Genomic DNA, 72,089 nt, shown 5'->3' with positions numbered 1-72,089 from the left:
GCGGTGGTGCCCAAGAAAGGACTAGAAGCGAGATAGATTGTGCTGAGTGAGAAACGAGATCAAGCAAAAAGGAGAATACCAGTAGGGGTCATGCTGTAGGACCGGAGCAACATCCTACTGAGGCGCATTACCGGTGGCCGGAACGCCGAGGGAGTGGAATAGCATACAGCTTCAAGCCATACTCCAAACAGCGGCAGGGCAGTCAGTTTAAGGCGGGCTGTCTACCACATATCACCTATGAAGTCTTGGGGGGCAATTGCGGGAGAGGGGCGTCTCTAGGGTCCCGGAAGAACTCCAGGCCTACCTGACAAACGGGTGCCGTTCCAACCTGAATAACAGGGAGGGATGGAATACGAGAAGAACATCAGTGAATCGAGTTGTGAGGGAACTTAAGAAACAGACACGACAGTTGTGGGGTACTTTCCGTGAGCACAGCAGGGAAGGACTACAACACATAGTGCTAAGAAGGAGGGCACTGATTTCCACCTGTGAGGAGAACTCTGGAAGTGCCATCGGACCGACCGGACTTGCGCAGCCTGGTGAACCGTATTCTGGACTGCGGACTGAGAGATCTCCAGTAAAGAGGTAAAGAGACTGCAACCTGGTGTCCTCGTTATTTACCGCGACCTGCACCCCACAACTGCACCGCTACACCACCGTTACTGCACCATCATCATCACTTATTGCACCGGACGTCCCCCACTGACGGACAGGGCCACGGACCGGGTCCAGCCACCGTGACAACCCCAGGACTGAGACCCAGAGGCCCGGCTCCGGGTACCCCTAGGCCCTGCGGCGGTGTGGGGGCGCTCCAACTACTTATTATTATTTGCACTCAACAAAAATTGTATGTCTTTTTGCTAACCTGTATTGTTGTTTTCTTCCCAGTCCCGGAGTACTGTGTTTAACCAGGGGGGAGTGCAGCGCCCCAGAGTCCTGGTCGTTGCAGTACTGTGGCTCCGCCACTATGGGGAGCCATGGTGCGTCCGATGGCACTGAAGGAGTTCATCTGATCAGGTATCACAGACACCAATAGATTTCACAGCCGGGCCTCCGGGGGGAGCTAAGGGTTCTATTCATTAGGCCACTCCCCACCATAGTGGGTAAACTGGAGGTCAGGCAGGAAGTTAGAGGAGAAAGCTGACTGGATTGGACGAAGCAACACCTAGTGGCAGAGGGTGTTGTGGAGGAAGAGATAGTAGGGTCTCTGTCAGGGGTGGGATCCTGACAGAGGCTTGGCATTGAAAAGAACGTAACGGGTCCGCGCCAGCTCCGGGAAGCGGCGGGACCCAAGAAAGGACTAGAAGCGAGATAGATTGTGCTGAGTGAGAAACGAGATCAAGCAATAGGAGAATACCAGTAGGGGTCGTGCTGTAAGACCGGAGCAACATCCTACTGAGGCGCACTACCGGCGGCCGGAACGCCGAGGGAGTATTTCATTAGACAGCTTCAAGCAATACTCTAAACAGCGGCAGGACAGTCAGTCTCAGGCGGGCTGTCTCACCTAAATCACCTATGAAGTCTTGGGAGGCAATTGCGGGAGAGGGGCGTCTCTAGGGTCCCGGAAGAACTCCAGGCCTACCCGACAAACGGGTGCCGTTCTAACTGTAACATCAGGAAGGGACGGAAGATTAGCAATAGATCAGTTAATCGAGTTGTGAGGGAACACGAGAAACAGATACAACGGTTGTGGGGTACTTTCCGTAAGCATAGCAGGGAAGGACTACAACACATAGCGCTAAGAAGGAAGGCACCGATTTCCACCTGTGAAGTGAACTCTGGAGGTGCCATTGGACCGGCCGGACTTGCGCAGCCTGGTGAACCGTATTCTGGACTGAGGACTCAGAGATCTCCAGTAAAGAGGTAAAGAGACTGCAACCTGGTGTCCTCGTTATTTACCGCGACCTGCACCCCACAACTGCACCACCAACATCCACACCTATCATTCACTGTGCGCCCCACGGCAGGGTCACGGGCCGGGGCCTAGCCGCCGTGACAACCCCAGAAGCAGAGACTCAGAGGCCCGGTACCGGGTACCCCTCGGCCCTGCGGCAGTGGGGGCGCTACATAGGCTCATGGCAGTTTTACATCGGTTACATGGATACACAGGCAGCTTGGTGGTCAGTGGAGGAGTATTTAAAGTAGGGACCGCAGACAGGCTATCAAAGGCCTAAAATAACAAAACATAGGCTCAAGGCAGTTTAAAATAGGTTACATGGATACACAGGCAGCATTGTTGTCAGTGGAGGAGTATTTAAAGTAGGGACCGCAGACAGGCTATCAAAGGCCTAAAATAACAAAACATAGGCTCAAGGCAGTTTAAAATAGGTTACATGGATACACAGGCAGCATTGTTGTCAGTGGAGGAGTATTTAAAGTAGGGACCGCAGACAGGCTATCAAAGGCCTAAAATAACAAAACATAGGCTCATGGCAGTTTAAAATAGGTTACATGGATACACAGGCAGCATTGTTGTCAGTGGAGGAGTATTTAAAGTAGGGACCGCAGACAGGCTATCAAAGGCCTAAAATAGCAAACAATAGGCTCATGGCAGTTTTACATCGGTTACATGGATACACAGGCAGCTTGGTGGTCAGTGGAGGAGTATTTAAAGTAGGGACCGCAGACAGGCTATCAAAGGCCTAAAATAACAAAACATAGGCTCAAGGCAGTTTAAAATAGGTTACATGGATACACAGGCAGCATTGTTGTCAGTGGAGGAGTATTTAAAGTAGGGACCGCAGACAGGCTATCAAAGGCCTAAAATAGCAAACAATAGGCTCATGGCAGTTTTACATCGGTTACATGGATACACAGGCAGCTTGGTGGTCAGTGGAGGAGTATTTAAAGTAGGGACCGCAGACAGGCTATCAAAGGCCTAAAATAACAAAACATAGGCTCAAGGCAGTTTAAAATAGGTTACATGGATACACAGGCAGCATTGTTGTCAGTGGAGGAGTATTTAAAGTAGGGACCGCAGACAGGCTATCAAAGGCCTAAAATAGCAAACAATAGGCTCATGGCAGTTTTACATCGGTTACATGGATACACAGGCAGCTTGGTGGTCAGTGGAGGAGTATTTAAAGTAGGGACCGCAGACAGGCTATCAAAGGCCTAAAATAACAAAACATAGGCTCAAGGCAGTTTAAAATAGGTTACATGGATACACAGGCAGCATTGTTGTCAGTGGAGGAGTATTTAAAGTAGGGACTGCAGACAGGCTATCAAAGGCCTAAAATAGCAAACAATAGGCTCATGGCAGTTTTACATCGGTTACATGGATACACAGGCAGCTTGGTGGTCAGTGGAGGAGTATTTAAAGTAGGGACCGCAGACAGGCTATCAAAGGCCTAAAATAACAAAACATAGGCTCAAGGCAGTTTAAAATAGGTTACATGGATACACAGGCAGCATTGTTGTCAGTGGAGGAGTATTTAAAGTAGGGACCGCAGACAGGCTATCAAAGGCCTAAAATAGCAAACAATAGGCTCATGGCAGTTTTACATCGGTTACATGGATACACAGGCAGCTTGGTGGTCAGTGGAGGAGTATTTAAAGTAGGGACCGCAGACAGGCTATCAAAGGCCTAAAATAACAAAACATAGGCTCAAGGCAGTTTAAAATCGGTTACATGGATAGACAGGCAGGCAGCATTATTGTCAGTGGAGGAGTATTGCAAGTAGGGACCGCAGACAGGCTATCAAAGGCCTAAAATAACAAAACATAGGCTCAAGGCAGTTTTACATCAGTTACATGGATACACAGGCAGGCAGCATTGTGGTCAGTGGAGGAGTATTGCAAGGAGTGTCTGTCCCAGTACTCCCAAAATATAAATAGATGTTAATGTCTCGCAAAACAACCCCAAAAAAAAAAAAAAAAAAAAGGTGGCATACTTAGGTACAGGGGTGGGCTCATCTGCTGAGTTTCTGACATAGTAATTTGGCAGTAACTATTTAATGGTGCCAATATAGGACACTGACACAGACTACTTTAAGTAGCATCATAGATGTCTACAAATTTGTATTGTCAGTGCCAGACATTGAATGATGTCAGCGAATAGACTAAACATTGGTGGAGCTGTGCGACATAATTTTGCACGTGGTAGAGCACAGTTTGAGCTGGGGGAGGGGGGAACTCTCTTGTGGCCGGCGGGACCGCCCCAGGGCCCCTCATGTTACAACGGTGTGTCTGACGTTGGGTGCGCACCACCACCACCAGAGACACTACATTGTACTATGAGGGACCCAGTAGCAATGCCGTCAACCAAAAGCGAGCACACCCACCTCTTCAGACAAACAGCAGTCTCACAAGTGCTTGCTCCAAGTCGCGATACCACGGCCCCGTGTGGTGAGTTTGGCCATTTATGTAGGTGTAAACATGTCGTATGCTGGACAATCAGCTGCAGCAAATTAGACATTAGAAAAGTAATTCACAGGCAAGAGCTTTTCATAGGAAAGCTAGATGTCGGCCGGGCAAGGTGGGGCAAAAGATTTTGAAATCCAGTTGTGGTTCATTTTAATGAATGTTAGATCGTCAACATTTTGGGTAGCCAGACGAGTCCTTTTTTCGGTTAATATTGAACTTGCAGCACTGAATACTCTTTCTGATAGGACACTTGCTGCCGGGCAAGCAAGCTCCTGCAATGCATATTCTGCCAATTCTGGCCAGGTGTCTAATTTTGATGCCCAGTAATCAAATGGGAATGACGGTTGAGGGAGAACATCGATAAGGGATGAAAAATAGTTAGTAACCATACTGGACAAATGTTGTCTCCTGTCACTTTCAATTGATGCAGCAGTACCTGTCCTGTCTGCGGTCATAGCAAAATCACTCCACAACCTGGTCAGAAAACCCCTCTGTCCAACGCCACTTCTGATGTGTGCACCCCTAACACTCCTAGTCTGCTGCCCCCTGGAGCTCGTGTGAGAACGATCACGTGCGCTGTGTGCTGGGAATGCCTGAAGCAAACGGTCAACAAGAGTTGATTGTTTGGTTGCTAATATTAGTTCCAAGTTCTCATGTGGCATTATATTTTGCAATTTGCCTTTATAGCGTGGATCAAGGAGGCAGGCCAACCAGTAATCGTCATCGTTCATCATTTTCGTAATGCGTGTGTCCCTTTTTAGGATACGTAAGGCATAATCCGCCATGTGGGCCAAAGTTCCAGTTGTCAAATCTCCGGTTGTGATTGGTTGAGGGGCAGTTTCAGGCAAATCTACGTCACTTGTGTCCCTCAAAAAACCAGAACCCGGCCTTGCCATGCAACCAATTTCCAGTGCCCCCGGGAAAGCTTCCGCATTAAAAATATACTCATCCCCATCATCCTCCTCGTCCTCCACCTCCTCTTCGCCCGCTACCTCGTCCTGTACACTGCCCTGACCAGACAATGGCTGACTGTCATCAAGGCTTTCCTCTTCCTCTGGTGCAGACGCCTGATCCTTTATGTGCGTCAAACTTTGCATCAGCAGACGCATTAGGGGGATGCTCATGCTTATTATGGCGTTGTCTGCACTAACCAGCCGTGTGCATTCCTCAAAACACTGAAGGACTTGACACATGTCTTGTATCTTGGACCACTGCACACCTGACAACTCCATGTCTGCCATCCTACTGCCTGCCCGTGTATGTGTATCCTCCCACAAAAACATAACAGCCCGCCTCTGTTGGCACAGTCTCTGAAGCATGTGCAGTGTTGAGTTCCACCTTGTTGCAACGTCTATGATTAGGCGATGCTGGGGAAGGTTCAAAGACCGCTGATAGGTCTGCATACGGCTGGAGTGTACAGGCGAACGTCGGATATGTGAGCAAAGTCCACGCACTTTGAGGAGCAGGTCGGAGAACCCAGGATAAGTTTTCAATAAGCACTGCACCACCAGGTTTAAGGTGTGAGCCAGGCAAGGAATGTGTTTCAGTTGGGAAAGGGAGATGGCAGCCATGAAATTCCTTCCGTTATCACTCACTACCTTGCCTGCCTCAAGATCTACTGTGCCCAGCCACGACTGCGTTTCTTGTTGCAAGAACTCGGACAGAACTTCCGCGGTGTGTCTGTTGTCGCCCAAACACTTCATAGCCAATACAGCCTGCTGACGCTTGCCAGTAGCTGGCCCATAATGGGACAACTGGTGTGCAACAGTGTCATCTGCCGATGGAGTGGTTGGCCGACTGCGGTCTGTGGAAGAGCTGTAGCTTCTGCAGGAAGAAGAGGAGGAGGGGGTGCGAACGCCTACAGCCAACTGTTTCCTAGACCGTGGGCTAGGCACAACTGTCCCAAAATTGATGTCCCCTGTGGACCCTGCATCCACCACATTCACCCAGTGTGCCGTGATGGACACATAACGTCCCTGGCCATGCCTACTGGTCCATGCATCTGTAGTCAGGTGCACCTTTGTACTCACAGATTGCCTGAGTGCATGGACGATGCGCTGTTTAACATGCTGGTGCAGGGCTGGGATGGCTTTTCTTGAAAAAAAGTGTCGACTGGGTAGCTCGTATCGTGGTTTCATCGTACTCCATCAGGGCTTTGAAAGCTTCGCTTTCAACTAACCGGTAGGGCATCATCTCTAACGAGATTAGTCTAGCTATGTGGGCGTTAAAACCCTGTGTACGCGGATGCGAGGATAAGTACTTCCTTTTCCTAACCAGAGTCTCATGTAGTGTGAGCTGAACTGGAGAGATGGAGAACGTGGAACTTGCGGGTGTGCCGGTGGACATGGCAGACTGAGAGACGGTTGGAGACGGTATTGTTTCCGCCGGTGCCCTAGATGCAATATTTCCTCCTACAAAACTGGTGATTCCCTGACCCTGACTGCTTTTGGCTGGCAAAGAAACCTGCACAGATACTGCCGGTGGTGCGGAAAATGGTGGCCTTACAGTGACGGAAGGGATGTTGCGTTGCTGACTAGCTTCATTGGCCGAGGGTGCTACAACCTTAAGGGACGTTTGGTAGTTAGTCCAGGCTTGAAAATGCATGGTGGTTAAGTGTCTATGCATGCAACTAGTATTGAGACTTTTCAGATTCTGACCTCTGCTTAAGCTAGTTGAACATTTTTGACAGATGACTTTGCGCTGATCAATTGGATGTTGTTTAAAAAAATGCCAGACTGCACTCTTCCTAGCATCGGATCCCTTTTCAGGGATTGCAGACTGAGCTTTAACCGCTTGGCCACGCTGTCCTCCAACTGGTTTTGGCTTTGACACGCGTTTTGGGCCAGATACGGGCCCGGCAGATGGAACCTGCTGCGATGTTGATGCCTGCTGCGGCCCCTCCTCCACCTCCGCTTCTGAACTACTGCCACCTGCACTCTGTTCCCCCAATGGCTGCCAATCGGGGTCAACAACTGGGTCATCTATTACCTCCTCTTCGAGCTCGTGTGCAACTTCGTCTGTGTCACCGTGTCGGTCGGTGGTATAGCGTTCGTGGCGGGGGAACATAGTCTCATCAGGGTCTGATTGCGGATCAGTACCCTGAGAGAGCAATGTTGTGGTCTGAGTCAAAGGAGCAGCATAGTACTCTGGCTGTGGCTGTGCATCAGTGTACTCCAAGTCAGAATCTACTTGTAATGGGCATGGCCTGTTAAGTGTTTCACTTTCTAAGCCAGGGACGGTATGTGTAAAGAGCTCCATGGAGTAACCCGTTGTGTCGCCTGCTGCATCCTTCTCTCTTGTTGTTGTTTTTGCTGAAGAGGACAAGGAAGCGACTCGTCCCTGACCGTGAACATCCACAAGCGACGCGCTGCTTTTACATTTACCAGTTTCAGAAGAGGAGGCAAAAGAGCTAGAGGCTGAGTCTGCAATGTAAGCCAAAACTTGCTGTTGCTGCTCCGGCTTTAAAAGCGGTTTTCCTACTCCCAGAAAAGAGAGCTTTCGAGGCCTTGTGTAGCCAGACGACGAAACTGGCTCCACAGCTCCAGACTTAGGTGGAATATTTTTATCCCCACGCCCACCTGATGCTCCACTACCACTACCATCATTACCAGCTGACAATGAACGCCCACGGCCACGACCTCTTGCACCAGACTTCCTCATTGTTTTAAAAACGTAACCAAAGTAACTTTATTTGTTGCTGTCAAACAACTTACACGGTGAGCTATAACTTCAGTATGATTTCAATATCCCTTAACAGGTTGTTGAGACCACAAGGAAAATCAGGCACAATGTTACACACACTGTTTTCTGTGGCACAAAATCACAGAGATGCCACACACGCAGGACTGTCACTCAAGCCCAAATGTCAATATTAATCTCCCACCTATTTTTTTTTTTTTTTCTCAGGGAGACTTTAGAAACCAAATAAGATAAAATGTTTTTTTTCAGGGACAATTTAGAAACCAAATAATAATAATAATAAAAAAAAATGCTTTCTATGGCCCAGTGCCCACTGAGTGAGAGATGGCACACACAGGAGTCAAGACTGGCACACAAGCTGAAAGGGCAATATTAATCTCCCACTGTTTTTTTATTTTTTTTTATTTTTTTTTTCAGGGAGACTTTAGAAACCAAATAATAAAAAAAAATAAATAAATAGGCTTTCTATGGCCCACAATGTGAGAGAGAGAGGTGGCACACCCAGGGGTCAAGACTGGCACACAAGCTGAAAGGGCAATATTAATCTCCCACTGTTTTTTTATTTATTTTTTTTTTTTTTTCAGGGAGACTTTAGAAACCAAATAATAATAAAAAAAAATAAATAGGCTTTCTATGGCCCACTGAGTGAGAGATGGCACACACAGGAGTCAGGAGTGGCACACAAGCCCTGACTGAGGCCAATATTTTTCTCCCACTGATTGATGTAGTGTTTTTTTTTTAAGGTAGATTTTAGAACCCAAATCAAGGAAAAAAATAAATAGGCTTTCTATGGCCCACAATTTGAGAGAGAGAGGTGGCACACCCAGGAGTCAAGACTGGCACACAAGCTGAAAGGGCAATATTAATCTCCCACTGTTTTTTTTTTTTTTCAGGGAGACTTTAGAAACCAAATAATAAAAAAAAAATAAATAAATAGGCTTTCTATGGCCCACTGAGTGAGAGATGGCACACACAGGAGTCAGGAGTGGCACACAAGCCCTGACTGAGGCCAATATTTTTCTCCCACTGATTGATGTAGTGATTTTTTTAAAGGTAGATTTTAGAACCCAAATCAAGCAAAAAAATAAATAGGCTTTCTATGGCCCACTGAGTGAGAGATGGCACACACAGGAGTCAGGAGTGGCACACAAGCCCTGACTGAGGCCAATATTTTTCTCCCACTGATTGATGTAGTGATTTTTTTAAAGGTAGATTTTAGAACCCAAATCAAGCACAAAAATAAATAGGCTTTCTATGGCCCACTGAGTGAGAGATGGCACACACAGGAGTCAGGAGTGGCACACAAGCCCTGACTGAGGCCAATATTTTTCTCCCACTGATTGATGTAGTGATTTTTTTAAAGGTAGATTTTAGAACCCAAATCAAGCAAAAAAATAAATAGGCTTTCTATGGCCCACTGAGTGAGAGATGGCACACACAGGAGTCAGGAGTGGCACACAAGCCCTGACTGAGGCCAATATTTTTCTCCCACTGATTGATGTAGTGTTTTTTTTAAGGTAGATTTTAGAACCCAAATCAAGCAAAAAAATAAATAGGCTTTCTATGGCCCACAATTTGAGAGAAAGAGGTGGCACACCCAGGAGTCAAGACTGGCACACAAGCTGAAAGGGCAATATTAATCTCCCACTGTTTTTTTTTTTTTTTTTATTTTTTTTTTCAGGGAGACTTTAGAAACCAAATAATAAAAAAAATAAATAAATAGGCTTTCTATGGCCCACTGAGTGAGAGATGGCACACACAGGAGTCAGGAGTGGCACACAAGCCCTGACTGAGGCCAATATTTTTCTACCACTGATTGATGTAGTGTTTTTTTTTTCAGGTAGATTTTAGAACCCAAATCATGGAAAAAAATAAATAGGCTTTCTATGGCCCACTCAGTGAGAGATGGCACACACACGGATGGCACTCTAGCAGAAATGCCAATCTTAATCTCCAACAAAAAAAAAACAAAAAAACAGGGACTGTCCTACAATTACTATCTCCCTGCAGTAATCTCAGCCAGGTATGGCAGGCAGCAATAAGGAGTGGACTGATGCACAAATTAAATAAAAAGTGTGGACAAACAAAAAAGATAGCTGTGCAGAAAGGAAGGAACAAGAGGATATGTGCTTTGAAAAAAGCAGTTGGTTTCCACAGTGGCGTACACACAGCAATACAGCTATCAGGGAGCCTTCTAGGGCAGCCCAATGAGCTACAGCGCTGAGAGAAAAAATAAAAAAAATTAGCTTCCACTGTCCCTGCACACCGAAGGTGGTGTTGGACAGTGGAAATCGCTACAGCACAAGCGGTTTGGTGGTTTATGGACCCTGCCTAACGCTATCCCTGCTTCTGACGAAGCGGCAGCAACCTCTCCCTAAGCTCAGATCAGCAGCAGTGAGATGGCGGTCGGCGGGAACGCCCCCTTATAGCCCCTGTGACGCCGCAGACAGCAAGCCAATCACTGCAATGCCCTTCTCTAAGATGGTGGGGACCAGGCACTATGTCATCACGCTGCCCACACTCTGCGTTCACCTTCATTGGCTGAGAAATGGCGCTTTTCGCGTCATTGAAATGCGACTTTGGCGCGAAAGTCGCGTACCGCATGGCCGATGCAACGCTGGGATCAGCTCGGTTTCATGAGACGCCGACTTTGCCAAAAGTCGGCGACTTTTGAAAATGAACGACCCGTTTCGCTCAACCCTAGTCCCAACCATGCATTCTCAAAGCTTTACCGCGTTTCTTGGGTTTTGTTAATTATTACAGGAGATGTATCAGGGTGTTCTTCAAGGTGGTAAAACCCCTCACTGATCTTACTCATAAAGGAACAGATGTCTGTAACTAGGATTCTGCTGCTATCAAGGCACTTAACACTGTGAAGAAGGCCTTTTCCTCTGCTCCTGTTCTGGCTCAACCAGACGTTAATAGGCCTTTTGTGGTGGAAGTGGACGCCTCCGAGGTAGGGGTGGCAGCGGTGCTCACCCAGGGATCCCCTACCCTAGCAAATTTGAGGCCATGCACCTTTTTCTCTGGTAAATTTTTTCTCTTACACCTTAACTATGACGTCGGCAACTGAAAGTTCCTCGCCATTAGATAGCTCTGGAGAAGTGGAGTCATTTCCTTGAGGAGGCTAAGCATCCATTTACTGTACTTCAAGGACCATAAGAACTTGATTTATTTTGAAAAGGCCAAGAGATTAAATCCTAGGCAGACACGATGGGCCTTGTGCTTTGCCAGATTTAATTCCTATTTCTTACCTCTCGGGTTCGAGAACGTATGGGCAGATTGTCTCTCTCTTGGAGTCTGTGCCACTCAGTCTGAGATCATTGAGCTTGACATCATTCTTCGCAAGGTGGTTGTGATTTCCTCAGTTAATGTGGCTTGGGAGGTGGTTAAGACACTGGGATTGGCTTTGTATTGTACTCTCCATAACAATTTGTTTGTTCCTGTACATCTGAGGTTGGGGTTGCTTAGGGATTGTCATGACTCTGTCACAGCAGGTGACCCGGTCATCAATAGTACAAGTCATCTTTTAGACAAAGGATACTGGTGGCCGTACTTGGGTAAGGATGTAGAAGCCTATGTTAAAGCATGTGAAATTTCTGCCAGAAACAAAGACGCTGACACACTCACGCTGCCGTTCCGCGTCTCTTTCTCAATCTCCTGCGGCTGCCCGGGGTCTGCAGAGCCCCGAACACTGTGCTTAGGGCGCTAGCAGTCCCATCTTCTTAAAGGGATAGAGCACTCTGTCCTAAAATATTAAGGCATCTCCACTAGGTGGGAGGTGTCTGTGCAATGTTGTAAGTTTGTTCATAACATTCTTGCTAGTTCTCAGGTCCCAGTGCTCCCATTCCTGTATACTTGCCTGTCTATTAGCTGTGTCTGCTTGTGCGTGCCAAGTCAATCATCCCTGGCCGTTCCTGCCTCCTGTCCCTTGGGGGTCAGCAGCCATCTACCCAAGGTCAGTCCTGGAGTAGCACCTGGTCCCTTCTCGCTCGTTTCTCCTCGGATCGCGGTATGATCAGCCACCGTGCATCTGAGTTTGGACTTGGTGAGATACCTAGTCACGCCCCCCAGGATTTCCTTGGATCACGGCACAGTGGTTCCACCATCCAGCCCGTTACAGCAGGGAAGAGCTTACCCCTGGCTATGACTGTATGTCCTTTGTCTCACATATCTGTGGATTTTATAACTGATCTACCAAGGTCCTATGGTATGTCATTTGGTTCCCTTTGCCAAGCTGCTCAATGCTCAGGATATGGTAGATCTGTTCCTCAATCAGGTGGTATGACCGCATGGTGTTCTTATGAATATTGTCTCCGATTGAGGCTCCCAATTTATTTTCAGGCTTTGGATAGATTTCTGTAAGCGCTTTGGGGCGGACCCATCATTTTCATCCTCGTGCTACCCTCTGACTAACATACAGACTGAGTGAACTAATGAGTGTTTGGAGTCGTACTTAAGGTGTTTTTGCTCCCATAACCAGCGAGAATGGGGGGCTTACCTGGCCTTGACTGAATTCACTTTAAACAATAGGCACCATGAGGTTGTGAGGGTCTGAGGGAAGGTGTGGCGGCATCATAGGAAAGCAGGGGATAAATGTTGTCAACAAGGGCTCAAGCTCAGCATTGGGGATATGGTCTGGGTGTCGACCACGAACCTTAAAATTAAGGTGCCTTCCCACAAGCTGGCTTTTTGGGTCGATCTTCATAACTCCATGCATTTTCCAAATGTGTTTCATAAGGGGTTGCTTAAGAAGGTAGTAATTCCGTTGGTGACCAAGGACACTCCTCCTCTTCCTATTGTTGTAGACAACGCCGAACAGTATGGGGTAGAGAGTATTGAGGACTCTCTGAAGATTCAGAACTCTGCCAATATTTAATCCAGCGGAATCAGATTTCATGCCGATTGCCTTGTCACTGAATTCCATAAAAGGTTTCCAAATAAGGTGAGGGGCGAGAGTTCGGAGGTCTCTCTTAGACGGGGGAATAACTTGCCAGGGACGCAATCATCCTCCTCCAGTTTCCAGATTGCTCCACCAGTCTGTCCGCACTGGGGGCGGAGCTACCGCACACTTGGGTGGTGCGAATACATGCGTTTGTGCCTCGAGTGAGAAAGTGGTGAGCAACGTGGGAACATGGGATGGGTCATATAAGAAATAGTTTTGTGTTAAAATAGATTGCATGCATTCAAGAATGAAGTTGGTTTGGGTTTCACTGTCCCTCTATTGTGCTCCACATTCGCTTTTGCAAGTTGCCCGGCCTGGATTAATAACATCATCTCCTTAGACCTATTCAAGGCCCATTTATACACACCTGTGTTGGGATTGAGTCTCTAGACCTCAATATTTGGTGTGCTCTACCTTCTGTGCATACTGTGCTTCCATCCCTGCTGCTTCCACTTCATCCATTATGCTGCTCCTGAGATTTCTGAGTATGCCCAGGCCTCGCTGCCCACATGCCTTCCTGCTTGCTGCATCTATGTCTGGCTGTCAATTAAGTAGTGTAGAGTTGAAGGATTATATATATTCTTTGTATACAGTGGGAAAAAAAATATTCAGTCAGCCACCAATTGTGCAAGTTCTCCCACTTAAAAAGATGGGAGAGGCCTGTAATTGACATCATAGGTAGACCACAACTATGAGAGTCAAAATGAGAAAACAAATCCAGAAAATCACCTTGTCTGATTTGGCAAGATCTATTTTGCAGATTATGGTGGAAAATAAGTATTTGGTCACCTAAAAACATGCAAGATTTCTGGCTCTCACAGACCTGTAACTTGTTTAAGAGGCTCCTCTGTTCTCCAGTCATTACCTGTAGTAATGGCATCTGTTTGAACTTGTTATCAGTATAACAGACACCTGTTCTCAACCTCAGTCACACTCCAAATGCCACTATGGTGAAGACCAAAGAGCCAAACAAAATTGTAGCCCTGCACCAGGTTGGGAAGACTGAATCTGCAATAGGCAACCATCTTGGTGTGATGAAATCAACTGTGGGAGCAATAATAAGAAAATGGAAGACATACAAAACCACTGATAATCTCCCTCGATGAGGGGCTCCACGTAAGATCTCACCCCGTGGGGTCAAAATGATCACAAGAATTGTGAGCAAAACTCACAGAACCACATTGGGAGACATAGTGAATGACCTGCACAGAGGTGGGACCACCGTAGCAAAGACTACCATCAGTAACACACTACGCCACCAGAGCCTCAGATCCTGCAGTGCCAGACGTGTCCCCCTGCTTAAGCCAGTACATGTCCGGGTCCATCTGAAGTTTGCTAGAGAGCATTTGGATTATGCAGAAAAGTATTGGGAGAATGTCATATAGTCTGATGAAACCAAAGTAGAACTGTTTGGTAGAAACAAAACTCGTCGTGTTTGGAGGAGACAGATTGCTGAGTTGTATCCAAAGAACACCATACCTACTGTGAAGCTTGGGGGTGGCAACATCATGCTTTGGGGCTGTTTCTCTGCAAAGAGACCAGGACAACTGATCCCTGTACATGAAAGAATGAATGGGGCCATGTATCGTGAGATTTTGAGTGCAAACCTCCTTCCATCAGCAAGGACATTGAAGATGAAATGTGGATGAGTCTTTCAGCATGATAATGATCCCAAGCACACCGCCAGGGCAATGAGGAGTGGCTTTGTAAGAAGCATATGAAGGTCCTGGAGTGGCCTAGCCAGTCTCCAGATCTCAAACCCATAGAAAACCTTTGGGGGGAGTTGAAAGTCCGTGTTGCCCAGTGTCATGCCCAAAACATCACTGCTCTAGAGGAAATCTGCATGGAGGAATGGTCCAACATACCACCAACAGTGTGTGCCAATCTTGTGAAGACTTACAGAAAACGTTTGACCTCTGTCATTGCCAACAAAGGATATATAACAAAATATTGAGATGAACTTTTGTTAATGACCAAATACTTATTTCTCACTGCAAAATGCAAATAAATGTATATAATTTATACAATGTGATTTTCTGGATTTTATTTTTGATATTCTATCTCTCATTGTTAAAATTAACGGGAATCTGTCACCCCTAAAATCAAGTGTGAGCTAAGCCCACCGGCATCAGGGGCTTACCTACAGCATTCTGTAATGCTGTAGATAAGCCCCCGATGTATCCTGAAAGATGAGAAAAAGAGGTTAGATTATACACGCTGCTGGTCCGGTGTGGCGCCTCCTATCTTCATCAGATGACGTCCTCTTCTTGTCTTCAGGCTCCGGAGCAGGCATACTTTGTCTGCCCTGTTGAGGGCAGAGAAAAGTACTGCAGTGCGCAGGCGCTGGGAAAGGTCAGAGAGGCCCAGCGCCTTCAAGAAGACAAGACAGAGGACGTCATCGTATGAAGATAGGAGGTGCCGGACCTGGACCGCAACTGTTGTGAATTCTGCTCTTGGGCTCCCTCCGGTGGTTATAAGTGGTAGCGCTGCTGTCTTTGGATCGCTGCATTCATCAGGTGTGTCCACTTAGGGCAATTCTGACTGGGCTATTTAGTCTTGCTTGACCCTTTAGTCAGTGCCAGTTGTCCATTGTTCCTGGAGGTTTCACATCCCTGCCTGGTCTCTCCTGCTTGCTGTTCATTTCAACAAAGATAAGTTCTGGCTTTGTTTTTTGCAGTCCACATGCTGTGGGCCTTATTGTTCAGTTCTTTTCCATGTTTTGACTTGTCCAGCTTGGTCTGTATAAGGATTTGTTCAGCCAAACTGGTATCTCTGGAGATGCAGATATACCCTCCATATCTTTAATTAGTTGTGGAGATTTTGTATTTTCTGTGGTGGATATTTTCTAGTGTTTTAATACTGACCGCATAGTACTCTGTCCTATCCTTTCTATTTAGCTAGAGTGGCCTCCTTTGCTAAATCCTGATTTCAGTCTGCGTATGTTATTTCCCTCTCCTCTCACAGTCAATATTTGTGGGGGGCTGTCTATCCTTTGGGGATTTTCTCTGAGGCAAGATAGTTTTCCCTTTTCTATCTCTAGGGGTATTCAGTCCTCCGGCTGTGTCGAGATGTCTAGGGAGTGTTAGGTACATTCCACGGCTACTTCTAGTTGCGGTGTTAAGTTCAGGGTCTGCGGTCAGTACAGGTACTGTTATGGTTCTGGTGGTAGGAACACATGAACTGACCTGATAGGTAAACCAAAAAATAGGACAAGCTCTGGGGATGTGGAAACTTTACTGACCGCAATCCTGATCCTAACAACACACACTATAGGCAGCCGTGGAGCGTTCCTAACTAGGCCTAGACGCCTCTGCACAGCCTGAGAAACTAGCTACCCCTAGAGAGAAACAAAGCCTCACTTGCCTCAGAGAAATTTTCCCCAAAGTGAGAGCAGCCCCCACAAATAATGACGGTGAGTTAAGAGGAAAACACAAACATAGAAATGAAAACAGGTTTTAGCAAATGAGGCCCGCTAATAACTAAATAGTCAGAAGATAGCAAGGATTCTGTGCGGTCAGTATAAAATACTACAAAAATTATCCACGCAGAGAATACAAAAAGACCCCCACACCGACTCACGATGTGAGGGGCGCAACTCCGCACCCCAGAGCTTCCAGCTAGCAATCAAATAGCATATAAGCAAGCTGGACTGAACTAATCATATACTGAGAAACATTTTCAAATAGCAATGAGCAAAAATAGACTAGCATGAACTTAGCTTCTCCACGAGGAGACAGGTCACAAGGGAAGTCCCAGAGAGATCTGAACCAGTACTGAATACAACGACAGCAGGCAACAAGTAAAGGTCCAGGTGGAGTTAAATAGGCAGCAAGCCTAGCAGGAAACGAGGCAGCTGGAGTCCAGCTACAGACCAGCCGTAACACTCAAAGCCACCAGAGGGAGCCCATGAACAGAACTCACAAAGTACCACTCATGGCCACAGGAGGGAGCCCGAGAACGGAATTCACAACAGTACCCCCCCCTTGAGGAGGGGTCACTGAACCCTCACCAGAGCCCCCAGGCCGATCAGGACGAGCCAAATGAAAGGCACGAACCAAATCGGCAGCATGGACATCAGAGGCAACAACCCAGGAATTATCCTCCTGACCATAGCCCTTCCATTTAACCAAGTACTGAAGCTTCCGTCTCGAAATACGAGAATCCAAGATCTTCTCCACCACATACTCCAATTCTCCCTCGACCAACACCGGAGCAGGAGGATCAACAGAAGGAACCACAGGCACCACATACCTCCGCAACAATGACCTATGGAACACATTATGAATGGCAAAAGATGCTGGGAGGTCCAAACGAAATGACACAGGATTGAGGATTTCTGAAATTTTATAAGGACCGATGAAACGAGGTTTAAACTTAGGAGAGGAAACCTTCATAGGAACGTAACGAGATGACAACCATACCAAATCCCCCACATGAAGTCGGGGACCCACACAGCGACGGCGATTAGCAAAGCGCTGAGCCTTCTCCTGTGACAACGTCAAATTGTCCACTACGTGGTTCCAAATCTGCTGCAACCTATCCACCACAGAATCCACCCCAGGACAGTCAGAAGGCTCAACCTGTGCTGAGGAAAAACGAGGATGAAAACCAGAATTACAAAAAAAAGGCGAACCAAAGTAGCAGAACTAGCCCGATTATTGAGGGCGAACTCAGCCAATGACAAAAAAGTCACCCAATCATCCTGATCAGCAGAAACAAAACATCTCAGATAAGCTTCCAAGGTCTGATTAGTTCGTTTGGTTTGGCCATTTGTCTGAGGATGGAAGGCCGAAGAAAAAGACAAATCAATGCCCATCTTAGCACAAAAGGACCGCCAAAATCTGGACACAAACTGGGATCCTCTGTCAGACACAATGTTCTCCGGAATACCATGCAACCGAACCACATTCTGAAAAAACAGCGGAACCAAATCAGAGGAGGTGGGCAACTTAGGCAAGGGCACCAAATGGACCATTTTAGAAAAATGATCACAAACCACCCAGATGACAGACATCCTCTGAGAGACTGGAAGATCCGAAATAAAATCCATGGAAATATGCGTCCAAGGCCTCTTCGGGACAGGCAAAGGCAAAAGCAATCCACTGGCACGAGAACAGCAAGGCTTGGCCCGAGCACAAATCCCACAGGACTGCACAAAGGAACGCACATCCCGCGACAAGGAAGGCCACCAAAAGGACCTGGCCACCAGATCACTGGTACCAAAAATCCCAGGATGACCCGCCAACACCGAAGAATGAACCTCGGAAATAACTCTACTGGTCCATCTATCCGGGACAAACAGTCTCTCTGGTGGACAACGGTCAGGTCTATCGGCCTGAAATTCCTGCAGCACCCGCCGCAAATCAGGGGAAATGGCAGACAAAATCACCCCCTCTCTGAGGATACCAGCCGGCTCAGAAACTCCCGGAGAGTCAGGCACAAAACTCCTAGAAAGGGCATCCGCCTTCACATTCTTTGAGCCCGGAAGGTACGAAACCACGAAATCAAAACGGGAGAAAAGCAGCGACCAACGAGCCTGTCTAGGATTTAACCGCTTGGCAGACTCGAGATAAATCAAATTCTTGTGATCCGTCAAGACCACCACGCGATGCTTGGCTCCCTCAAGCCAATGTCGCCACTCCTCGAATGCCCACTTCATTGCCAACAACTCCCGATTACCAACATCATAATTCCGCTCGGCTGGCGAAAACTTTCTAGAAAAGAAAGCACATGGTCTCATCACCGAGCCATCAGAGCTTCTCTGAGACAAGACAGCCCCTGCTCCAATCTCAGAAGCATCAACCTCGACCTCAAAGGGAAGAGAGACATCAGGCTGACGCAAGACAGGAGCCGAAGAAAACCGACGTTTCAGCTCCTGAAAGGCCTCAACGGCCGCAGAAGACCAATTCGTCACATCAGCACCCTTTCTAGTCAAATCCGTCAAAGGTTTAACCACACTAGAAAAATTAGTGATGAAGCGACGATAAAAATTAGCAAAGCCCAAGAACTTCTGAAGACTCTTCACCGATGTAGGTTGAGTCCAGTCATAGATGGCCTGGACTTTAACTGGATCCATCTCGATAGTAGAAGGGGAGAAAATAAAGCCCAAAAAGGAAACCTTCTGGACTCCAAAGAGACATTTAGAGCCCTTCACAAACAAGGCATTGGCACGCAGGACCTGAAACACCATCCTGACCTGCTTCACATGAGACTCCCAATCATCAGAAAAGACCAAAATATCATCCAGGTACACAATCATAAATCTATCCAGATACTCTCGGAAGATGTCGTGCATGAAGGACTGAAACACGGAAGGGGCATTAGAAAGCCCAAAAGGCATCACCAAGTACTCAAAATGACCTTCGGGCGTATTAAATGCTGTTTTCCATTCATCGCCCTGCTTTATACGCACAAGATTATAAGCTCCTCGAAGATCTATCTTGGTGAACTAACTAGCCCCCCTAATCCGAGCAAACAGATCGGACAGCAGAGGCAAAGGGTACTGAAATTTGACCGTGATTTTATTCAGAAGGCGATAATCTATACAGGGTCTCAGAGAACCATCCTTCTTGGCCACAAAAAAGAACCCTGCACCCAAAGGTGACAAGGACGGACGAATATGCCCTTTCTCCAAAGACTCCTTTATATAAGTCCGCATAGCGGTATGTTCTGGTACAGATAAATTAAAAAGTCGACCCTTAGGGAACTTACTACCAGGAATCAAATTTATAGCACAATCACAATCCCTATGAGGAGGTAGGGCACAGGATTTGGGCTCATCAAATACATCCTGGTAATCCGACAAAAATTCAGGGACTTCAGAAGGAGTAGAAGAAGCAATTGACACTAAAGGAACATTGCCATGTACCCCCTGACAACCCCAACTTGACACAGACATTGCTTTCCAATCCAGGACTGGATTATGAACCTGCAGCCATGGCAGACCCAACACGACAACATCATGCAAATTATGTAACACAGGAAAGCGAATAACCTCCTGATGTGCAGGAGTCATGCACATAGTCACTTGAGTCCAGTACTGAGGCTTATTTTTGGCCAATGGCGTAGCATCAATTCCCTTTAGTGGAATAGGAAATTGCAATGGCTCCAAGATAAAACCACAGCGCCTGGCAAATGACAAATCCATCAAATTCAGGGCAGCGCCTGAATCCACAAAAGCCATAACAGAGTAGGATGACAGAGAGAAAATCAAAGTAACAGACAAAATGAATTTAGGCTGTACAGTACCAATGGTGACAGACTTAGCGAACCTTTTTGTACGCTTAGAACAGTCAGAGATAACATGAGTGGAGTCACCACAGTAAAAGCACAACCCATTCTGACGTCTGTGATTTTGCCGTTCAATTCTGGTCAGAATCCTGTCACATTGCATAGACTCAGGCTTCTGTTCAGAAAATACCGCCAGATGGTGCACAGGTTTGCGCTCCCGCAAACGCCGATCAATCTGAATGGCCAAAGACATTGACTCATTCAGACCCGCAGGCGTGGGGAACCCCACCATAACAGCTTTAAGGGCTTCAGAAAGACCCTTTCTGAAAATCGCTGCCAGGGCACACTCATTCCATTGAGTGAGCACAGACCACTTCCTAAACTTCTGACAGTAAACCTCTGCTTCATCCTGACCCTGAAAGAGAGCCAGCAAAATCTTTTCTGCCTGGTCCACTAGATTAGGTTCCTTATAAAGCAATCCAAGCGCCAGAAAGAACGCATCCACATTTAGCAATGCAGGATCTCCTGGCGCCAGGGAGAATGCCCAATCTTGAGGGTCACCACGTAACAAAGAAATAATAATTTTAACTTGCTGAGCAGGGTCACCAGAGGAACGAGGTCTCAGAGAAAGAAAAAATTTGCAATTATTTTTGAAATTCAAAAACCTAGACCTATCTCCAGAGAACAGCTCAGGAATTGGTATTTTAGGTTCTGACATAGGACTGTGAGTTACATAATCCTGAATGCTTTGTATCCTTGTAGCGAGCTGATCCACACAAGAGGACAGACCTTGAATGTCCATATCTGCAGCTGAGTCCTGAACCACCCAGAGATTAAGGGGAGGAGAAAAGCTAAACACACTGCAGAGGAAAAAAAAAACCTCAGAGCTTCTCTTATCCCTCTTTTGCGATGCATTAACACTTTACGGGCCTGCTGTACTGTTATGGTTCTGGTGGTAGGAACACATGAACTGACCTGATAGGTAAACCAAAAAATAGGACAAGCTCTGGGGATGTGGAAACTTTACTGACCGCAATCCTGATCCTAACAACACACACTATAGGCAGCCGTGGAGCGTTCCTAACTAGGCCTAGACGCCTCTGCACAGCCTGAGAAACTAGCTACCCCTAGAGAGAAACAAAGCCTCACTTGCCTCAGAGAAATTTTCCCCAAAGTGAGAGCAGCCCCCACAAATAATGACGGTGAGTTAAGAGGAAAACACAAACATAGAAATGAAAACGGGTTTTAGCAAATGAGGCCCGCTAATAACTAAATAGTCAGAAGATAGCAAGGATTCTGTGCGGTCAGTATAAAATACTACAAAAATTATCCACGCAGAGAATACAAAAAGACCCCCACACCGACTCACGATGTGAGGGGCGCAACTCCGCACCCCAGAGCTTCCAGCTAGCAATCAAATAGCATATAAGCAAGCTGGACTGAACTAATCATATACTGAGAAACATTTTCAAATAGCAATGAGCAAAAATAGACTAGCATGAACTTAGCTTCTCCACGAGGAGACAGGTCACAAGGGAAGTCCCAGAGAGATCTGAACCAGTACTGAATACAACGACAGCAGGCAACAAGTAAAGGTCCAGGTGGAGTTAAATAGGCAGCAAGCCTAGCAGGAAACGAGGCAGCTGGAGTCCAGCTACAGACCAGCCGTAACACTCAAAGCCACTAGAGGGAGCCCATGAACAGAACTCACAAAGTACCACTCATGACCACAGGAGGGAGCCCGAGAACGGAATTCACAACAAGGTACCACCTTCTCCAGAGTACGTCTCATGCTGCTCCTAGGCCACCAGATCATAACAGTACAACTGGCCAACAATGAGTTAATCGCATCTCAGAAGAAGGGAAGGAAAGTGCTGAGCCATTTTTTTTTCTGTAGTCTGTTGTGTCTTTTCTTCCCTTTTTACCTCTGGGTGGCTCAGGAGTTTGGCGCTGGCATGGATGTTCAGGGATTGGCTTCTCGTGTGGATCAACTTGCTGCTAGAGTACAGGGTATTTCCGATTATATCGTTCAGACTCCGGTTTTAGAGCCTAGAATTCCAACTCCTGATTTGTTTTTTGGGGACAGGTCCAAATTTTTGAGCTTTAAAAATAACTGTAAACTGTTTTTTGCTCTGAAACCCCGTTCCTCTGGTGATCCCATCCAGCAGTTTAAAATTGTCATCTCTCTGCTGCGTGGTGATCCTCAGGATTGGGCATTTTCCCTGGAATATGGGAATCCGGCTTTGCTTAATGTAGGGAGATACATCCTGACGAAGGAGATACATCCGAAATGCACGTCGGGCGCACGTAGGTTCAGGTCTCAGTTACCCCCCAGGTAAACTTTCATATATAATGTTGCGCTATCTTATATAGCATATGGTTACCTATTGTTTGGCCTGTGTATAGGCCTGTACACGTGGGTACTTTATTTTATTGGGTTATATGATCTCTTATTGTTAGTATGCACTTTTTTTGCACTATTTGCACAAGCGCTACATAGCCTTTTTTGTGATTTGCACATATTTTATATTTTTACCAGTTTTTTCTGATATTTCTGCACCTTTTATGGTAACCTTTGCATCTTATGATATGCACAACTAGAATGGAGATATTGTATTGGGGGCTTCTTTTACTGAGCATGTTCATTTCCTGACCTCGCGAATAAGCTATATGTATATATATATTTTTATCGGCATAAAATATTTTATTATTATTGCATGTAATTGTTGCCAACTTTATAAATAAAGGCTATTTTTTTAACTATTCCCAGGCTCATAGATTATCTGAACCACAAGGATTCCTAAAATATAACTTTTAATACATAAAGTCAAAATACACAAAGTTCTAAAATTGAGGACAACACAATGAAGATATATAGGGGAACTAGCTACCCCTCTCAAATGCCCTATTTCTGTCCGCTACCTATTTGCGGAGGTAGACGCCCTAAGTTTCTGCGGTTGGCGCCCCCGCTCCACGACGACTGGCCCTGTTGTCCCTATAAGTACCCTATAATTCCTAAGTAGTAGGCTGTTGAAAGACTCTTACTATTCAGATGAACAAAAGCGCTTGATATGGCCTGATGACTACTGTATGGAGATGTCTGTTGGTGGTCGGTGGCTGGACTGATATTCACAGTGCTGTGAAGGACTCCGACGGATCAGATGAGTAAAGTGCCTGATATGGCTTAATTACTACTCTAGCTGCACAGGATATGGATATCTAAATGAAATAGGGCATTTGATAGGGGTAGCTAGTTCCCCTATATATCTTCATTGTGTTGTCCTCAATTTTAGAACTTTGTGTATTTTAGGGTAGCTCGTTCCCCTATATATCTTCATTGTGTTGTCCTCAATTTTAGAACTTTGTGTATTTTAACTTTATGTATTAAAAGTTATATTTTAGGAATCCTTGTGGTTTGGTTTGGTTTTGTAGTCTAGGATTCCATTGGTACTTGCTTGTGGTTTTTTTCAGTTAGTTGTTTGTTATGGCAGGTTTTTTGTCCGGACCTCTGGATACTAATTGGTGGTTGGATGATGCGAGGGAGGCTTTTTCAGACATTGAGGGCACGGGGAGCTCGGCGACCACACCTACTTTGAAGGGTCTATTCTCTGACCTCTTGAAGGCCTATAAGAATAATATTAAGTCTTGGTGGGAGGTCCAATCCCTGAATAATTATATCAAGAATAAGATCATACCTTTTGGCCTAAGGATACATTTGGTACCAGCAACTAGGTGTGCGTCTCCAACATTGTTAAAAAAGTGGGAGGAGGAATCTATTTCCTCGTCTGTTAGATTTATGCAGATTTTGGTAGAAGAGGAGCGGAATACTTTTGATAAAACAGCCAAGATTCTGAAGGAACTGATTGATAAAACTTTAAAATTTAAGACAGATCCGGATTTTCCAACTAGGGAGGAATCCTTGAAAATAGCGGTGGACAGATTTCACCTAGAGATCAAGGATAGGAAACATAAACGGTTTCTGAAGGATAGTACCGAATTCAAGGAAAAACGGGCTTACCCTTCATTACAGGTTCCTCAGACAAGTGGCAACGAGGTATCCTCCTCGGATATTGAATCTTCTGACGTTGATTCAGCCTCAAGGGGGTTTGTGCCTAGGCAACAGTCAAGGAATAGAGGTCGCGGTAAGCGAGGCCGGAGATGGCAAAATCGAAGCTTGGAGAGGGGTTATCCCTCTGCCTCCTCCTCATCCTCTTTTTTAGAGGATCGAGGGAATATTCCCTATCATTTGAGAACTCGACCTCTTTTAGGTCAACCAAGATAGGGATTATAGAGGATAAGAATCAGATTGTGAATCTGTCTTCCCATGTTTTGACACCTACTGAGAGGGACGTTTTGTCCCGTGGCCTTAGTTTTGTTCCGACCACCAGATTCGATCCCTTTAACTGGGTTAAAGATCTCAATCTGTTCACCAGAAAATTAAAATGGAAGCGTTTCTTTCAAAAGAATGATGCACAGAAATGGCAGCAGTTAGGCATCTCTCAGTCTGATCTTGCTGATTTGGAAATATTGGAGGATCTTGCGGAGGAGGGATCCCGCCCTTTGGGCGAGGGTCCTTTTTCAGAATTAAAACCCATCAGTAGGAGAATGCCTCCACCGAGTGAGTATGGCAGTATTGAGATTTTTCAGAAACTTGTGACTGATGAGATCAATAAGATAGACCCAAGTTTTGATTCAACTTTCCCTAATCTATCGGGTGTGGAAAAAAGGGTGTTGGATGGCCTAAAAAACAATCACATGATTGTGATTAAGCCTTCAGATAAAGGCGGGAATGTGGTTGTTATGGATACCCGGGGGTATGTGGATATGTGCTTGACGATTGTGTCTGATAGAGATTCATATGATATCCTCAGATGTGATCCAACTCAGGTATTTTTACAGGAGCTCTCAGGAATTCTGACGCTGGCATTAAAACAGAGATTAATCTCTAAGAGTGAGTTTGATTTTCTTTTGCCTAAATCACCTACTATCGCTACATTTTATGCACTCCCAAAGGTGCATAAGGGCACTACCCCTTTGAGGGGTCGCCCTATCGTATCAGGGGTAGGTGCTCTAGCACAGAATTGCAGCATTTATTTGGACAAGCTTTTGCGCCCCTTTGTGTTGGCCCTACCCTCTTACATCAGGGATACAGGTGACCTCCTTACCAAGTTGGAGGGGATCACAATTGATGATGACACTATCATTGCCTCGATTGATGTCGAGGCACTGTATAGTAGCATCAGACACCAAGATGGTTTGGGAGCGGTGAAATTTTTCTTGAGCGAGAGAGGTATACATCTCGGGCCACACAATGGATTCCTGTTGGAGCTCCTTGATTTTGTGCTTAGGCGGAATTTCTTCCTCTTTAATGGTAAGTTTTACCACCAGCTCAGGGGCACAGCAATGGGGAGCCCTTGTGCCCCCACTTATGCTAATTTGCTCCTGGGCTGGTGGGAGGACACATTTGTTTTTCGAGATGAGGATGATCTATGGGGCCCCAGGATAGTTTTCTGGGGCCGCTACATAGATGATATTCTGGTTTTCTGGAAAGGGGACATTGAGTCCTTTAAAGGATTTATGCAATACCTCAACAGCAATATCGAAGGTTTGGTATTCACGTACGAGATTGGGGTGGACAAGATCACCTTTCTTGACGTTCTCATCTCAAAACAAAGTGATGGCCTCCTGAGTACCACCATATTTAGGAAACTAACGGCAACTAATAGTTTACTAAGGTGGGAGAGCCATCACCCGTGCCCCCTTAAGAGAGGGATCCCTAAGGGGCAGTTTCTTAGATTGCGCAGAAACTGCTCAAGGATGGGTGACTTTGAAACAAAATCCCTGGACCTTAGACATCGTTTTGAAGATAGGGGTTATCCCAGGGATATTGTTAATTCCGCTTACCATACTGCACAAAGTACTAACCGGACTTCTCTGTTGATGCGGAGAAGAAATGAGGATGTGGCACCAATTACTCGTTTAATTGGTACTTATGATGACCAGTCTGGTCGGATCTCTCAGATTCTTAGGAAGTACTGGCAGATCTTGAGATCTGATCCTGATATTAGTGAGCACATATCCCCATATCCCTCGGTTACATACAGACGTGGTAGGTCAATAAGGGACATAGTGGTGCGTAGCCATTTTGAACCTCCCAAAAGGCCAGGTACTTGGCTTGAGAACAGGTCCCTTGGAACTTTTAGATGTGGACACTGCTCTTTCTGCAAACACATCAGAGTCACGAATACGTTCAGAAGTTCGGCAACTGGAAGAGTTTTTCGGATAAGACAGTTTGCGAACTGTAGAACGAAGGGGGTGGTGTATCTCTGTACCTGTGGGTGTCCCAAAGATTACGTGGGAAAAACTAAACGCGAATTTTGCGTTCGTATTGGAGAACATTTGGGGGACATAAGGCACAAAAGAGATACCCCCCTGGCCCGACATGTGAATGTAGTGCACGGGGGTGACCCTGGGTCTCTGATGTTTATGGTCATGGAGGTCATCTCCCCCTCTGTTAGATTGGGAGATTGGGACCAGAGAATTGTTCAACGGGAGACAAGGTGGATCTATTTGATGGGGTCGGTGAGCCCTGGTGGCCTCAATGAACAGTTGTCCTTCGTGAGTTTCATCTAACAGTGTTTAAGTTATATACTGTTTACTGCCTGGGTCGATTGTGGCCCCCTTGTTAATAATTAGAAGTGTTTATAATTGGTATATCAGAGTTCTTTGTTTTTATGCTTCATATTATTTTCTGTTCTCATTCACCTCATATATTTTGAGAGTATCTGCATTTGAATGTAGGGACTGCGTAGATTGACATCTTTCTTTATTTGATTTGTACCAATTCTGGGTATACTGTAGTTAATATTGCGATACATAAACCTTTGCAGGTAAATACTGTTTGCTAATATACATTTCTAATCATGAACCGGCATGGTTCTCATATGCCATCTATTTTTATGGTAGGCGGGGTTGCCCGGCTCTTTTTGGAGCTTGGGGCTCTGTTTACCAATGTTAGCGGTCCGGCAGTGCTCTATGTTATACAGTATTTCCTGTTGTAGGAGGACCGGAGGATGATCTTTTTCAGTTGATATAATCAAATTTTCCCCTGATTTGGCTGTGGGGTAGCTGCGGTCCAGGTTCTGTCTGGTGTACTTTCGCACAGCATTGACCCTCTATGCCATCCTTACTGGCTGAAGCGCATTTGCGCTCCAGAGGGACGGCGGCGCGCACAGTGGTGGGCGGAGCCTAGCCCCACATGCGCGTTTACATCATCTTTGTGTGCTGGAGCGCATTTGCGTTCCAGCGATATGGACGGCGACGCACATACCGGTGGGTGGAGACTGTTCCCACGTGGAGACATAGCCGGTAAGAGGCTATTTATAGGAAGTGTGAATGAGCGGTATGGCACCATCTATGCATCGTTTGGACGGTCATTACCCCCTGATGAACCCCTGGTTTTCCCACGGGGGGGAAACGCATTGGGTATTGTAAGGGATGCTATCCCGTACGGAGATGTTTCATTGGTGGCTGGACTGATATTTGCAGCGCTGTTGAAAGACTCTTACTATTCAGATGAACAAAAGCGCTTGATATGGCCTGATGACTACTGTATGGAGATGTCTGTTGGTGGTCGGTGGCTGGACTGATATTCACAGTGCTGTGAAGGACTCCGACGGATCAGATGAGTAAAGTGCCTGATATGGCTTAATTACTACTCTAGCTGCACAGGATATGGATATCTAAATGACTTCTGGTTCGGTATCCACAGCGCTTGTATGACTATTTGAGCTGTATATGACATGGCTATCTGAATGACTATTGAACTTATATCTACAGCATTATTGAAGGACGTCGATGAATCAGATGGGCCACATCTTTATTTCTTCTGCGTGTGAAGGCGCTTCATGTGGCGTGATGAATGGCTTGAACTGCATAAGATAGGGCCATCTTAATGATTATATGCTGCATTTTACACATCTCCTTGGGATAAGATTTTTTCATTATATTTTGGGGTTTCCACTCTATGAAATGATTCTATGTTAAGTAGTAATGAGCCAGTGTATTATGGTGGGCTTTTTTTTTTTTTTTATTTAATTTTTGCTGACTTCATCATTGTGTGAGGAGTATATATTGACATTACTGTCATTTGAGTGGTCCCCCATAACCTGTTTTTTTGCATAAATGGGACATTAGGATTTTCCCTTTCTGTCTGCCCCCAAAAGAAAGAAATATTTTGACTTAAGTACCCTACCAAGGGCATCCAGGCTGTTGGTTACTGAACTATTTTTCAGTTTTTTGCTTAGTTTATTTTTTATTATTTTTTCTATTATGTTTTTTCATACAGTTTTTTGCTAATTTTTTATATTATTTTTCTTTTTGGATATATCAATAGGCCATTGTAACTGTGTATGTGACATTTGGGGTTTCCACTTTATGAATTTAGTGGGATAAGTCTATTTTAGTATCAGGCTGATTTGAGTAGCTCTCCCTTATTGAGCTGTCTTGTTTAAAGGGTTTAATAATGCTTTCCCTTTGTCTGTACCCCATAAATTAACATACTGTATATGAATACCCTATTGAGGGTCTTCAGCCTGTAGGCTATATAACTATTTTTGTGTTTTTTTGCTTGGTTTGTTTTCTCTCATTTTTTCTCATTATTTATACAAACTATTTTTGCTAATTTTTTATAATATTTTTGGTTTTTGGGTTTCTCTCTATTTGTGACACTACTACTTAGGAATTATAGGGTACTTATACGGACAACAGGGCCAGTCGTCGTGGAGCGGGGGCGCCAACCGCAGAAACTTAGGGCGTCTACCTCCGCAAATAGGTAGCGGACAGAAATAGGGCATTTGAGAGGGGTAGCTAGTTCCCCTATATATCTTCATTGTGTTGTCCTCAATTTTAGAACTTTGTGTATTTTAACTTTATGTATTAAAAGTTATATTTTAGGAATCCTTGTGGTTTGGTTTGGTTTTGTAGTCTAGGATTCCATTGGTACTTGCTTGTGGTTTTTTTCATAGATTATCTGGTGATTTCCTATCCATGGTGGTTCGGGTTCTAAGAATGTTAAGGCTGATGCCCTCTCTAGGAGCTTTTTGCCTGATTCTCCTGGGGTCCTTGAGCCGGTCGGCATTCTGAAGGAAGGGGTGATTCTTTCTGCCATCTCCCCTGATTTACGATGGGTTCTTCAGGAATTTCAGGCTGATAAACCTGACCGCTGTCCAGTGGGGAAACTGTTTGTTCCTGACAGATGGACTAGTAAAGTGATTTCTGAGGTTCATTGTTCTGTGTTGGCTGGCCATCCTGGTATTTTTGGTACCAGAGATTTGGTTGGTAGGTCCTTTTGGTGGCCTTCTTTGTCACGGGATGTGCGTTCTTTTGTGCAAGTCCTGTGGGACTTGTGCGCGGGCCAAGCCTTGCTGTTCCCGTGCTATTGGGTTGCTTTTGCCTTTGCCGGGCCCTGAGAGGCCTTGGACGCATATTTCTATGGATTTTATTTCAGATCTTCCGGTTTCCCAGAGGATGTCGGTTATCTGGGTGGTTTGTGACCGGTTTTCTAAGATGGTTCATTTGGTACCTTTGCCTAAATTGCCTTCCTCTTCTGATTTGGTTCCGTTGTTTTTTTCAGCATGTGGTTCGTTTGCATGGCATTCCGGAGAATATTGTGTCCGATAGAGGTTCCCAGTTTGTTTCTAGGTTTTGGCGGGCCTTTTGTGCTAGGCTGGGCATTGATTTGTCTTTTTCTTCCGCATTTCATCCTCAGACAAATGGCCAAACCGAGCGAACTAATCAGACTTTGGAAACTTATTTGAGATGCTTTGTGTCTGCTGATCAGGATGATTGGGTGGCTTTCTTGCCATTGGCCGAGTTTGCCCTTAATAATCAGGCTAGTTCTGCTACCTTGGTTTCACCCTTCTTTTGTAATTCTGGGTTTCATCCTCGTTTTTCTTCAGGGCAGGTTGAGCCTTCTGATTGTCCTGGGGTGGACTCTGTGGTTGACAGGTTGCAGCAAATTTGGGCTCATGTTGTGTACAATTTGGTGTTGTCTCAGGAGGTGGCTCAGCGTTTTGCTAACCGTCGTCGGTGTGTTGGTTCCCGGCTTCGGGTTGGGGATTTGGTCTGGTTGTCTTCCCGTCATGTTCCTATGAAGGTTTCTTCCCCTAAGTTCAAGCCTCGGTTTATTGGTCCTTATAGGATTTCTGAGATTATCAATCCAGTGTCTTTTCGTTTGGCCCTTCCAGCCTCTTTTTCCATCCATAATGTTTTTCATAGATCTTTGTTGCGGAAATATGTGGTGCCCGTTGTTCCCTCTGTTGATCCTCCTGCCCCGGTGTTGATTGATGGGGAGTTGGAGTATGTGGTTGAGAAGATTTTGGATTCTCGTTTTTCGAGGCGGAAGCTTCAGTATCTTGTCAAATGGAAGGGTTATGGCCAGGAGGATAATTCTTGGGTTGTTGCCTCCGATGTTCATGTTGACGATTTGGTTCGTGCCTTTCATTTGGCTCGTCCTGATCGGCCTGGGGGCTCTGGTGAGGGTTCGGTGACCCCTCCTCAAGGGGGGGTACTGTTGTGAATTCTGCTCTTGGGCTCCCTCCAGTGGTTATAAGTGGTAGCGCTGCTGTCTTTGGATCGCTGCATTCATCAGGTGTGTCCACTTAGGGCAATTCTGACTGGGCTATTTAGTCTTGCTTGACCCTTTAGTCAGTGCCAGTTGTCCATTGTTCCTGGAGGTTTCACATCCCTGCCTGGTCTCTCCTGCTTGCTGTTCATTTCAACAAAGATAAGTTCTGGCTTTGTTTTTTGCAGTCCACTTGCTGTGGGCCTTATTGTTCAGTTCTTTTCCATGTTTTGACTTGTCCAGCTTGGTCTGTATAAGGATTTGTTCAGCCAAACTGGTATCTCTGGAGATGCAGATATACCCTCCATATCTTTAATTAGTTGTGGAGATTTTGTATTTTCTGTGGTGGATATTTTCTAGTGTTTTAATACTGACCACATAGTACTCTGTCCTATCCTTTCTATTTAGCTAGAGTGGCCTCCTTTGCTAAATCCTGATTTCAGTCTGCGCATGTTATTTCCCTCTCCTCTCACAGTCAATATTTGTGGGGGGCTGTCTATCCTTTGGGGATTTTCTCTGAGGCAAGATAGTTTTCCCTTTTCTATCTCTAGGGGTATTTAGTCCTCCGGCTGTGTCGAGATGTCTAGGGAGTGTTAGGTACATTCCACGGCTACTTCTAGTTGCGGTGTTAAGTTCAGGGTCTGCGGTCAGTACAGGTACCACCTTCTCCAGAGTACGTCTCATGCTGCTCCTAGGCCACCAGATCATAACACGCAACGCCCATTGGACTGGACCGCAGCGGGACCTCCCCTGGGTGATTATAATATAACCTGTTTTTCTTACCTTTCAGGATACATCAGGGGCTTATCTACAGCATTACAGAATGCATTACAGAATGCTGTAGATAAACCCCTGATGCCGGTGGGCTTACCTCACCCTCGATTTTTTTGTGCTGAAAGTGCCTCCCTCGGCTTATACACGAGTCATGGTCTAGAAAGCGGGAGGGGGAGCGGGGAGCCAGTGGCTGTAGCACAGTGACAGCTGCAGCCGCCGGCTTCCAGAAGACATCAATACTCACCCTCTGTCACTGCATCTCCGTCTCTCTGCATCTCTGTTCTGGCACAGCAGCTTCTTTCTGTGCTGAGCGGTCACGTGGTACAGCTCATTAAGGTCATGAATATGGACGCGACTCCACTCCTATAGACGTGGAGCGCATATTCATGACCTTAATGAGCGGTACCACGTGACCCTCAGCTCAGGAAGAAGCTGCCGCACCGGGACTGAGATGCAGGGACGTTCAGTGATGGTGTGAGGAGGGTAAGTATGATGGAGCAGGATGGGGAGGACGGAGGAGGACGGAGGAGGACTGGGGGCCCAGCCATGCATACAAGATGGGAAAGGGGAGCGATGCATACAAGGATGGGGGATCCATGCATACAAGGATGGGAGCCGAGCCATGTACACAAGATGGGACTATGCATACAACAGGGGGAGCAACACAGAGCAGGACAGGAAGGGGGGAACCACACATACTGGGATTGGAATGAGGGAACAATACATACCTGGCTTATACTCGAGTCAATAAGCTTGCCCAGTTTTTCGTTGCAAAATTAGGTGCCTCGGCTTATACTCGGGTCGGCTTATACTCTAGTATATACAGTAAATGCACATTGTCAAGTGATCATGCTGCAGCGCAGTCGCTTGCCTGCTGAAGGTGATTTTTTTCCAATATATATATATAATATTCAGTATATAAAATAGGGGGCAGGTCAATGAGGGATCAGTGACCTGTCCTAAGCCATACAGATGAATACCTAACCAGAGCACCACATGAAGACCTCTGTTGTGAACTCTATTTTTGGGCTCCCTCTAGTGGTCACAAGCGGTACTGTGTAGTGTTGTCTTTCTGCAGGTTGGCAGCATCAGCTGGTTCGTTATCCTTGGTTGGTTTCCTATTTAGCTCACCTGGATACTCAGTTCCTTGCCTGCTCTCAATGTATTCAGTGCTCTTCAGATTCCTTGTGACTACCTTGCTCCCAGTCTCTCCAAGACAAGCTAAGTTTTTGTTTGTTTATTTTTTGATTATCAGCATTTATCATGTTTCTTGTCCAGCTTGCTAAAATGTGATTTCCTCGCTTGCTGGTTGCTCTAGGGGACTGAGTTTCTCCCCCCACACCGTTAGTTGGTGCGGGGGTTCTTGAAATCTCAGTGTGGATATTTTGTAAGGGTTTTTTACTGACCGCACAGACCCCTTTTCTATTTTCTGCTATCTAGTATTAGTGGGCCTCATTTGCTGAATCTGCTTTCACCCCTGTGTATGTGCCTTCCTCTTACCTCACCGTTATTATTTGTTGGGGGGCTTCTATATCTTTGGGGATTATTTCTCTGGAGGCAAGTGAGATCTTTCTTTCTCTCTAGGGGTAGTTAGTTCCTCAGGCTGGCTCGAGACGTCTAGGATTTTAGTGACGTTCACCGGCTACCTTTAGTGTGTTGGATAGGTTCAGATTTGCGGTCAGTCCAGTTTACCACCTCCCTAGAGTTTGTCCTATGTTTTGTTACTTAGCTGGAGTATTTTGTAATCCTCAACCACTAAGGATCATAACAGTAGAGCAGGCCAAAAAGTGTTTAATGCATCGCAGAAGTGGGATAAAAAGAAGACCTGAGTACATTTTTTTTTTCCCTCCCGCTTTTCCTTTGCTGCAGTCTGTTTAGCTGCTTTCATCCCCTTGAACTCTGGGTGGTTTTGAGCTCAGCTGCAGACATGAATGTTCAGACTCTGGCTTCTAGTGTGGATCATCTTGCTGCACGGGTATTCAGTATTTTCAGGATTTTGTTATTCATAGCCCTATGTCAGAACCAAAGATACCCATTCCTGAGTTGTTTTCTGGAGATAGATCTAGGTTTCTAAATTTTAAGAATAATTGTAAGTTATTTCTATCTCTGAGACCTCGTTCCTCTGGTGATTCCGCTCAGCAAGTTAAAATTGTTATCTCCTTGTTGCGTGGTGACCCTCAAGATTGGGCTTTCTCTCTGGCGCCAGGAGATCCTGCATTGCTTAATGTAGATGCATTTTTTCTGGCTCTTGGACTGCTTTATGAGGAGCCTAATCTTGAGAATCAGGCAGAAAAAGCGTTGCTGGCTATCTCTCAAGGTCAGGATGAAGCAGAGGTGTATTGTCAAAAATTTCGGAAATGGTCGGTGCTTACTCAATGGAATGAGTGTGCCCTGGCTGCAAATTTCAGAGAAGGTCTTTCTGAGGCCGTTAAGAATGTTATGGTGGGGTTTCCCACCCCTACAAGTCTGAGTGATTCTATGGCTTTAGCCATTCAGGTTGATCGGCGTTTGCGGGAGCGCAAATCTGCTCATCCTTTGGTGGTATTTTCTGAACAGAGACCTGAGTCTATGCAATGTGACCGAACTCTGACCAGAATTGAGCGACAAAGTCATAGACGTCAAAATGGGTTGTGCTTTTACTGTGGTGATTCTACTCATGTTATCTCCGCATGCTCTAAACGCTTAAAAAAAATCGCTAAACCTGTCACCATTGGTACTATGCAGCCTAAATTTATTTTGTCTGTTACTTTGATTTGTTCTTTGTCGTCCTACCCGGTTATGGCTTTTGTGGATTCGGGTGCTGCCCTGAATCTGATGGATTTGTCGTTTGCCAGGCGCTGTGGTTTTGTCCTGGAGCCTTTGGAATTTCCTATTCCTCTGAGGGGAATTGATGCTACGCCATTGGCTGAGAATAAGCCTCAGTATTGGACGCAAATGACCATGTGCATGACTCCCGTACATCAGGAGGTGATTCGCTTTCTTGTTCTGCATAATTTGCATGATGTTGTTGCTTTGGGTCTGCCATGGCTGCAGGCCCATAATCCAGTTTTAGATTGGAAAGCTATGTCTGTGTCAAGTTGGGGTTGTCAGGGAATTCATGGCGATGCTCCGTTGGTGTCTATTGCTTCTTCCACTCCTTCTGAGGTCCCTGAGTTTTTGTCTGACTACCAGGATGTATTTGATGAGCCCAGGTCCAGTGCCCTGCCCCCTCATAGGGATTGTGACTGTGGTATAAATTTAATTCCTGGTAGTAAATTCCCTAAGGGACGACTTTTTATTCTGTCTATACCAGAGCATGCCGCGATGCGGAGTTATATAAAGGAGTCTTTGGAGAAGGGACATATTCGCCCATCCTCTTCCCCTCTTGGTGCAGGATTTTTTTTTGTGGCCAAGAAGGACGGTTCTTTGAGACCTTGTATAGATTATCGTCTTCTGAATAAAATCACAGTCAAATTTCAGTATCCTTTACCTCTATTGTCTGATTTGTTTGCTCGGATTAAGGGTGCCAGTTGGTTCACCAAGATAGATCTCTGTGGTGCGTATAACCTTGTGCGCATTAAGCAGGGAGATGAATGGAAAACAGCATTTAATACGCCTGAAGGCCATTTTGAGTACTTGGTGATGCCTTTTGGACTCTCTAATGCTCCTTCTGTGTTTCAGTCCTTCATGCATGACATCTTCCGAGAATATCTGGATAAATTTATGATTGTTTATCTGGATGACATTTTGGTCTTTTCTGATGATTGGGAGTCCCATGTGAAGCAGGTCAGGATGGTGTTTCAGGTCCTGCGTGCTAATGCTTTATTTGTGAAGGGCTCAAAATGCCTCTTCGGAGTACAGAAGGTCTCCTTTTTGGGTTTTATTTTTTCTCCTTCTACTGTGGAGATGGACCCAGTCAAGGTCCAGGCTATTCATGACTGGACTCAGCCCACGTCTGTTAAGAGTCTTCAGAAGTTCTTGGGTTTTGCTAATTTTTACCGTCGTTTCATCGCTAATTTTTCTAGCGTGGTTAAACCTTTGACGGATTTGACCAAGAAGGGTTCTGATGTGACTAATTGGTCTCCTGCGGCCGTGGAGGCCTTTCGGGAGCTGAAGCACCGGTTTTCTTCAGCTCCAGTCTTATGTCAGCCAGATGTCTCTCTCCCCTTCCAAGTCGAGGTTGATGCTTCTGAGATTGGAGCAGGGGCTGTTTTGTCGCAGAGAAGCTCTGATGGCTCTGTGATGAAGCCATGTGCATTCTTTTCAAGAAAGTTTTCGCCTGCCGAGCGGAATTATGATGTTGGTAATCGGGAGTTGTTGGCTATGAAGTGGGCATTTGAGGAGTGGCGACATTGGCTCGAAGGAGCTAAACATCGTGTGGTGGTCTTGACTGATCACAAAAATCTGATTTACCTTGAATCTGCCAAGCGCCTGAATCCTAGACAGGCTCGTTGGTCGTTGTTTTTCTCCCGTTTCAACTTCGTGGTCTCATACCTGCCTGGTTCGAAGAACGTGAAAGCTGATGCACTTTCTAGGAGTTTTGTGCCTGACTCTCCGGGAGTTTCTGAGCCGGCTGGTATTCTCAGAGAGGGAGTGATTTTGTCTGCCATTTCCCCAGATTTGCGACGAGTGCTGCAGAAATTTCAGGCGGATAGACCTGACCGTTGTCCACCAGAGAGACTGTTTGTCCCGGATAGATGGACCAGCAGAGTTATTTCCGAGGTTCATTCTTCGGTGTTGGCGGGTCATCCTGGGATTTTTGGTACCAGAGATTTGGTGGCTAGGTCCTTCTGGTGGCCTTCCTTGTCGCGGGATGTGCGTTCCTTTGTGCAGTCTTGTGGGATTTGTGCTCGGGCTAAGCCTTGCTGTTCTCGTGCCAGCGGTTTGCTTTTGCCTTTGCCTATTCCGAAAAGGCCTTGGACGCACATTTCCATGGATTTTATTTCGGATCTTCCAGTATCTCAGAAAATGTCTGTCATCTGGGTGGTGTGTGATCGTTTTTCCAAGATGGTCCATTTGGTGCCCTTGCCTAAGTTGCCTTCTTCCTCCGATTTGGTTCCTCTATTTTTTCAGAATGTGGTTCGCTTGCATGGCATTCCTGAAAATATTGTGTCTGATAGAGGATCCCAGTTTGTGTCCAGGTTTTGGCGGACTTTTTGTGCTAAGATGGGCATTGATTTGTCTTTTTCGTCGGCCTTCCATCCTCAGACTAATGGCCAAACCGAGCGAACTAATCAGACGTTGGAAACTTATTTGAGATGTTTTGTTTCTGCTGATCAGGATGATTGGGTGACTTTTTTGCCATTGGCTGAGTTTGCCCTTAATAATCGGGCTAGTTCTGCTACTTTGGTTTCGCCTTTTTTCTGCAATTCTGGTTTCCATCCTCGTTTTTCCTCGGGTCAGGTTGAGCCTTCTGACTGTCCTGGGGTGGATTCTGTGGTGGATAGGTTGCAGCAGATTTGGAACCATGTGGTGGACAATTTGAGGTTGTCACAGGAGAAGGCTCAGCGCTTTGCCAACCGCCGCCGCGGTGTGGGTCCCCGACTTCGTGTTGGGGATTTGGTGTGGCTGTCTTCTCGGTATGTTCCTATGAAGGTCTCCTCTCCTAAATTCAAGCCTCGCTTCATCGGTCCTTATAAGATCTTGGAAATCCTTAACCCGGTGTCTTTTCGTTTGGATCTCCCAGCATCGTTTGCCATTCATAATGTGTTCCATAGGTCTTTGTTGCGGAGGTATGTGGTACCTGTGGTTCCTTCTGTTGAGCCTCCTGCTCCGGTGCTGGTCGAGGGCGAATTGGAGTACGTGGTGGAGAAGATTTTGGATTCTCGTATCTCTAGACGGAGGCTTCAGTGTTTGGTTAAGTGGAAGGGCTATGGTCAGGAGGATAATTCCTGGGTTGTCGCCTCTGATGTTCATGCGGCCGATTTGGTTCGTGCCTTCCACGTGGCTCATCCTGATCGCCCTGGGGGTCTTGATGAGGGTTCGGGGACCCCTCCTCAAGGGGGGGGGGGTACTGTTGTGAACTCTATTTTTGGGCTCCCTCTAGTGGTCACAAGCGGTACTGTGTAGTGTTGTCTTTCTGCAGGTTGGCAGCATCAGCTGGTTTGTTATCCTTGGTTGGTTTCCTATTTAGCTCACCTGGATACTCAGTTCCTTGCCTGCTCTCAATGTATTCAGTGCTCTTCAGATTCCTTGTGACTACCTTGCTCCCAGTCTCTCCAAGACAAGCTAAGTTTTTGTTTGTTTATTTTTTGATTATCAGCATTTATCATGTTTCTTGTCCAGCTTGCTAAAATGTGATTTCCTCGCTTGCTGGTTGCTCTAGGGGACTGAGTTTCTCCCCCCACACCGTTAGTTGGTGCGGGGGTTCTTGAAATCTCAGTGTGGATATTTTGTAAGGGTTTTTTACTGACCGCACAGACCCCTTTTCTATTTTCTGCTATCTAGTATTAGTGGGCCTCATTTGCTGAATCTGCTTTCACCCCTGTGTATGTGCCTTCCTCTTACCTCACCGTTATTATTTGTTGGGGGGCTTCTACAGTGGGGCAAAAAAGTATTTAGTCAGTCAGCAATAGTGCAAGTTCCACCACTTAAAAAGATGAGAGGCGTCTGTAATTTACATCATAGGTAGACCTCAACTATGGGGGACAAACTGAGAAAAAAAAATCCAGAAAATCACATTGTCTGTTTTTTTATCATTTTATTTGCATATTATGGTGGAAAATAAGTATTTGGTCAGAAACAAACAATCAAGATTTCTGGCTCTCACAGACCTGTAACTTCTTCTTTAAGAGGCTCCTCTTTCCTCCACTCATTACCTGTAGTAATGGCACCTGTTTAAACTTGTTATCAGTATAAAAAGACACCTGTGCACACCCTCAAACAGTCTGACTCCAAACTCCACTATGGTGAAGACCAAAGAGCTGTCAAAGGACACCAGAAACAAAATTGTAGCCCTGCACCAGGCTGGGAAGACTGAATCTGCAATTGCCAACCAGCTTGGAGTGAAGAAATCAACAGTGGGAGCAATAATTAGAAAATGGAAGACATTCAAGACCACTGATAATCTCCCTCGATCTGGGGCTCCACGCAAAATCCCACCCCGTGGGGTCAGAATGATCACAAGAACGGTGAGCAAAAATCCCAGAACCACGCGGGGGGACCTAGTGAATGAACTGCAGAGAGCTGGGACCAATGTAACAAGGCCTACCATAAGTAACACACTACGCCACCATGGACTCAGATCCTGCAGTGCCAGACGTGTCCCACTGCTTAAGCCAGTACATGTCCGGGCCCGTCTGAAGTTTGCTAGAGAGCATTTGGATGATCCAGAGGAGTTTTGGGAGAATTTCCTTTGGTCTGATGAAACCAAACTGGAACTGTTTGGTAGAAACACAACTTGTCGTGTTTGGAGGAAAAAGAATACTGAGTTGCATCCATCAAACACCATACCTACTGTAAAGCATGGTGGTGGAAACATCATGCTTTGGGGCTGTTTCTCTGCAAAGGGGCCAGGACGACAGATCCGGGTACATGAAAGAATGAATGGGGCCATGTATCGTGAGATTTTGAGTGCAAACCTCCTTCCATCAGCAAGGGCATTGAAGATGAAACGTGGCTGGGTCTTTCAACATGACAATGATCCAAAGCACACCGCCAGGGCAACAAAGGAGTGGCTTCGTAAGAAGCATTTCAAGGTCCTGGAGTGGCCTAGCCAGTCTTCAGATCTCAACCCTATAGAAAACCTTTGGAGGGAGTTGAAAGTCCGTGTTGCCAAGCGAAAAGCCAAAAACATCACTGATCTAGAGGAGATCTGCATGGAGGAATGGGCCAACATACCAACAACAGTGTGTGGCAACCTTGTGAAGACTTACAGAAAACGTTTGACCTCTGTCATTGCCAACAAAGGATATATTACAAATTATTGAGATGAAATTTTGTTTCTGACCAAATACTTATTTTCCACCATAATATGCAAATAAAATGATAAAAAAAACAGACAATGTGATTTTCTGGATTTTTTTTTCTCAGTTTGTCTCCCATAGTTGAGGTCTACCTATGATGTAAATTACAGATGCCTCTCATCTTTTTAAGTGGTGGAACTTGCACTATTGCTGACTGACTAAATACTTTTTTGCCCCACTGTATATCTTTGGGGATTATTTCTCTGGAGGCAAGTGAGGTCTTTCTTTCTCTCTAGGGGTAGTTAGTTCCTCAGGCTGGCTCGAGACGTCTAGGATTTTAGTCACGTTCACCGGCTACCTTTAGTGTGTTGGATAGGTTCAGATTTGCGGTCAGTCCAGTTTACCACCTCCCTAGAGTTTGTCCTATGTTTTGTTACTTAGCTGGAGTATTTTGTGATCCTCAACCACTAAGGATCATAACAGACCTCCCCACAGGCCACCCCGGAGCATGACCATATCATTAACTCAAAAAAGGTTAAACAACCACAAGACGGATTTCATCAACAAAGGTATCATTGTAATCAGTACAACAGTGCCGACCTGACACTGTGTGTAGGTTACTGTGCACAATCCTGCTGACAGGTTCCCTTTAAAGGGACTCTGTCACCCCCTCCAGCCGTTAGAAACTAAAAGAGCCACCTTGTGCAGCAGTAATGCTGCATTCTGACAAGGTGGCTCTTTTAGTTATTGGTGCAGTCAAAGCAAAAATAAAGCGTTTTATAATTTCGCAAAAATACCTGTCTTTAGCCCTGGAGGCAGGTCTTAACCCCCCTGCTGCACACGCCACACTGCCGTCACCCAAGGCTTCGGCGCTGGGCGCCGCCCCCTCCGCGCTGTTTTCAAATCAAATCAAATCCGGCACCTGCGCTGTTTTGTTCTGCCTGGGGCAGGCGCAGTGAGCGCTGCCCATCTGAACTCAGATGCAGTCTCGCAGACTGCGCCTGTGCGGCCACCCAGCTTGTGAATCCCAGCCCCGCAGTGTGTTATGCATTATGCACAGTGCGGGGCTGGGATTCACAAGCTGGGTGGCCGCACAGGCGCAGTCTGCGAGACTACATCTGAGGTCAGACGGGCAGCGCTCACTGCGCGTGCCCCAGGCAGAACAAAATCGCAGGCGCCGGATTTGATTTGAAAACAGCGCGGAGGGGGCGGCGCCCGGCGCCGAAGAAGCCTTAAGTGACGGCAGTGTGGCGTGTGCAGCAGGGGGGTTAAGACCTGCCTCCAGGGCTAAAGACAGGTATTTTTGCGAAATTATAAAACGCTTTATTTCTGCTTTGACTGCACCAATAACTAAAAGAGCCACCTTGCCAGAATGCAGCATTACTGCTGCACAAGGTGGCTCTTTTAGTTTCTAACGGCTGGAGGGGGTGACAGAGTCCCTTTAAGCACAAAAAATAGAAAAATGTTATATGTGATGTGGACTCCAGGGGTCGCACTACTCGATTATTGATGCAACTGTTCTACCATAACAGTCTATAATTTTAAGGGTAGGTTAATTTTAACATTTCAGAGATAGAATATAAAAAATAAAATCCAGAAAATCAGATTGTAGAAATTATATAACTTTATTTGTATTTAACAGTTAGAAGTATTTGATCCCCTACCAACCATTGCGAGTTCTGGCTCCTACAGACCAGTTAGACCAGTGGGGTATCCTTGATCATGAGGAAGGTGAGAGATCAACCTTCAACTACAGGGAGGGAATTGTTAATGATCTCAAGGCACCTGGGACCACAGTCACCAAGAAAACCATTGGTAACACATTACGCCGTAAAGGTTTAAAATCTTGCAGTGCCCGCAAGGTCCCCCTGATCATGAAGACACATGTGCAGGCCCATCTGGGGTTTGCCAATGAACACCTGGATGATTCTGTGAGTGATTGGGAGAAGGTGCTGTGGTCAGATGAGACAAAAATTGAGGTCTTTGGCATTAATTCAACGTGTTTGGAGGAAGAGAAATGCTGCCTATGATCCAAAGAACACCATCACCACTGTTAAGCATGGAGGTGGAAACATGTTTTGGGGGTGTTTCCCTGCTAAGGGCACAGGACTACTTCACCGCACCAATGGGAGAATGGATGGAGCGATGTACCATAAAATGCAGAGTGACAACCGTCTTCCCTCCGCCAGGACATAAAAAATGGGTCGTGGCTGGGTCTTCCAGCAAGACATTGACCCAAAACATACAGCCAAGGTAACAAATGAGTGGCTCAATAAGAAGCACATTAAGGTCATGGAGTGGCCTAGCCAGTCTCCAGATCTTAATCCCATAGAAAACTTATGGAGGGAGTTGAAGCTCCAAGTTGCCAAGCGACAGCCTTAAAATCTTAATGATTTAGAGATGATCTGCAAAGAGGAGTTGACCAAAATTCCTCCTGACATGTGCTCAAATCATCAACTACAAAAAACATCTGACTGCTGTGCTTGCCAACAAAGGTTTTGCCACCGAGTATTAAGTTTTGTTTGCCAGAGGGATCAAAAACTTATTTCTTACTGCAAAATGAAAATAAATTTATATAATTTATACAATGTTATTTTCTGGATTTTATTTTTGATATTCTATCTCTTAGTGTTAAAATTAACCTACCCTTAAAATTATAGACTGTTCATGTCTTTGTCAGTGGGCAAACCTACAAAATCAGCAAGGGATCAAATAATAATTTCCTTCACTGTACATGATGCTGCAGTACTCCGTACACCTCGTACATACATGGCCCCGCTCCGTACACCTCGTACATACATGGCCCCGCTCCGTACACCTTGTACACACACGGCTCCGCTCCGTACACCTCGTACACACACGGCTCCGCACCGTACACCTCGTACACACGGCTCTGCTACATCCACCCTGTAAATCCCTCCTGACCCCACACATAAACTTCCCCTCATCCAGCACCATGACAACCAGCACAGCAGAGTCCTGCATACACTGAGGCCCCTGATCATGTGACCCCTGACTCCTCCCCTCCTGTGACCTCATCACAGGTCCTGTGTGCACAGAACAGCCATATATGTGGTGTGCGGCTCTGCAGGTGGAGGTAGGTGCTGTGCTGGAGATTCCCCATTACTGGGCGGGGGCAGGGGGCAGTAACTCCTCCATTACTGAGGTGATTTGGGGGGTTTGTGCTCCAGGAGACATATTTCCCTCCGTTCCCGGTGATGTAGACTCAGACCTGGCGGGTTGGATAGTACAGACACATATCGCGCACACTGTGCCCCTCCGTCCCCCTGAGAATAGTGACCGGGGTAGTAAATAACATGACGTCACTTCTGACCCTCAGTCGTGTATGTTCCAATCTACGAGAATCTATGAGAAGCCGATCCCGGATCAGACGATTCCCCACATGTGACCATCACTGAGACATTCTCTCACTGCTATTTGCACCTACAGCCAGATCGCAGCTTCTTGGGGGAAGGGGTTAATATGTGACGTTCTCTGGGGCCCCGAGGTGTGGCCTTCTTATATCTATTTCTCTAGGCGACCAGGAGCGATGAAAATAAGACCTAAAATATCCCTCCGACCTCACAAACAGCAGGACAGTCCTAATATGGGGGACAGGGCTGTCTCCAGGTTTTTGTGGACCCCAGGCGAGTCTCAGTGGGCCCCTTTAACAAATATCACAATTCATGATGCACAGATACAGCAGTGAAATATAGGTATAGTACAATGCCAAAGGTTTCACTTCTTACATGGTAACACAAAGCCCATTAATGCCATAAGAAAAGGCACATACACAAAAGTTTGTGGAAAATAATGGCCGGGGTGCTTTTTCATTCAGAGTAACCATAAATATTTTGCAATAAATTCACAAGTAATACCAAGAATTGTCAATAATTTAAACCATACCAAACCAATCCTCCCAGACAGCTGGGCGATTTTCCCCAAATGCCATGGCTCAGAGAAGCATGTCCCCCCCAAAAAAAAACACCCCAGCCATTGTTCAATTATGGACTGAAGATCAAAATTAAAAATGTCTAAGCCGATGTCTGAAAGGTGAACTAAATCATTTCTGTAAATACCGGGGGTAAAACCCTCCAAGTCCATATGCCTAATAGAAAAACCGTTTAACAAAACCAAAAAGCGTTCCATCGCTCTGTTGACTCCCCTTCTAATCCTGTCAAGGAAAAACAAATTTTGCAGCTGACCAGAGTTAGGCTAGTTTCACACTAGCATTTATCCGAGCTGCTGACTTCCTCCGTGAAGCCCCACCCACTGCTGCGCCTCTTCATTCAGCTCCGCCTACGGCTGCATGTGGCGTGCGCACCATATCTTTAACATTAGGTACGCAGGCCATGCAGCTGTATGCGGATGCCACCGCATGCGTCGTTTTGACGGTGCGGTATCTTCACGAAAATGCAACATGTTGCGTTCGGCGCATGTCGTCGCACCGTCAAAACGACGCATGCGGCGGCATCCGCATACAGCGGCATGGCCTGCATACCCAATGTTAAAGATAGGGTGAGCACGCCACACGCAGCCGTAGGCGGAGCTGAACGAAGAGGCGTGACAGTGGGCGGGGCTTCACGGAGGAAGTCGACATCCCTCCGCAGCCCGGATAAACGCTAGTATGAAACTAGCCTAACCTAGGGACGATCTCGGGAAAAAAACAAAAGAAGTGCAACCAAATTTAAGCATTAAACAGGAGAGATCATTTCTCATTGCAGCTACCAGGTCAAACGTTTTGCTTTTACCAAGATCGTTACCACCCAGATGAATTATAATTAAATCAGGAAAAGGAAACTTAACACATAGTTGAACGAATTCATTAAACAAATCATCCCATCTCATTCCCCTGACGCTGTGCCAGAAGACTTGCAGGTGAGAAGAGCTAAAGGAAAGATTCTCGGTGTAAGACCTCTGGCAAGCTCTCTTCCGAGCCCAGAAAATAGAAGAATGTCCGACAATCCAACTATTAAAGGATCTGTAAAGGGAATGTTACAATTTAATAATCATAGAGATAAGGGCGTATATATAACTGAAATCTCCTAGAGTCCCATCTGCTCAACTTCATAATCTTTTCATCCTGAAGGCTAAATCTAGCATCTTCAGTTGCTGCACCAATTCTAAAAGAGTAGGAAGTGATTTTTAAATGACCTTTCCCCAGTTTAGCCAAACACCTCGTAAGAACTGAATTAAACTGATATACGGTGGCCGGTTCACCATTGGAATGAATAAAAAATGGACCAGAACCTTTGGGTCTTCTGGAAAGCCATCTAATCGTGTTAGCTACTGGACAGATAGGAATATCGGAAATTGAATTCAAATGAATGCTAGCTCCTTTACCTAACTGATCATTCTTAGATTTTCTTGGGAGCAAGATCATATAAGACTCTTTGAGTAAAACATCTGAGACCATCAAACCTGATGGCTCAGACTTTTTTAATGTTACAATTTCACCAACTCGCAGCGCTGCAAAGAATGCTAAGCAAAAGGCTGAACTAAACAGGTATACTTCAACAAGGTAGAAGCAAACTGACTTTAAAGCTTGACACAAATCTTTCAGCAGCTCGAGCGATATCGGCATCTAGGGTCCCCCTTAAAAGAGCCCTTCCTAAAACCCTTTAAGAATTGCTTTACAGGGAATAAGTGTGCTAAAGGGGTTTTACCTGCCAAGTTTAAAAAGAAAACATCCAGCGAGAGATTTAGCTAAAGACGAAAATGACTGACCTTTATTGATCAAAAACGCCACAAATTTAAGAGCCGGTGTTGGTGAGGATTTCATATAGTTAAAATTATTACTAATATAAAAATTAATCCACTGCCTTCATGTGGCTGAATAATAAGCTCACGATTTACTGGCTAATGAATTCTCAAAGAAAAGGGGGTTTAACCCAGAATCATGTTCCAAACATGAGGGGGGCAAGATGTCGGTTCCTTGTCAACGTCCGGGGCCAAATGACGGATCAGTGACCACTGGCGGTGACAAATGGAATCAGAAATTAACATTATTTTGCTCAGCTAAAGCCTAGCTTTCAACCAAATATTAAACTTTAAGCAATATAATACTAAGTATCTAAGGACCTTAGCTGCTAAAACATTCTTAGAGGACAGTCTATTAACGCAAAGAACTACACTTTGTTTTTTTGACAAAATCAAAATTCTTTTGTCCTTCAATAATGAACCCCAAAGAAAAATGCATAAGAAGAGTGAAAAAAAGTCCAAAACCGTTGCATTTCATAACACTTTCTGCAAAACCCACGAATCAGGCCACTGTTGTCCCGACCAATGGGAAAAGCAAAAAATCCCATAACTGACAGAAATATCTGTAGAGAATAATATAGGAATAGAGTCAGAACAAACGAATGAACACTGCTAGCAAGATGTACCATTAAAGTTAGAGAGAAAATCAAGCCATATCTTAACATCTTCCTTAATATCGAAGCCAACACAAACATGAGAGCCAGGAGAGCGCAGTCCTTTTGTGGCGTCATAAAGGAGCCTAGAAAAATCCCTACCTATTGGGATAACTCTCAAGGTGAAATCCAAAAATCAAGTAGGAATTGAAGTTCTTTTAAAGTGACTTTATCTCTGGTGAGGATGCTAAAAAGAGCATCCCGTATTTAGAGATCTTCTCCATTGGCAATCTGCACTCTATTTTCCTGTAGTAAATGCCTACAATGGTGTCATTTCTGTTGTTTTCTCCTTATCTTCTTACCTAAACAGTTTCCACAAAACTCCCAGTCTCTTAAGCTTCAATCTCTATGGAGATATACACATTTCTAACATACAATGCAACACCTCCTCCCCGTTTATTAAGTCTGTTTCTTGCGAATATCCTTCTAGCCTTGTATTCCAATCATGTGTATCGCCTCACCAAGTTTTAGTGATGCCAATTACATCATATTTCTTTTCCTGCGTTAGTAATCGAATTCTCCTTGTTTGTTGCCCATTCATCTCCTCCAATATTTTTGTTATTCTGATTTTTTTTTGTCTTTGTTTTTCCTTTCCACTTCTAATAGCAATAATAATAAAAACAGTAATATTCACATTAATCATCTCCTGCCACACTCACTCCAATGGTGGTATAGTTTCCTCCAGTCTCTATACTTTCTTCTTAGTCTGGACAAACATGATCCCTGCAGCCAATCAGTAGCCAAACAAGTGACCAACAACCAGTGACTGAGAAAATGGTTATCTCCAGTAATTGTATTCTTCTTTTTATTATTATTATTTATTTATATAGCAACATTAATTCCATGGTGCTGTACATGTGAAAAGGGGTTACATACAGTGTTATAGATATTGTTAACAGTAAACAAATTTACAATGACAGACTGAGACTGGTACAGAGGGGAGAGGACTCTGTCTTTGCGGACTTACATTCTTCGGGATAATGGGGAAGAGACAGGAGGTCGGTGTGCTGCAGGACTGGTGGTGGTGAGGCGGCAGCTCTGGTGGTGGTGAGGCGGCAGCTCGGGTGGTTGGTGAGGCGGCTGGTCGGGTGGTTGGTGACGTAGCAGCGGCTCGGGTGGTGGGTGGGGCGGCAGCTCGGGTGGTTGGTGAGGCCGCAGAATGGTTATTGCAGGCTGTAGGCTTTCCTGAAGAGATGGGTTTTCAGGTTCCGTCTGAAGGATCCGAGGGTGGTGGATAATCGGACGTGTTGTGGTGTGGAATTTCAGAGGATGGGTGATATTCGAGAGAAATCTTGGAGGCGGCTGTGTGAGGAATGAATAAGTGTGGAGGAGAGTAGGAGGTCTTGGGAGGATCGAAGATTACGTGAGGGAAGATAGTGGGAGATTAGTTCAGAGATATAGGTAGGGGACAGGTTGTGGATGGCTTTGTAGATCAGTGTTAGTAGTTTGAACTGGATTCGTTGGGGAGTTGGGAGCCAGTGGAGGGATTTGCAGAGGGGTGAAGGAGGGGAATAGCGAGGAGAGAGGTGGACTAGCCGAGCAGCAGAGTTGAAGACAGACTGGAGTGGTGCAAGGGAGTTAGTGGGGAGGCCACAGAGGAGGGTGTTGCAGTAATCGAGGCGGGAGATGAGGAGGGCATTCACAAGAGTTTTAGTAGATTGTGGGCTGAGGAAGGTACGGATTCTGGCAATATTTTTGAGTTGGAGGCGAAAGGAGGTGGCAAGAGTTTGGACGTGCGGTTTGAAGGACGGCAGAATCAAGAGTTACCCCGAGGCAGCGGATTTCAGGTGCAGGAGAGAGCGTGATGCCGTTTACCATAATAGATAGATCAGGTAGGGGGATACACGAGATGGGGGAAAGATGATGAGTTCGGTTTTGTCTACATTGAGTTTTAGGAAGCGAGAGTTGAAGAAGGAGGATATGGCTGACAGACACTCCGGGATTCTGGACAGAAGAGAGGCGACATCTGAGCCAGAGAAGTAGATCTGAGCGTTGTCCGCATATAGGTGGTACTGGAAGCCATGGGACTTTGAGTTGTCCTAGGCCAAGGGTATAGATGGAAAAAAGTAGAGGCCCTAGGACAGAGCCTTGAGGGACTCCAACAGAGAGGGGGCGGGGTGAGGAGGTAGTGTGGGAGTGGGAAACGTTAAATGTGTGGTCGGAAAGGTATGAGGCAATCCAGGACAGGGCAAGGCCTTTGATGCCGAGGGAAGAAAATCTGTAGCAGTAGGCAGTGGTTGACTGTGTAGAAAGCAGAGGACAGGTCGAGAAGGAGGAGGATGGAGAACTGTCTGTTAGCTTTGGCTGTGAGTAAGTCATTAGTAATTTTGGTCAGAGCAGTTTCGGTGGAGTGGTGGGGGCGGAAGTCAGATTGGAGGTTGTCAAGGAGAGAGATGAGAGGTGGGAGGAAAGTTGACCATGGACATGCTGCTCAAGGAGTTTGGAAGCAAATGGGAGCAGTGATATGGGGCGATAGCTGGGCATAGCAGTTGGGTCAAGGTTAGCTTTTTTGAAGATGGGTGTGAGAGTGGCATGTTTGAAGGCAGAGGGGAAAGTTCCAGAAGATAGCGATAGGTTGAAGAGATGGGTTAGGGCTGGAATGAGCGTGTTAGTGAGGTTGGGGAGCAGGTAGGAAGGGATGGAGTCACGTGCACAGGTGGTGAGGTGTGATTTGGAAAGGAGGCGAGTAAGTTCTTCAGTGATGTTGGAGAGGGAAGTTATTGGGGAAGGGCAAAGGTCTGGTATATGGAGTGGTTGGGGTGGTGGAACAGTAAAGTTTGCATTGTTTGGTCGATCTTGTTTTCGAAGTAGGTGGCAAAGTCCTCAGAAGAGATGAGGGGAGTTGGAGGTGGCAGTGGCGGGCGGAGGAGTTAAATGTGCTGAACAGTTGTTTTGGGTTGTAGGATAGTGAAGATACAAGGTTAGTGAAATAGTTCTGTTTAGCAGAAGTGAGGGCTAGTTTGAAGGCAAGTGTAACTTGTTTGAAAGCGGTGAAGTCGTCTGGCAGGCGTGTTTTTTTCCAACACCGCTCCGTAACCCTGGATGCTTGTCGGAGTTTTTGGGTGAGGTTGTTATGCCAGGGTTGCCTATTGATTTGTCGCACTTTGCCATGCATGAGAGGGGCGACTGAGTCTATGGCTGATGTGAGGGTGGAGTTATAGAAAGCGGTGGCGCTATCCGTGTCGTGGAGTGAAGATATGGAGGACAGGGGTAGAAGAGAGTCTGAGAGTCTGTGAATGTCATGTCTAGGTGTGTAAGGTTTCTGTGAGGATGTGGTACTGGCTGGATGTGGGGGACGGGTGAGGAGGTCAAGGAAGAGAAGGTGAGTAGATGATGGTCAGATAGGGGGAAGGGAGAGGTTGTGACATTAGATAAAGAACAGAGGCGGGTGAAGATGAGGTCTAGCGTATGTCCGTCTGTGTGGGTGGCTGTGGAGGACCACTGAGTAAGTCCAAAGGATGAGGTAAGGGCCAGGAGCTTGGAGGCTGCTGGTTGGCGGGTGTCAGTAGGGATATTAAAGTCACCCATTATGATGGTGGGGATGTCAGCAGAGAGAAAGTGAAGAAGCCAGGTGGAGAAATGGTCAACATAGGATTCTTACATAGGATGTTTAAGATGTTACATCTTCTTCCCATTCAGGTCCCTACATTATCAGATCTTCTCAGTGGAGATCTTCTATATAAGAGAATTTTCCTGATTGACTCATCAAGGATGGATAGAGACAGGGACAAGATAGCGGAGAGGATATTAGACCTCACAATAGAGATCCTCTTCCGGCTTACTGGAGAGGTGAGAGATTCTGATGACATCACATTGCATCATTCTTATCCATGGGAATAACAGATGAACAGATGGACAGAACTGGAGAGGTGAGAACTCTGGAAAAGTCTGTAGTAAGAATTATTAATATGTCTCTCCATAACCAGGATTACACAATAGTGAAGAAGACCTCTAGTGAGTGCTGTCAGGTCCCTCTGTCTGCAGAATGGGGAAGACCCCTGAGCCCAATTACGGGGCCTACTCCTCACCCCCTGATACATGAGGACATAAGTGACCAAAAGATCGTAGAACTGATTTACAAGATGATTGAGCTGCTGACTGGAGAGGTGACACTGCTGGGAATGCTGGGACATTAAATCGTAACTCTATGAAGGGATTGGGGGAATGACGGTATCTTTGTGTGTGTCAGGTTCCTATAAGGTGTCAGGATGTCACCGTCTATTTCTCCATGGAGGAGTGGGAGTATTTAGAAGGACACAAAGATCTGTACAAGGATGTCATGATGGAGGTTCCCCAGTCCCTCACACCACCAGGTAATAGACAGGAGTAAATACACGGCCTATAATTATCTGTATGCAAATGAATTCAGTCCCTGTATGCTTTTTTTCAGTTCTATCCAGTAAGAGGACAACACCAGAGAGATGTCCCTGTCCTCTTTTTCCACAGGACTGTAAACAAGAAAATCTCCATGTTCCTCAGGATCATCAGGTAGATGGAGAGAAGGTGTCATGAGATCTCCCCTATGATGTGTAGATGGCTGTGAAGATCTTGTGTTCAGTCTTGTTTTATCCACCAGTATTATATGTTTTATACTTGTGTAATGAGAACGGTGGAGATGGCAGGATTAGAACTCAATGTAGATGTGACTTCTCCATCTGTCTGTGACTTTTACAATATTTGTTTCAGGTTAAAGATCTGAACCATATTAATACTACAGAGACATATGTGAGGGGTGATGAGCGGTATAAAGAGGATATTCCTACAGATATCCACCCAGGTGAGTAGTAACCACTAAATGCAGAGTCACAGATTATTCTTCCATCACCAGCTTGTAGAATTATGTGTCACATTTTTTAAGTTTTGTTCTCTAGGCTTTTTGATGTGCATTTTTTACTGAGAGAAATTTAACGCTAAAACAAAAAAGTAAACATTTAAAACATTTTTTTTTTATTATCACATTTTAGCCTCAATTGTACACCATGTCAGCATTGAAATAACATAGCTGTTCCACAAAGAATATAGGGCTGATCTCAGTACAATCTATTTTTGTTAACCATTTTCCTGCTTTCAACACAACTTCAAAAATTGACTGCTCATTCAGACCTTCAGTCTATCATCTTCAGAAATGCCAGAGGGAAGATATATGGTTGTAGAAAGCCGCCATTCACCATGTGGCACTTGCTGGCAACGCTGAGTATGTAGGTGTAACACATCGAATATCACCAAGAAGGCTTGTCACTTGGGTGGCGCCAGAGGTTCATCTGTTGTGCCTGGACTGCCAGGTTTCTACCCAAATGTGCCATAATCTCTGCCTTCAGCTTGCTGTTATCCTTGGTATCCTGCAGGGCAAGGTCATAGTATGCATTTTGCTGTTCACCAGTAAGATATGGAGGTAGGATCTCTGCCTTTTGCTCTAGGGTCGTTTGTCCCTGTCTGTCACCCTCTTGAAGACAGTCAGGAAAACCTTAATGGTGTACTCCTGAGTAGTGTTGAGCGATACCTTCCGATATTCAAAAGTATCGGTATCGGATTGGATCGGCCGATATCCAAAAAATATCGGATATCGCCGATACCGATACCCGATACCAATGCAAGTCAATGGGAAACAAATATCGGAAGCTATCCTGATTGGTTCCCAGGGTCTGAAGGAGAGGAAACTCTCCTTCAGGCCCTGGGATCCATATTCATGTAAAAAATAAAAGAATAAAAATAAAAAATATGGATATACTCACCCCTCCGACGGACCCTGGCTCTCACCGGTGCAAGCGTCTGCCTCCGTTCCTAAGAATGCAGTGAGTGAAGGACCTTCGATCACGTCGTGGTTACGCGACCGCTCACGTGACCGCTCATGTGACTGCGACGTCATCGCAGGTCCTTCACTCTCTGCATTCTTAGGAACGGAGGCAGACGCTTGCACCGGTGAGAGCCAGGGTCCGTCGGAGGGGTGAGTATATCCATATTTTTTATTTTTATTCTTTATTTTTTACATGAATATGGATCCCAGGGCCTGAAGGAGAGTCTCCTCTCCTCCAGACCCTGGGAACCATACGCACCGCACACGCGGAAGATGACTGGGAACTTATAGGAACTTCCGATTTCCGATATCACAAAAATATCGGAACTCGGTATCGTAATTCCGATTCAGCGAATATCGGCCGATACTCGATATTTGCAGTATCGGAATGCTCAACACTACTCCTGAGTCATTTTCTGCAACGTTTCCCATAGTGTTTGCCTCACATTGCTGCTTTCACTTTGGTTGGCAGAAGGTCTGGACAGTTTCTGCGGAAGCTGCTGCAATTGCTGTTGCTGCTTTTCCAAATGCTGCTGAAACTTGACGCCACTGCTGCTGCTGCTGCAGATTGCCCTGGACAAGCAACCATGCCGATACCTTTGATCTAAAATCTATCACATTGATCACTGTGAGATTAATATAAAACTGCTATCCCCTGATGATCATGGCAGTCACAAATTATGATGAAACCCGTAGGGCTTGATGCACATTCACGTGCAGTGGGGGAGACTAGTTATGTTATATGACAAAGGCTAGCTCTCTAGGGTAATAGCAGTAAGTAAACTCTAACGACTTACGCAGCATAACGTGTTGCCGCTGGGAGTGTTTACTGTTATGCAATAATATACAGGAGAGTGGCACAACTGCTTGAACCTGAAAGCATCCTAGAACTGTGCCATCTGGAGTAAACCTATCAATAACGCAGCACATTGTACTGCTGTTTCTATAGTTTGCTGACATATACTATTAGGTAGGACAGTGACCCAATTGCCTAATCCTTCTAATAAAAGCGGACAATATTTATGCAGACAAACTTATCAAGCACTCTATCTTTTATAGTTTCATTTATGAAACCAATTGTTTGATATACACCAAAAATCTTCCTTTTAGAACGAATACAAATTGACATAGTCTGCCTTTGTCATTTATACAGCTAGAGAAACATAATCTGCGGACGGAAATCTGCTACCAATATAAAACGTCTGCCTTATAGCCACCGTTTTAATCGACAGGCTACACCTCAGTCTCCTGTCAATAAGACCACCAGAAATCACTATGGTCAACTATTCATACATAGGCGCTATATTTAAAATTTTATACCACCACAACAACCGTGGTCTGGCATCACTGAGCTGATTTTAAAATTAATAATAATAGTTTAATAAATCACCTTTTTTATTTTAATGGTCTCTATTAAAAGATACATTTATGTTCTTTACTCCAATTGGATTTGTCGGTGAAAGTTTACAAAATATTTTTGGAGAAATCTTGTCTACAAAATTACAGTGAATTACTGCTTAATATTCTCCTCCGTGATGTCAGACCATGTTTGCAATGCTGTAGCTACCTCTACCCTTGGCATTCAGTTTTTAAATTGTAAATGCAGTGCCCCAGAGTCCTGGTCGTTGCAGTACTGTTGCTCCGCCACTAAGGGGGGCTATGGTACGTCTGATGGCACTGAAGGAGTTCATCTGACCAGGTATCACAGACACCAATACATTTCACAGTGTGGCCTCCAGGGGGAGCTAAGGGCACTATGCATTAGGCCACTCCTCACAGTCTGGTAAAACTGGGGGTTGGATAGGAAGTTAGATCAGAAAGCTGACTGGGTTGTTTATGGTTCTCAATGGCAAGAGAACATAGCCCAGCAAACATGAGTACTAGCTCTTGGAAGGATGGAAACTAAACTGACCATGAACTAAACCTGCCGCACAACTAACAGTAGCCGGGTAGCGTTGCCTACGTTTTTATCCCTAGACGCCCAGCGCCGGCCGGAGGACTAACTAATCCTGGCAGAGGAAAATATAGTCCTGGCTCACCTCTAGAGAAATTTCCCCGATAGGCAGACAGAGGCCCCCACATATATTGGCGGTGATTTTAGATGAAATGACAAACGTAGTATGAAAATAGGTTTAGCAAAATTGAGGTCCGCTTACTAGATAGCAGGAAGACAGAAAGGGCACTTTCATGGTCAGCTGAAAACCCTATCAATTTACCATCCTGAAATTACTTTAAGACTCTAGTATTAACTCATAACATCAGAGTGGCAATTTCAGATCACAAGAGCTTTCCAGACACAGAAACGAAACTACAGCTGTGAACTGGAACAAAATGCAAAAACAAACGAGGACTAAAGTCCAACTTAGCTGGGAGTTGTCTAGTAGCAGGAACATGCACAGAAAGGCTTCTGATTACAATGTTGACCGGCATGGAAGTGACAGAGGAGCAAGGTTAAATAGCGACTCCCACATCCTGATGGAAACAGGTGAACAGAGGGGATGATGCACACCAGTTCAATTCCACCAGTGGCCACCGGGGGAGCCCAAAATCCAATGTCACAACAGTACCCCCCCCTCAAGGAGGGGGCACCGAACCCTCACCAGAACCACCAGGGCGATCAGGATGAGCCCTATGAAAGGCACAGACCAGATCGGAGGCATGAACATCAGAGGCAGTCACCCAAGAATTATCCTCCTGACCGTATCCCTTCCATTTGACCAGATACTGGAGTTTCCGTCTGGAAACACGGGAGTCCAAGATTTTTTCCACAACGTACTCCAACTCGCCCTCAACCAACACCGGAGCAGGAGGCTCAACGGAAGGCACAACCGGTACCTCATACCTGCGCAACAATGACCGATGAAAAACATTATGAATAGAAAAAGATGCAGGGAGGTCCAAACGGAAGGACACAGGGTTAAGAATCTCCAATATCTTGTACGGGCCGATGAACCGAGGCTTAAACTTAGGAGAAGAAACCCTCATAGGGACAAAACGAGAAGACAACCACACCAAGTCCCCAACACAAAGCCGAGGACCAACCCGACGCCGGCGGTTGGCAAAAAGCTGAGTCTTCTCCTGGGACAACTTCAAATTGTCCACTACCTGCCCCCAAATCTGATGCAACCTCTCCACCACAGCATCCACTCCAGGACAATCCGAAGATTCCACCTGACCAGAAGAAAATCGAGGATGAAACCCCGAATTACAGAAAAAAGGAGACACCAAGGGGGCAGAGCTGGCCCGATTATTGAGGGCAAACTCCGCTAAAGGCAAAAAAGCAACCCAATCATCCTGATCTGCAGACACAAAACACCTCAAATATGTCTCCAAGGTCTGATTCGTCCGCTCGGTCTGGCCATTTGTCTGAGGATGGAAAGCAGACGAGAAAGACAAATCTATGCCCATCCTAGCACAGAATGCTCGCCAAAATCTAGACACGAATTGGGTTCCTCTGTCAGAAACGATATTCTCCGGAATACCATGCAAACGGACCACATTTTGAAAAAACAGAGGAACCAACTCGGAAGAAGAAGGCAACTTAGGCAGGGGAACCAAATGGACCATCTTAGAGAAACGGTCACACACCACCCAGATGACAGACATCTTCTGAGAAACAGGAAGATCCGAAATAAAATCCATCGAGATGTGCGTCCAGGGCCTCTTCGGGATAGGCAAAGGCAACAACAATCCACTAGCCCGAGAACAACAAGGCTTGGCCCGAGCACAAACGTCACAAGACTGCACAAAGCCTCGCACATCTCGAGACAGGGAAGGCCACCAGAAGGACCTTGCCACCAAATCCCTGGTACCAAAGATTCCAGGATGACCTGTCAACGCAGAAGAATGAACCTCAGAAATGACTTTACTGGTCCAATCATCAGGAACAAACAGTCTACCAGGTGGGCAACGATCAGGTCTATCCGCCTGAAACTCCTGCAAGGCCCGCCGCAGGTCTGGAGAAACGGCAGACAATATCACTCCATCCTTAAGGATACCTGTAGGTTCAGAGTTACCAGGGGAGTCAGGCTCAAAACTCCTAGAAAGGGCATCCGCCTTAACATTCTTAGAACCCGGCAGGTAGGACACCACAAAATTAAACCGAGAGAAAAACAACGACCAGCGCGCCTGTCTAGGATTCAGGCGTCTGGCGGACTCAAGATAAATTAGATTTTTGTGGTCAGTCAATACCACCACCTGATGTCTAGCCCCCTCAAGCCAATGACGCCACTCCTCAAAAGCCCACTTCATGGCCAAAAGCTCCCGATTCCCAACATCATAATTCCGCTCGGCGGGCGAAAATTTACGCGAGAAAAAGGCACAAGGTCTCATCACGGAACAATCGGAACTTCTCTGCGACAAAACTGCCCCAGCTCCGATTTCAGAAGCGTCGACCTCAACCTGAAAAGGAAGAGCAACATCAGGCTGACGCAACACAGGGGCGGAAGAAAAGCGGCGCTTAAGCTCCCGAAAGGCCTCCACAGCAGCAGGGGACCAATCAGCAACATCAGCACCCTTCTTAGTCAAATCAGTCAATGGTTTAACAACATCAGAAAAACCAGCAATAAATCGACGATAAAAGTTAGCAAAGCCCAAAAATTTCTGAAGACTCTTAAGAGAAGAGGGTTGCGTCCAATCACAAATAGCCTGAACCTTGACAGGATCCATCTCGATGGAAGAGGGGGAAAAAATATATCCCAAAAAGGAAATCTTTTGAACCCCAAAAACGCACTTAGAACCCTTCACACACAAGGAATTAGACCGCAAAACCTGAAAAACCCTCCTGACCTGCTGGACATGAGAGTCCCAGTCATCCGAAAAAATCAAAATATCATCCAGATACACAATCATAAATTTATCCAAATAATCACGGAAAATGTCATGCATTAAGGACTGAAAGACTGAAGGGGCATTTGAAAGACCAAAAGGCATCACCAAATACTCAAAGTGGCCCTCGGGCGTATTAAATGCGGTCTTCCACTCATCCCCCTGCTTAATTCGCACCAAATTATACGCCCCACGGAGATCTATCTTAGAGAACCACTTGGCCCCCTTTATGCGAGCAAACAAATCAGTCAGCAGTGGCAACGGATATTGATATTTAACCGTGATTTTATTCAAAAGCCGATAATCAATACACGGTCTCAAAGAGCCATCTTTCTTAGCCACAAAGAAAAAACTGGCTCCTAAGGGAGATGACGAAGGACGAATATGTCCCTTTTCCAGGGACTCCTTTATATATTCTCGCATAGCAGCATGTTCAGGCACAGACAGATTAAATAAACGACCCTTAGGGTATTTACTACCCGGAATCAAATCTATGGCACAATCGCACTCCCGGTGCGGAGGTAATGAACCAAGCTTAGGCTCTTCAAAAACGTCACGATATTCAGTCAAGAATTCAGGAATCTCAGAGGGAATAGATGATGAAATGGAAACCACAGGTACGTCCCCATGCGTCCCCTTACACCCCCAGCTTAACACAGACATAGCTTTCCAGTCAAGGACTGGGTTATGAGATTGCAGCCATGGCAATCCAAGCACCAACACATCATGTAGGTTATACAGCACAAGAAAGCGAATAATCTCCTGATGATCCGGATTAATCCGCATAGTTACTTGTGTCCAGTATTGTGGTTTATTACTAGCCAATGGGGTGGAGTCAATCCCCTTCAGGGGTATAGGAGTTTCAAGAGGCTCCAAATCATACCCACAGCGTTTGGCAAAGGACCAATCCATAAGACTCAAAGCGGCGCCAGAGTCGACATAGGCATCCGTGGTAATAGATGATAAAGAACAAATCAGGGTCACAGATAGAATAAACTTAGACTGTAAAGTGCCAATTGAAACAGACTTATCAAGCTTCTTAGTACGCTTAGAGCATGCTGATATAACATGAGTTGAATCACCGCAATAGAAGCACAACCCATTTTTTCGTCTTAAATTCTGCCGTTCACTTCTGGACAGAATTCTATCACATTGCATATTCTCTGGCGTCTTCTCAGTAGACACCGCCAAATGGTGCACAGGTTTGCGCTCCCGCAGACGCCTATCGATCTGGATAGCCATTGTCATGGACTCATTCAGACCCGCAGGCACAGGGAACCCCACCATAACATCCTTAATGGCATCAGAGAGACCCTCTCTGAAATTCGCCGCCAGGGCGCACTCATTCCACTGAGTAAGCACAGCCCATTTACGGAATTTCTGGCAGTATATTTCAGCTTCGTCTTGCCCCTGAGATAGGGACATCAAGGCCTTTTCCGCCTGAAGCTCTAACTGAGGTTCCTCATAAAGCAACCCCAAGGCCAGAAAAAACGCATCCACATTGAGCAACGCAGGATCCCCTGGAGCCAATGCAAAAGCCCAATCCTGAGGGTCGCCCCGGAGCAAGGAAATCACAATCCTGACCTGCTGAGCAGGATCTCCAGCAGAGCGAGATTTCAGGGACAAAAACAACTTGCAATTATTTTTGAAATTTTGAAAGCAAGATCTATTCCCCGAGAAAAATTCAGGCAAAGGAATTCTAGGTTCAGATATAGGAACATGAACAACAAAATCTTGTAAATTTTGAACTTTCGTGGTGAGATTATTCAAACCTGCCGCTAAACTCTGAATATCCATTTTAAACAGGTGAACACAGAGCCATTCCAGGATTAGAAGGAGAGAGAGAGAGAGAAAGGCTGCAATATAGGCAGACTTGCAAGAGATTCAATTACAAGCACACTCAGAACTGAAGGGAAGGGAAAAAAAAAAAAATCTTCAGCAGACTTCTCTTTTCTCTCCTTTCTCTGTCAATTAATTTAACCCTTTGCGGGCCGGTCAAACTGTTATGGTTCTCAATGGCAAGAGAACATAGCCCAGCAAACATGAGTACTAGCTCTTGGAAGGATGGAAACTAAACTGACCATGAACTAAACCTGCCGCACAACTAACAGTAGCCGGGTAGCGTTGCCTACGTTTTTATCCCTAGACGCCCAGCGCCGGCCGGAGGACTAACTAATCCTGGCAGAGGAAAATATAGTCCTGGCTCACCTCTAGAGAAATTTCCCCGATAGGCAGACAGAGGCCCCCACATATATTGGCGGTGATTTTAGATGAAATGACAAACGTAGTATGAAAATAGGTTTAGCAAAATTGAGGTCCGCTTACTAGATAGCAGGAAGACAGAAAGGGCACTTTCATGGTCAGCTGAAAACCCTATCAAAATACCATCCTGAAATTACTTTAAGACTCTAGTATTAACTCATAACATCAGAGTGGCAATTTCAGATCACAAGAGCTTTCCAGACACAGAAACGAAACTACAGCTGTGAACTGGAACAAAATGCAAAAACAAACGAGGACTAAAGTCCAACTTAGCTGGGAGTTGTCTAGTAGCAGGAACATGCACAGAAAGGCTTCTGATTACAATGTTGACCGGCATGGAAGTGACAGAGGAGCAAGGTTAAATAGCGACTCCCACATCCTGATGGAAACAGGTGAACAGAGGGGATGATGCACACCAGTTCAATTCCACCAGTGGCCACCGGGGGAGCCCAAAATCCAATTTCACAACAGGGTTGGAACCAGGCAACACCTTGTGGCAGAGGGTGTTGTAGGAGAAGATTCAGAGGGGCCCCTGTCAGGGGTGGGATCCTGACAGAGGCCTAGCGAACAGAGAGAACGTTACGGGACCGCGCCTGCACCTGATCGCGGCGGTACCCTAAGAAAGGACAAGAAGCGAGGTATATTGTGCTGAGTGAGAAACGAGATCAACGCAACAAGGAGAAATACCAGTGGGAGTCGTGCTGTAAGATTGAGGCAACATCCTACTGAGGCGCGTAGCCGGTGGCCGGAACGCCGAGGAAGTATCAGGCTCCAAGCAATACTTCAAACCTACGGCAGGACAGTCAGCTATAGGCGGGCTGTCTCACACCAATCACCTATGAAGACATGGGGGGCACACTAGGAGAAGGGCGACACTAGGGTCCAGGAAGAGCTCCGAGCCTACCCGTCATACGGGTGCGTCCTAGCCATATCATCTGGGGGACGAAGAAGAACATCAGAATCCAGTTGTGAGGGAACACGAGAAACAGACACAACAGTTGTGGGGACTATCCCGTGAGCACAGCAGGGGAGGACCGCAACACACAAGTGCTAGAAGGTAGGCACAGATTTCCACCTGCAAAGGGAACTCTGGAGGTGCCATCGGACCGGCCGGACTTGCGCAGCCTGGTTAACCGTATTCCGGACTGAGGATCCTGAAGCCTTCAGTAAAGAGGTAAAGAGACTGCAACCTGGTGTCCTCGTTATTTACCGCGACCGGCACTTCACCGCACCATAACGACATCCCATACCTCCACCTTCATTGTACGCCCCTCAGCAGGGTCACGGACCGGGTCTAGCCACCGTGACAACTCCAGAACAGAGACTCAGAGACCCGGTGCCAGGTACCCCTCGGCCCTGCGACAGTGGGGGCACTGCAAACTTGGCGTCACGAACAGGATCTACTTAAGCCTGAAGAATCAGGTCATGTGTGCCTTGGAACTGTGATTTATTATACTTGGACTGTGACTTATTGCAAAGACTGTGGATTGCCATTTGCCGCCAAAACCAGCCGCCATTACAGCGCTAGGGAGAGCGCAGGAGAAGAAGAAGGGCGTGGAGTAGGCGTGGACCAGCTGAAGAGCGCGAAAGACAATGGCCGCCCAGTCTAAATATTTCTGCACTGTGAGGACGTGTCCGTCAGCAGCCGAGATCCGCCTCCTGATTCTCAATGGTGGGCGGAGACAGAGAAAACGAAACCGCCCACGAAGGAGAGAGCGGGAAAAAGACCAGGAAGCGACCCATGCGGAGGACGCCATGACGAGTCGCTCAGACCAGGAATGCGGGGTTGAAGCCGAAGACTTCCCCAGCCACCCGGACAAGCACAGTTGCCAGCTCTCCGTGATCGGGACCGGTCTCCTGCAAATGGAGATGGAGGGCCTGATCGAACAACTCCTCCAGCTACGGACGGAGATGCCAGCGGAAGACCTTCTAACGCCGGACCCTACGTTGCTGCCGGAACCCCAGCCGACGCTCCCATTGACCATACCACCAGCGGAGCCGACCGAGGAGGAAGGGCACACACCGACTGGTGAGTCCGCCGACCCTGTCCCGCTGGCTGAGGGTCTGTTGATAGGCCCCGTTGCGGCACCCCCTCTCCCTGGGACCCATAGACTCCAGCACTTGTTGCTGTGGGAGGAGACGACGGGTATGGAACACCTCTTGAAAGCCCCGATTCCACCAATTACCCCGCTGAGTGAGATCCATGCGGAGCGTACAGTATGCCGCTTGGTGAACCTAGGACCCGACCTCATGGGGTTCCCCGGGGTGAAGACACAGGAAGGGGAGATGGTACAGGCCCTGAGCTGGGAGGAATACCAGGTCCAGCTGGAACAGCAGTGGGAGGAGAGAGAAAGGGCGTACCAGGCCGGGATAGAGGCCTACCACCAAATGGACTTGGCAGTCAAGGACCGGGCCCGCAAGGACCCCATCGCTCACCAGGCCCCGCGCAGGCAGGGCACCGTTGTCGCCTTCAAGCTCCGCGGAGGCTGGGGCTTTATCAAAGAGCCGGGCCTGTACGCCGAAGTCTTTGTTAACCGACGGGATGTGGAGTCTCATCTCAGAGTGGGCCACCCAGACCGGGATCTCTACCCAGGGGACGAAGTTATTTACACCAGGCACTTTGGGGAAAAGGGGTGGTTCGCCCTGAATCTCCACAAGAAGCAGAGCCCCGTGACACCCCCGACTAAGGTGCCAGTGAAGCTGACCCCCGTAGCAAAGGTGCCCCCTCGTGGTCAGCCCATGATCGTCACCAAGACCACCGAGGTCACTCCGACGTACACCGTCATTAAAACCACGACCTGAAACATTGTCACCTCAACCACTGTCGTGGCCAAGGGGGCGTCCTCCCAGGTGGTCGGTGCTCCAGCTGCCCCAGAACGGAAGACAGTGGGTACGCAGACCCCCAGATGGGACAGTACTCCCCCTTACGCAGTACCAGGCGGCGGGCAATATCCAAAGGGGTTGCCTCTGCCGGTGCTGCCCCCTGACTGGTTCAAGTAAATGTCCTGATCTTCTGAACATGTATATAGTTAACTGTTTGTCTTTCTGATGTTTTTGCTGCTACAACGCGATCAGGGTTAACTCTTAAAGGGATCCCTTTGTTTACCCGGGATCCCTTCCTCTGCTTTTTGTTTTTGTTTCTTGTTTATTCATCATTGAAAGAACTGCTGAATCATGAACAATGCATGATTACAAACTTTTTGTACATAATTTGCACCTTCTTAAAGGTGCTCTCTACTGGTTTTACACAAGGAAAGGACTCTTTGCGAAGACACTGGTCTTGGAACCAGCACCGGAGTCCTTACTGCGAACAGACTTGCAGCTTGAGAAGTTGCACTACCTCATAGAGACTTGGTCCCCTCTTAAAGGGGATGTTCACATATTGCACTTATGAACAGTGTTGCCTTAAGATGGTTAAATGGCAATAATGTCTTGAAAGAAGAAGTTAAATGTAGCTAACTAGTTGATTGTGAGAAATGTTTAATGATGTTGATAGAAGAATGAGGACAGAAAGTGAACCCGTACGGGGTTAGTCAGTGAGTCCTCCTAGGAGCCATACAGAGCTGGCTCAGTAATCCTGAACTGAAAGATGGATGATAAGTTCTATACCGTGTATAGTAGTAGAAAGGCAGTAGGCCCGGGCGGAAAGGGGCGGTCCTGTAACAGAAAGGAGAGGCAGTAGGCCTGGAGCGGATAGGACAGGCGGTCCTGCAGATGTAAAGAAGGAGAATGCAGAAAAGTTGATTAGCCTTATAATGTTTTATAAGAAGGTCTTTAGTGGATTCAGCGAGTACTTCCTTAAAGGCAAAGTTAAATTATTGTTCGAAAATTTGCACTTAGTAGAATACCCGGTTGGGTAAAAGAAGTTATTTATAGTATGTTACTTAAATATTTAACCATGTTTGTAACGTTCAAGTGTCCTTACCTCCCATAAAGGGAAGCTCTGTTAAAGTTTACTTGTTATTGCATTTCAAAAATTGTATGTCTTTTTGCTGACATGTATTGTTGTTTTCTTCCCAGTCCAGGAGTACTGGATTTAACCGGGGGGGAGTGCAGCGCCCCAGAGTCCTGGTCATTGCAGTACTGTTGCTCCGCCAGTAAGGGGGGCTATGGTACGTCTGATGGCACTGAAGGAGTTCATCTGACCAGGTGTCACAGACACCAATACATTTCACAGTCTGGCCTCCAGGGGGAGCTAAGGGCACTATGCATTAGGCCACTCCTCACAGTCTGGTAAAACTGGGGGTTGGATAGGAAGTTAGATCAGAAAGCTGACTGGATTGGAACCAGGCAACACCTTGTGGCAGAGGGTGTTGTAGGAGAAGATTCAGAGGGGTCCCTGTCAGTGGTGGGATCCTGACAGAGGCCTAGCGAACAGAGAGAATGTTACGGGACCGCGCCTGCACCTGATCGCGGCGGTACCCTAAGAAAGGACAAGAAGCGAGGTATATTGTGCTGAGTGAGAAACGAGATCAACGCAACAAGGAGAAATACCAGTGGGAGTCGTGCTGTAAGATCGAGGCAACATCCTACTGAGGCGCGTAGCCGGTGGCCGGAACGCCGAGGAAGTATCAGGCTCCAAGCAATACTTCAAACCTACGGCAGGACAGTCAGCTATAGGCGGGCTGTCTCACACCAATCACCTATGAAGACATGGGGGGCACACTAGGAGAAGGGCGACACTAGGGTCCAGGAAGAGCTCCGAGCCTACCCGTCATACGGGTGCGTCCTAGCCATATCATCTGGGGGACGAAGAAGAACATCAGAATCCAGTTGTGAGGGAACACGAGAAACAGACACAACAGTTGTGGGGACTATCCCGTGAGCACAGCAGGGGAGGACCGCAACACACAAGCGCTAGAAGGTAGGCACAGATTTCCACCTGCAAAGGGAACTCTGGAGGTGCCATCGGACCGGCCGGACTTGCGCAGCCTGGTTAACCGTATTCCGGACTGAGGATCCTGAAGCCTTCAGTAAAGAGGTAAAGAGACTGCAACCTGGTGTCCTCGTTATTTACTGCGACCGGCACTTCACCGCACCATAACGACATCCCATACCTCCACCTTCATTGTACGCCCCTCAGCAGGGTCACGGACCGGGTCTAGCCACCGTGACAACTCCAGAACAGAGACTCAGAGACCCGGTGCCGGGTACCCCTCGGCCCTGCGACAGTGGGGGCGCTGCATAAACACCTGTGCCTTTTGGGACCTTTGCCCACATTCAGGCATAAGTTGTAGGGTTTCACTCTCTAGGGGAGCCGCTTGGAGCACGAAGCCACAGAGTTCTTACCTTAAAAACGGAATAATGTTTATTTCCAGTGGTTATATAGTACAGAATACAAAACCATAAACAAAACTGAGCTAGTCTCAGTTCAGTCTTATACAATGGCTATCGTCGATAGTAACCAGTGATACTTGTAGTTTGGTGCACCTGGCTGGTGCAGCCTCTTCTAAGAGAGATTTTGGCTTGTCTCTCTCCAGCTTCAACACAATCCACTCTGCTCAGCTTCCCCCTGCTGACTGACCAGTGAACACATGGCCTGGTTCTAGCCATAGCTATCCAAGGGCACCTAATCAGGACCTGTTGTGCTAGGTTTTAACCCTAGCCAACCTGGCTTTCCTACATGTTCCAAGAGAATATTTTGAATCAGAATTTCTATAGCAATAATCTAGCACCACATAGAAAGATTAAAACATTGCTTTTATTCCCTCTATAACAAATATTCCTTTTGTGCAGGCATGCACTACCAAAAAAGACATGCACTTATGGCCACATACCTACTGACGCGTTTCATGCTTGTTCACAGGTCATAGCTTCAAGAACAATACCAGCTAAAAAAATAAGATTCTATCAGAGGTATATGAGAGCCGTCCTTTTGATTCTCAAATATCAAGATCTAGTACTCATTTAGTGTTCTATCTTAGAAGGATTCTTTTCCACTCTCCTTCTCTTGAATGCTTGTTATACCTTTCAATATCAATGACTTTTAAGATAGACACATCACCAGGGTGAACCTCCATAAAACGTTGCGTCACCTGATATGTCTGTGACCGCTTTTTAAGATAAACAAGTCAAAAAATTAATCAAAAAGCAGTTTAAAAAAGATTCTTAAAGACCCACTTAAAATCACACACCTTTTCTTTATAAAGAAATTTAAAAAGTAGGGATATTTGGTATCCCCAAGTACCGCCACTTTTTTATTTTTTACAAAGTTCTGAAATGTTATAAGTCACCAGCTTATCAAGGTGCAGAAGAAGATAGCAATGGAGGCTGGAATGGTGGTCTGTCTTCAGCGAAGAGTCCAGTTTTTGTCTTAGATACAATGATAGCCAGAGATTGGTCTGGAGACTACGCAGGCTATGCCCCAAAGAATCCTTCACAAGAGAATATGCAAATTGTCTCTTCAGAGAGGAAGAGGACTAGAACTCTAGTGCCACCTATTGGAAATAGCAATCCTAACAGTCAATGTTGACCCTTTAACGAGCCTTGTTACATGACTTAGGATAAAAGCCAAACCAGAATCTCAGTTTGCAGACACTGTGTTTCGGGGTACTTCCCCTCGTCAGTGCAAAGTGGAGATTTGGTTTGGCTGATTGAGAGGCATCTGACCGGGATCCAAGAAGTATCATTTATCCTTGTGGAGTGACAGGTTAAAGGGAACCTGTCACCCCCAAAATCGAAGGTGAGCTAAGCCCACAGCATCAGGGACTTATCTACAGCATTCTGTAATGCTGTAGATAAGCCCCCGATGTATCCTGAAAGATGAGAAAAAGAGGTTAGGTTATACTCACCCAGGGGCGGTCCCAGTACGTTGGGCGTCGCGGTCCAGTCCAGGGCCTCCCATCTTCTTACGATGACGTCCTCTTCTTGTATTCAAGCTGCGGCTCTGGCGCAGACTAAAGGTACCGTCACATTAAGCGACGCTGCAGCGATATAGACAACGATGCCGATCGCTGCAGCGTCGCTGTTTCGTCGTTGTGTGGTCGCTGGAGAGCTGTCACACAGACAGCTCTCCAGCGATCAACGATGCCGAAGTCCTCGGGTAACCAGGGTAAACATCGGGTTACTAAGCGCAGGGCCGCGCTTAGTAACCTGATGTTTACCCTGGTTAGTGGTTACCATTGTAAATGTAAAAAAAAAAAACACATACTCACATTCCGGTGCCTGTCACGTCCCCCAGCGTCCGCTTCCCTGCACTCCTCCTGCATCCTGTGTAAGCGCCGCCGGAAAGCAGAGCGGTGACGTCACCGCTGTGCTCTGCTTTACGGCCGGCGCTGACACAGTGCAGGGAAGCAGACGCCGGGGGACGCGACAGACACCGGAATGTAAGTATGTAGTGTTTGGGGTTTTTTACATTTACCATGGTAACCAGGGTAAATATCGGGTTACTAAGCGCGGCCCTGCGCTTAGTAACCCGATGTTTACCCTGGTTACCAGTGAAGACACCGCTGCATCGGCGTCACACACGCCAACTCAGCGATGTCAGCGGGTGATCCAGCGATGAAATAAGGTGCTGGCCTTTTAGCTCCGACCAGCGATGTCACAGCAGGATCCTGATCGCTGCTGCATGTCAAACCCAATGATATCACTATCCAGGATGCTGCAACGTCACGGATCGCTATCGTTATCGTTGTTAAGTTGTTCAGTGTGAAGGTACCTTTACTTTTTCTGCCCTGTTGAGGGCAGAGCAAAGTACTGCAGTGCGCAGGCGCTGGGAAAGGTCAGAGAGGCCCGGTGCCTGCGCACTGGAGTACTTTGCTCTGCCCTCAACAGGGCAGACAAAGTACGCCTGTGCCGGAGCCGCAGCGTGAAGAAAAGAAGAGGACATCATCATAAGAAGATGGGAGGCCTCGGACCGGACTGCGACGCCCATCGGACCAGACCGTAGCTGGAACGCCCCTGGGTGAGTAAAATCTAACCTCTTTTTCTCATCTTTCAGGTTACATCGGGGGCTTATCTACAGCATTACAGAATGCTGTAGATAAGCCCCTGATGCTGGTGGGCTTAGCTCATCTTTGATTTTGGGTGTGACAGGTTCCCTTTAAGCATGTCGAGGTGAGGAGACTTAAAGCCGCAATGCTCCTCTGGGAAATATGCAAATTGTCTCTTCAGAGAGGAAGAGGACTAGAACTCTAGTGCCACCTATTGGAAGTAGCAATCCTAACAGTCAATGTCGACCCTTTAAAGGGAACCTATCACCCCGTTTTTTTCGGTATGAGATAAAAATACTGTTAAATATGGCCTGAGCTGTCTATTACAATAGTGTAGTTTGTGGACCCCGATTCCCCACCTATGCTGCCGAAATACGTTACCAAAGTAGTCATTTTCGCCTGTCAATCAGGCTGGTCAGGTCGGATGGGCGTGGCTTCTTCCCCCAGATATTGCGTAGTTTTCCGTTGGTGGCGTAGTGGTGTGCGCATGTCCAACGTCCCCAATCCTGCACGGGGGGGTGAAAATAGCAGCGATGTCCGTTATTCCATTGGTGGTCGGTGGGCGCGGCCATCTTCCTTTGGCCGCGCGTGCGCAGAAGCGGCGCTCTGCTGGCCGCGGCTTCAGGAAAATGGCCGCCGCGATCTCCATCTGCGCACGCGCGGCATCCCGCGGCCATTTTCCTGAAGCCGCGGCCAGCAGAGCGCCGCTTCTGCGCACGCGCGGCCAAAGGAAGATGGCCGCGCCCACCGACCACCAATGGAATAACGGACATCGCTGCTATTTTCACCCCCCCCCGTGCAGGATTGGGGACCTTGGACATGCGCACACCACTACGCCACCAACGGAAAACTACGCAATATCTGGGGGAAGAAGCCACGCCCATCCGACCTGACCAGCCTGATTGACAGGCGAAAATGACTACTTTGGTAACGTATTTCGGCAGCATAGGTGGGGAATCGGGGTCCACAAACTACACTATTGTAATGCACAGCTCAGGCCCTATTTAACAGTATTTTTATCTCATACCGAAAAAAACGGGGTGATAGGTTCCCTTTAACGAGCCTTGTCACATGACTTAGGATAAATAAGTGGCACTAGAGTTCTAGTCCTCTTCCTCTCTGAAGAGACAATTTGCATATTTCCCAGAGGAGCATTGCGGCTTTAAGTCTCCTCACCTCGACATGCTTAACATGTCACTCTCCACAAGGAGAATTGATACTTCTTGGATCACAAGAGAATATCACACTGGTCCTACTCGTATAATTATGGTATGGGGTGGCCTGATGTATGGTACATGGACACCTCTATTTTTCATTCCAGGTACACTAACATTTTTAAACACATAATTTAACCCCAGACCACATATTGCTTGTGATTCTGTGAGCAGTCTGCATGGCCTAAACATGCTGGCATGGCCTGCAGCGTCTCTAGTCTTCTCTCCAGTTGCACACATCTGAGACATCATTGGTTGGCAATTCCAAAGGGAGCTGTCAGTAGTGGATCTTGAGTCATTTCTTGCTGAAGTGCATGCAGGGTGACAGAACATTCTTCAGACAACCATTAATAACCTCACTGATAGCCAAGGCAATTAAGTGTGAGTATTTTTGCACAAGCTGCTCATGCTTGATGCTGAAAAGATGGAGATGTTTAAAACAATGTTTTTCATATTACTTACACGTTTTTCGATGCTGTGATTTCCATAATTCCACAACTTTTCCTTCTGTGTATTGCAATTTTATCAAGGAAGAGGGTAAGTCTGGCATATTGTGATACATCTCTGCCACTGCTCCTGAAGTTTAGTTGTCACGGGGTTACCGCAACAGAGCACAGCCAGAAGACCGCAGCATCTAGCGGCCTCTACTCAGCTGCTGAGAAGAAGCACTTCTCCAGTGTATTAAACTTGTTTGTTTCTTTCAGCAGAACAGGGGTTAATCTGCCATGTTGGAATTTCCTGCATTCAGCTGTACTCGGTTAACCACTCTCTTCCCTATAAAAGCTGGGCTCCATTAACAGGTCCTTGTATGAGTTAGCATTTGCTATATAGATCTGAAGTGAGAGAAGCTGGTGTGGAAATGGAGGGCTGGAGGAGATTATTAGCAACTGGTGCTTGGTTTGTATGCTTGGAAATTCCTTATACTTTCCCGTTTTACTTTCTTCCCCCTCCCTACACATCCTGGTGTATACCTCTGTTATACGTGAGTGTATATTTTGTGTGTGTGTGGTTTTCTTTATACCCTTGTCTCTGTCCTAATGTCTGTCGGGTTGGTGTAATGCGGTACACAGTAGTGCCTCTTTCCTGGTTGGGGGAAGGGGACAGCTGTAGGGCTGTTGTAGGAGATAGGCAAGGGTGGAGGCCCTGGCATCGTCGCCATTCGAAGTATCCCGGAGAACAGGGCAAGCTAGGGTGCCCCCTAGTGTTAGGGCCAGGAAAGGTGCCCCCTGGTACCAGGTCACTCGCCAGTTGGATTGTGACATTAGTATTGCCTACCAGACTGACAACATATCAACAGCACAGCAACCAATTAGTGGACTCACTGTGATGTCAGTGCTGCAGCCAATACTAGCCATCAGGGACAGTGGCAAATACTAGTCTGTGAACTCAGGGAAAGTGAGTCCACCGCAGTTCGATTTTCTTATAGAAAAATGCAGCAAGGGCCATAATTATTTTTGAAAAGGAGCAACCCCTTCAATGGTATTGATAATTTATTATGTTTTGATTATTCTTACCAGCAAGGTTGTGCAAACTGTAAAAAGGCCGATACTGGCTGAAACAGACAGTGGGTGCAAGGAATACCTAGCAGTCACTCTTTTACTTCGATTTGGACTTTGAGAAGTGATGAGCGAGTGTACTCGTTGCTCGGGTTTTCCCGAACATGCTCGGGTGGTCTCCGAGTATTTGTTAGTGTTCGGAGATTTAGTTTTCATCACCTCAGCTGAATGATTTACAGCTACTAGCAAGGCTGAGTACATGTGGGGGTTGCCTGGTTGCTAGGGAATCCTCACATGTGTTCAAGCTGTCTAGTAGCCGCAAATCATGCTGCTGAGCTAATGAGAACTTAATCTCCGAGCAGTTACAAATACTCGGAGACCACCCAAGCCTGCTCGGGAAAACCCGAGTAACGAGTACATTCGCTCATCACTATTGATGAGGTGAAAAATGATCCAGGTCATGCTCAGAAGTCAGTCAGGAAGCAGTGCAGGAGTAAGCCAATATCAATTTCTGGTAATTATTCAATTGCTATTGAAAAAAATATATAATTTAAATTTTGTATTTTTGACAGATAACTGGACCATGATCTCAAAGGAATATATGATAATTTCACATTTTAATGCAAATGATCCTAGTGTTACACCTGATACCTTTGAAGAGCATTCAATTATACCAGACATACCTCCAGTCCTTCTTAAGCAAGACAAATATAACAAAGGAGATGGTGAACATCAAAGCGCACACACAAGAAAGAAGCCATTTTCATGTTCAGAATGTGGGAAGTCTTGTATAACGAAATCTGATCTTACTAAACATGAGCGAATTCACACAGGGGAAAAGCCATTTTCATGTTCACAATGTGGGAAATGTTTTGCAGACAAATCAACTCTTGCTAAACATCATAAAATTCATACAGGAGAGAAGACCTTTTCATGTTCACAATGTGGGAAATGTTGTTTTACGAAATCTGATCTTGTTAAACATCAGCGAAATCACACATGGGAGAAGCCATTTTCCTGTTCAGAATGTGGGAAATGTTGTTCTACAAAATCTGATCTTACTAAACATCATCTAATTCACACAGGGGAGAAGCCATTTTCGTGTTCAGAGTGTGGGAAATATTTCAATCGGAAAACAAATCTTGCTTCACATCTGAGAATTCATACAGGGGAGAAGCCATTTTCATGTTCAGAATGTGGGAAATGTTTTACAGAGAAATCACATCTTATTAGACATCAAATATATCATACAGGAGAAAAGCCATTTTCATGTTTAGAATGTGGGAAATGCTGTTCTTCAAAATCTGATCTTGCTAAACATCATCTAATTCACACAGGGGTGAAGCCATTTTCATGTTCAGTATGTGGGAAATGTTTTAACCACAAATCAGTTTTAGTCTCGCATGAAAAAATTCACACAGGGGAGAAACCATTTTCATGTTCTGATTGTGGGAAATGTTTTAATCGGAAAACAAATCTTACTAGACATCTGAGAATTCACACAGGAGACAAGCAATTTTTCTGATCAGAATGTGGGAAATGTTTTACAAACACATCAAATGTAGTTACACATCAGAGAAGTAATTTTCATTTTCAAAATTAGGAAAAAATTTTAAAATACGTTTTTTTGCTCCAAGAAATCACATGGGTAGATAGCCATTTTCTTTTAAATCATTTACTTGGCAAATTGTATGAGTGACAGTCAATGTAAATTCACATGTCGTCATACAAGAGAAATGGAAAACACTTTAAAGCACTAAATGATGACTAATAAATGTAACCAATTACCAATAAACATCTGTTATCAAAAAGGGAAAATTGGAAATAAAGAACCTATAAACTGATTGGGAACTTTTTTAGAGACACTCATCTAGTAGTGCGTTGGACCTCCTATGGCCTTTCTAAGTGCAGCCCATGCAGGCTGGATATATTCAATGCAAAAATCAGATCTCTGTCTTCTTGAAGTTTTAATTTTTCATTCAGCCGTCAGTGATTTCTCTCGTATGCAAAAAACCCTGAAACGTAAGGAGTAGAAGCACACCTAAAGTTTTCAGCTGGGTGTAGACAGAATTAACTTTAGCCAAAGAAACGTATGTATGCTAATGCCAGCGCACATTTATAAATAAGCTGAGCCAATTATATTGTTGCCATGTATGACTAATAAATACCTATAAAACCCTGACCAATGGATGTAATAAAGAGAGATCTGCTTTGATGCTCAACGTATCAATGTGGCTCTTCCGTGCACGTATTTGAATTTTACAATTTAATTTGGGACAGGCATAATGTCTTAGAGCACATGCAGGGAAGCTCCAGTTGTGAAAGAACAGATGTACTAAATAAATTGGATATTGTGCTTCCAGTGTGCATTTACCGTTTATACTCGTGTATAAGCCGAGTTTTTCAGCACTTTTTTTGCGCTTGAAAACACCCCCCTTGGCTTATACATGAGTCACGGTGTCAGAAAGCAGGCAGGGGAGGGGGAGCAGCGGGTCACAGAGGCCGGAGGTGGCAGCTGTGGCTAAAGCCTGTGTTGCCATTGTAATAGTGCACAGTGCCAGCCACAGCCACCGGTTTCCAGCACACATCATACTTGCCTACCGGCACGCCCTCGGTGCTGGCACTGCATCTC

The 72,089-nt window shown here is 46.1% G+C and overlaps 1 protein-coding gene across 2 annotated transcripts; it reads left to right on the top strand.

Annotated features, from left to right (window-relative positions):
* Positions 1 to 42,560: 42,560 nt before the first annotated feature.
* On the top strand, positions 42,561 to 71,639 carry LOC143767435 (uncharacterized). Of its 2 annotated transcripts, XM_077255772.1 has the most exons (7): positions 42,561 to 42,617; positions 49,573 to 49,722; positions 49,860 to 50,039; positions 50,123 to 50,246; positions 50,324 to 50,421; positions 50,620 to 50,710; positions 70,030 to 71,639. In XM_077255772.1, exons 1-7 carry the CDS (start codon positions 42,591 to 42,593, stop codon positions 70,980 to 70,982), a joined length of 1,623 nt encoding a protein of 540 aa, XP_077111887.1. In that variant the 5' UTR covers positions 42,561 to 42,590; the 3' UTR covers positions 70,983 to 71,639. The 2 variants fall into 2 exon arrangements, with proteins under 2 accessions (XP_077111887.1, XP_077111888.1); XM_077255773.1 differs by lacking the exons at positions 42,561 to 42,617; positions 49,860 to 50,039 and having other exon boundaries at positions 49,685 to 49,802.
* Positions 71,640 to 72,089: the final 450 nt, after the last annotated feature.

Source organism: Ranitomeya variabilis, chromosome 4 (assembly GCF_051348905.1).
Source record: "Ranitomeya variabilis isolate aRanVar5 chromosome 4, aRanVar5.hap1, whole genome shotgun sequence".
Taxonomy (NCBI): domain Eukaryota; kingdom Metazoa; phylum Chordata; class Amphibia; order Anura; family Dendrobatidae; genus Ranitomeya; species Ranitomeya variabilis.
The sequence above is the reverse complement of the archived record's forward strand: the minus strand, read 5'-3'. Positions and strand labels throughout refer to the sequence as shown.

Excerpts from the sequence above, each read along its gene's own strand:
- LOC143767435 (XM_077255772.1), top strand. The coding sequence starts at position 42,591 with ATGTGGTGTGCGGCTCTGCAGGTGGAG. Across the intron at positions 42,618-49,572 it reads GTGCGGCTCTGCAGGTGGAG|GTCCCTACATTATCAGATCT; the intron begins GTAGGTGCTGTG and ends CTTCCCATTCAG. Across the intron at positions 50,711-70,029 it reads TCCTACAGATATCCACCCAG|ATAACTGGACCATGATCTCA; the intron begins GTGAGTAGTAAC and ends TATTTTTGACAG.